Here is a 72,089-nt window from a genome sequence, read left to right on the forward strand (position 1 = left end):
ACCCAACCAACTATGTCGACATATGAAACAGATAAAAAATAACCAACAAGTACTTGTAATCATACAGATCTACCAATCTAACAAATCATTACAACATAACGACATCCTATACACAAGGATACATAACACTCTAATGGGCCGACATTGGTGCATTTGACCCACGAGTACAGTGAGGAAAACTCACCTCGAAGTCTAAAAGATAGATGAACTAATCACACATCCAATAATAGCTCTACAGGTCACCTATTCAACAATCAGGGACCAGTTCTCAAACTACAACTCAAAATACTCCATTTGACCTAAAGTCAAACTTGGTTAAAGTCAACAATCAACGATTAACGGTCAAAAAGTCAAAAGTTAACTTTCATCCGGTCTACATCCAGTGTAACAGCTCTACGCCCTGTGTAGAGCCTAATGTGGCAAAACGAGGGAAAATAGCCCTACTCCCTACATAAGGGAATTTACCCCCTATGTAAACCCCTGAAACCCTAACTTAATTATTAACGCCTTAACTCTGACCTATATATCTTCCAACTTCTAGATCTCTATTCTTACAAACGTCTTAATGGATAAAGTCTCTGACTTTATCCATTTGCATGCATACCAAGCACACAAAATCATAACCTAAGTCCAAAAGGTCACCCAAAGCTCTATAACTAATGCATGGATGGATGAGAGTGACCAAGCTATCATTTTTATGACTTAACAACCCTAAAAACGTTTGGAAATGACACTCCTGGAGTAACTATTACTCATATACACCATGGTTATGGGGACAAAAGCATGAAATCCTAAGCATAACTAGATCTAACTTAAAAACACATCAAGCTGGGAACTTTATACCTTATGGAGATGGTGGTGGGAATGAAACTTCTAGATCTAAGCTGATTTGAGCTCCCAAGTGGTTCCATAATCTTCTTCTTCATTTACAAGTAAACATAAAACACACTCAAGGCTCAAAACTCTCAAAAAAGGGATTAGGGTTTCAAAGGGGCCGTTTGGGAGGATAGAGGTTGAGGATGAAAGGGACTCAAGGGAGTTAGAGCCTTTAAATATGGCTTAAACCCCCAATATTAGGGTTTTGGTCCTGGGCAGCTACGTGTTGCGTAGCTTGATCTACGCCCTACATAGATCATTAAGTCCCCGCATCAGGATTGCCTCATACGCGCTACGTAGGAGATTACCATACGCCCCGCGTAGGACTACACTTCCCAAAAACTTAATCATTTAATTACGGAAGAGTTTTACCTGCTAGGACCGGATGTTACAACTACACGGTGCACCTATATACCACACACCGCGGTTGTGACATGTCATCACGGTATTGCGGTGAACACAACACCGACCAAAATGTCTTCATTGTCATCCACTTTGCCGGATACGTTGGTGTTGTGGGAAACAAGGTTTATCAGGGACGTCATGCAAACAACACTTGCTTATTTACAAGAAAATGAATCTGAAAGTTCGTGTCGAAAAATTAGAAATCCTCCTTTACGGAGAAATTATGAAGTTGGACAAAACCAACTTGTGAACCGGTTAAATTAAACCGGTTGAACTGGTTAAATTAAATAAAAACACATGGAAATGAATCATTTTCATAACAAACTTTGGTTTTTTTCACATCTATTTATATTTATTTGAATAAACACAAACGGTAAACGAGGTTTTTAAGCCACGCGTTGCGGCCGAAGTTTAAGCAATAACTTTTGTAATAAAATGTCCTTTTGCAGTTTAAGTTTCACCCGTGTGTAATATTTTACCAAAAATAGCAACACACTTTTCATTTTTACTAATAATCTTATGGTAATAAATAGAGTACATTGCCCAAGTTACCTTTATTCTTCCCATCGAAATTTGTTGAGTTAGAATTGGTGTCGTTTATATTCAAAAAAATCTTTAAAATAACAAGATGAGTATATTATAGTTTTGATCCATGTGATTTGTTTACAGTAATCAAGTCCATGTGAATTAGTTCATTAACAATGACCGTCTTGACCCCATCTTCTTCAAAAATACATCGGGTACTAAAAGCCAATAAATATTATTATTGTAATTATTCATAAATTTCAACATGAAAAAGAATGCACTCATCTTCAAATAATCTTAGAGGGTAAACTGAACTTTAATTACTACAATCAATCTTTTGAAATCTGAACTTATTATACGATTTTCTTTTGGATGATCTTTGGGTTGCCCGATACCCTAACCAGCTTCCATGCAATCCATGTCAATAACGCGAAATGCCATGGCAGAACGTACAAGTATTGGCCCATATATAAATTCACAATCACAAAAGCAAGTAAAACAGAAGAAACATGGTTTAAAATCATGTTGCTCAAAAGGTAAAGATGAAATGAAATGAATATGGTTCAAGATATAAAAAGCTAAAACATAAGAAATAACAATGTACTTTTATTTATGTTAATAATAGACCATCCTACTTTCATTTCTTTATGTTATAACTTATAAGAATACAATTAAACAATGGTCTTATTTTATAATTTTGTGTTTCACATTAAGCCATCTATTAAAGACCATAAAACGACCAAAAGGCATGAAATTATTAAAAAAAAAGTAAATGAATTATGGGTAAAAACTTTAATTAGCATTGCCTATATTGGTATAAAAATTAAAGCATGTTTTTAAAATGTAAAATCGAACCAGCTGGCAGCTGATGGAGCAAAATCTTGGAACAAATACAAACCGTTCACTTTTTACTCATTGAAGTTGATATTCTTTTCAAGCACTTTATTGGGCATTTTTTCAGCTGTGTATAGGGAAACCAAGAAAATTGAGATGAATAAGGATTTCATGAATATGTTTCACACTCATTTCATTGTCAAAGATAATTAGTAGCATGTTATTAGTTGTGCCTTCGCACAATTGTATATATATATAATTAAAACCCATTCTTACCCAATTTTCAAGACCTCACTAGAGTTTTTTGTGGCTATTATTCAATAATTGTAGTTGTATCTCGCATTCTTGCTAGAGCTTGCAGCAACTGAGTTGATCTAGTGGATTTATCATGCAATTGGAATAAAAAAATATATTCAAGAGTTCATGATAGTGTAAATATGCTCTACACAACTTGTAACTTGTAAGATGTTAGAATTACATAAGGTCGAGGAAATCAAATAATTCATACTTTGAAGTTTATGCCAGCTACTCCATGAAACTGAGTAGTTTAAAACCTCTTCCAAGCTACAAAATTACCAAAACCAAATATGTGCTTTCTCAGAAAATTAATCTCTTATTTTGAAACCTTAAATTGATCTCTTAATTTGAAACTTGAAAGCACAACGTCCATACCTCATGCTTTAAAAGTTGTACATTTGCTAACATGGACCAGTCGTTTTCCTGCTTCCTCCGACCCATACCCTTTGGTGATAAATTTTAGTTCGTTCAAAGCATAAGCACCATCGAACTCTCCCCTATCATCAAAGATACAAATTTGATTTTGAAAAAATTAGTACATGTTATGGAGCCAACGATAATGAGAAGCTTTTGGGGGAAATCAGAGAAGAGATTTCTCCATTCCTCTTACATCTCTCTAGTATTCAACCACCAAAATCACCCTCATCATCGATGTTACCATCATCTTCATCGCCACGATTTACATTTTCCATCACCACCATCACGACCCACTGCAACCACCGCCATTAGAAACATTATATCTAACCTTCCCTCACCTTTCACCTCTTACCGCTCACCCTCTCGCACTTAATCTAAGCACATGAGAGGTAAATTTTCATAAAGAGGGATAGAAGAAGCATGTAAGAAAGAATTTCAGGAGAGGGGAAAATGACCTTTGAGGGTAACTAACTGTTGCGTTTGTTCTCATTAGGTCCCTTTCCTTTTTTTTGTACTCAATATACCATCGAACTTGTTGTTTGTGTTCACCATAGCCCTTTTGACCGGCTTTTGACCGGCTATCACCTGTCAAAAGCCGGTCAAAAGGGTTATGGTGAACACAAACAACAAGTTTGATGGTATATTGAGTACAAAAAAAAGGAAAGGCACCAAATGATGACAAACTCAACAGTTGGTTACCCTCCTGAGTCATTTTTCCTTTACTCATTTACAGAAAATCTCACGTCATCTCCTGCTTATATTAATGACTTTATGAGATTCATTTTTGCTTCTCTTCAAAACATAACCCACGAAAGAACATTATTCATACATGTACAACTTTGCAATGCACATGAATATTTATTAGAAGAATCTTAACTAATCAGGTGCATTTCATGACTACATTTACATTTCCAATCAAATGATTTATCGTATCATGGATTCTAGACAAGTCTACAAACGAGTGGAATCACAAGTGCTGTGATTTTTGAGTTTACTTGGCTTTAAGATCGAATTCATGGGAGAAGATACAACATCAATATGTACAAGATCATGCAGAGATTGCAGACACATCACCATAATATACCTTGAGGTAACGTTTATGCTGATAAATATACCTCTCATACACAGTCATATCCTTTTGTAGAGAGGTGTTGACAGCTAACCACACTAAGCATAGCATAGACCATGTTTTAACGAAGCTACCCCTCTAAAACGCTCTTCATGTACGTTATGGCCAAAGAAGGTTGCAATCTTTGATACTTTTGCAACTTTAATTTCATTTAACTTTTTGGTGAAAATGACTCAGGAGGGTAACCAACTGTTAAATTTGTTCTCATTTGGTCCCTTTTTTTGTACTCAATATACCATCGAACTTGTTGTTTGTGTTCACCATAACCCTTTGACCGGCTATCACAGGTGATAGCCGGTCAAAAGGGTTATGGTGAACACAAACAAAAAGTTCGATGGTATATTGAGTACAAAAAAAAAGGAAAGGGACCAAATGAGAACAAACGCAACAGTTAGTTATCCTCAAAGGTCATTTTACCTCAGGAGAGAGATAAATCTTTTTAAATAGGGAAATGATATCCTCGCCTTGCCATGTCGTTCTTTTTGAAGCCCATGCCACACCCACTGTAGGGGAAGAGGGAGTACCGGAGAAACAGTTGCAAAAAGCCTTAAGTACAGTACAAAAAGCATTGTAACTTGATGTGCTCTTATGCACAATCATTTTGACAAATGTTATGTTTTATAATGTTATAAAGTTTTTTAATGTGTTTTGTGTTCATCTAAAATTATATATTTTTTTTTCTGTTTTATACTTTAATTTTTTTTGTTGTATGTGGATTGATGTAAAACTTACGGTTATGTGTTTTTAATATATTTGGATTGATCTTTAACTTGTATTATGTGTATTTTTAATGTTTAAATTTGTGGATGTCTATTGAGCGATAATTTGATGTTCTAAAGAGACGTTGGCAAATACTCTCAGTACCGACACGATCGCTCGAGCGCAAACGAATAAGTAGCATGTTGTATGCATGCATCATATTGCATAATATGATTATAAAAGACGAGGCAAGTGTGATTTGACGCTACAATCAAGATTAAAATATACCAAATGTTGAAGGAGTACGTATTGGTACGTCTGCGTTAGACCACAATCTTCACGTTGATTTGGTGGAACACATCTTCAATGCTCACGTGAGTTTTGTTGACGGCGATGTAGAAGACGACTCCGAAGATATATATGCCGACTCATACATATTTGTAGATGATTCGGACGATGATTATGATGACATGCTGAGCGACGATGATTACGATGATTAGGTGTTACGTACTATTCTACTATGTTTCGATTATGATTTTTTATGTTTTAATTTAGTATGTATTTTTTAATTAATGAAGTAATTTCAATTTATTAATTTTGTATAATTGTATTTTATTAAATTACATTTCATTCAATTAAAAAAAGAAAAATAAAGTATTGTAACGTATAGTATGACACCCACCAGTTTTTTATGATGAGGAGAAAATGATGTGGCGATGAGGTGACAAACCAATAGTGTGATAAGGAGTGATATCACACTTACTGATTTTATCTTCAACACAAATATACATATATGAACATTTCAAATATATATATGTTAAGAAAAATATATTTTATAATAAGAATTCTTGCATATGTACATTTTAGAGGTGCACAAACTTTTTTTTTGAAAAAAATTTATGGCAAAAAAGTTCTCATGTTCTCACGAATATATATATATATATATATATATATATATATATATATATATATATATATATATATATATATAGGGCTAATGGCATAAAAGCCCTCAAATTTGCATAAAATTGACGGATTTGCCCAAAGTTCAAATTTATGTCTGTTTTTGCTTCAAACTTGCATTTAATGTGTCGTTTTTGCCTATTAACCGGTTTCTCTTTAATCAACTGGTTACCACTTTGTAACGACCCAAAAATCAAGGGTAAAAATTTCATTTTTAATATAGCTAAAACATTGATACCATTTATTTCAAACATTTCAAATCATCATTAAGTTAAACATTTATCAGAGTTCATCCCAAAATCATTAATTGCGGAAATTATAGGTGTGTGCACTGCGATCAATCCGAGCTCTTCATTTCCAAATCGATGATACCTGAAACCAAAACTGTAAACTGTAAGCACAAAGCTTAGTGAGTCCCCCAGAGCATACCCCACACACAATCCACATAATACATACCATATTAGCTATATAGCTACATATATCACATAAGCCATATCAATCGCATAAGTCATGCATACAAACATATAGGGATGCCCTGGAAACCCTCCAGGGTCTTACTACGGGTGCCATGGGAACCCCCAGATGGTCTTAGCCCACTGTCATACCAACCATACATATAAGGATGTCCTGGAAACCCTCCAGGGTCTTACTCCGGGTGCCATGGGAACCACCACATGGTCTTAGCCCAGTTTCATACCAACCATACATATAAGGATGCCCTGGAAACCCTCCAAGGTCTTACTCCGGGTGCCATGGGAACCCCCACATGGTCTTAGCCGAATGCCATGGAAACCCTCACATGGTCTTGACTAAGGATGTCATGGAAACCCTCCAAGGTCTTACACCCTAGTGCCTTGGGAACCCCCCGAGGTCTTCCATGCAAGCATCACAAAGACAACTAGCATATCACATACCACATAATCAACTAGCATACCACATAACACGAAATCAACTAGCATACCACATAACACGAAATCAACTAGCATATCACATAACGCATAATGGGCCGGCCTTGGTGCCTTAGACCCATTGGTAAGGTAAGGAGACTCACCTCGCACTGCAGAAGCTTCCCGCATGAATTCCTTAGGTGCTGCCCTGCCAGCTTCCCGAGCTGTCACTACCAATCAATATACCTAATTAGCAATTGGGTCCCATACCATAATCCTTAATCCATGCATGGGGTAAAATGACCATTTTACCCCTGGCCCAATATGATCCAAAACTAAGGCCCAAACCCAAAACAAAATCCCAACACTAGGTAGGCTTTCCAAGCCCACAAGTGGCCCACTAATGGCCCAATTTGCTCAATTGGGCCCAATCCCTCTAATGGGCCTTACCCTAAGCCCAACCATATTCTTGGCCTAAATTATCTGACTTATGATGGCTCACTAAGGACCAAAGACCCAAAGCATGGCCCAAACCGAGGCCCAATATCACAAGGCTCAACTGACATAGTACACGGGGCGTACATCCACGTACACTAAGAGTACTGAATAAGTGGTGTGTATGCTGGGCGTACCTTCACGTACGCTCAACGTAAACCCCTTGTTAAGTCCATTTCTCATTAAGTGCTTAATACTTCACTTCAGAAGCTACAATCACAGATCCTGGTCCTTTTCCACGTCTTAATCCATAAAGTCACTGACTTGGTGACTTTACCCGACCCAAACAACCCCAAACTCCAAAAATGATGTTCTACTTTCATGAAAAGGGCTAGATCTCTTGCATGAACCCATTAAGACATTCAAGATGGAGACTTTATTGCTTATGGGACCCTTTTAGCACTGAGGGTGGCAACCTTAAGCTCACGAATGAGATTTCACCATAAAGGTCCATTCTTGGGACCAAAATGACTCCAAAACCAAACTACACTAGATCTAAGCATTCTTAGGTAAAGTTATGAACTTTATACCTCCAAAGAGTCCCAAAGGATGATGCTATCCCAGATCTATGAGCTCCAACTTCCCAAGTTCTTCCTTGCCAAGTTCTTCTTTTCCTCTTTCAAGCTTACACCACCAAAATGAGCTTCTTAAGGTTAAAACCACACAAGAATAAGGAGATGAGGCATTCTAGGGTATCTATGAGGTTGGGGAACAGATAAGGAGGCTAGGGTTTGAGCCATTAAGTTCTTTATATAGTGGTTGGCCCTTAAATTAGGGTATCTGGACACTGGACGTACGCTGGGCATACATCCTGTATGCTGGGCGTACGCCAAAAACACCCACGACCATTTCCTTTTATACGCTGAGCGTACCCACGCGCCTTCCACTTTGCATGCATGGTCCTTCCTTGTTATTTATTTCCATTAGGGGCCATTTTCGCCAATAACTTCAAAGAGTCATAAATCCTTCATTCTAAGTCCGTTTCCGACGAACTTTATATCTACGAAAAGATGGCGGGAAGCCCTACGCTCCCATCGACACCTCCAAGTCCGAAACCTTCCGGATGAAACCCGGGACCCATAAAAGACCGAATCGTCACTACCCTTTGGTTTCCGAGACCCCAACCGAGTACTTTTCAAACAGGGTGTTACACACTTACATAGCTGGAAGGCTCGTTAACGTCGTTTGGGAGAAAGCTCCAAGTCTGTTACGTACGCTAAACTGTCACATCCTTATTCTCCCTCTATATCCCGATCACTTTTCACCTTTTCCCATTTCGTCGACTGAAATTCTGTATACACAGAGAAAAAAAAGGGTTTTCTTTGGAGACGATTAGGGTAAAAGTGTTCTTCGAAAGGTAAGGTTTTTACAAGTCATGATCTTGTTATGTTTATATTAAACATTTCTTGAAATGGGTTCCTAAACTTAGTCTGTTTATGCGGGAGGGTGTAATGGCTTCATCAGAAGAAGGGTACGCTGACCCCTTTGCTAACAATGGCTTGATCTGCTCTATATGATACATTTCCAGTTCTTGACCTAGTTCTTCATCCACCAATTTGAAAAGACCACAGTTGCCTCCTTCCACCTATAACAAAAAAAAATTAGGGTTCTATTATATACATTCCTCTTTGGAAAATTAGAGCAGACAAATTTTTTTAGGAGAAATTAGTACAAAAATAAAGAGGTTTTTACCTGATAATTAGGGCAGCCCCAAAATTTTCGTCCTGGATTAACAGGTGTTCATGAGACTGATACACCACAAACATCACCACAGTCTCATCTTATTACCTTCTTGTTCCTCATTCTTATACCACCATTAAAGCTTGATCTTGAAGAAAAAATTGTCATTTTTTTGTTGGAGTCTGATTCAATTCTGTGCAGCTCTGCGACTAACTGTGGGGGTTGAAGGGATCAAATGCAGATGGAGATGGCTGTGAATCGGTTTTTAAAGGATAAATGTCACGTATCTTCCAGCCAAGCAAGTGGTAACCGGTTGATTAAAGGGAAACCGGTTAATAGGCAAAAACGACACATTAAATGCAAGTTTGAGGCAAAAACGGACATAAATTTGAACTTTGGGCAAATCCGTCAATTTTATGCAAATTTGAAGGTTTTTATGCCATTAGCCCTATATATATATATATATATATATATATATATATATATATATATATATATATATATATATATATATATATATATATATATATATATATGAATGTTGAGCAAAATCGCTTGCAGGTAGCTCGGCGGTCGATAGACGATAAACGATTAATCGGACTAGGAGGTGATTAATCGGGGACCCTAAATTATTAATAATATTATTTAAAAAATTAATATATCCTAAAAAGTATGTATTTGAAAATTTAAAATTTTAAAAATTTAAAAATTTTAGTATAATATTTGAAAATTTGAAAACTTAAAAATTTTAAAATTTAAAATTTTGATGTAATATTTGAAAATTGAAAAAAAAAATGATTTTTTTAAATATTTCCCACCTATGACCGCCAAACCTGAGTTAACCGATTTTGACCAATTTCCGCCAAGCACCCTAATCGTAATCGGTTCAAGGCCGCCAAACGATTAATCGGCCGCCAAGGCCGATTTCTGCAACACTAATATATATATATATATATATATATATATATATATATATATATATATATATATATATATATATATATATATATATATATATATATATTGGATTGTATAAATGGTATTTGTAGTTATTTCATTTTGTTTGGATTATGTCCAAAAAATAATATTTTTTGCAAAAAAATTTGGATTGATGATTCTTTTGAGTTTGTTTGTTTGTGATTTTGGTCCCTCGAAAAATTAAAAAGACTAAAATGTCATTATCATATATTTATTTATGTTTTTTCTATTTAATTTAAAGTTTTATTAATAAAAGATTTGGATCACAGCTCTCTCTCTCTCTCTCTCTCTCTCTCTCTCTCTCTCTTACACACAGACACACATATACTGTAGACACACACACACACACACACACACACATATATATATATATATATATATATATATATATATATATATATATATATATATATATATATATATATATATATATATATATATATTGATGATGTACCCCATAGCGGTTCGAAATGGTAGAACTAAACATGACGGTATCTCGTCTAGTGAGGCGGATGTTGGCTCGAGCATATGAACAAAGGAATAGCTAAACGACACTGCCCAACTGAGCCTACGAGTCAGCAGAAAGAAGCACCGATGCGAGACCTTAGCAAGACAGACAGAAGGATCAAGTATCCTCGACAACAAGCCCGCATCATTCAGTGAAAAGTCTCTTGCTCCCCACGTAGGGCTATGAGCTGTTATACAAAGGGAGATGTCAGTACGGTTGTGCACGGGATACTACCGTTTATTCCCTCTACTCCATACAGGGCAGAGGAAGTGTGAGAAGGAGACTGATGGACCAATAGTAGCCTGGTATATTAAATGTCATTATTATGGTCCCCTCCTCCTAAAAACCTAACTATATAAGGGACTCGGAAGCACCTAATGAGGTATGATGCATTTTATACTCTATGTATCCCATACTCCACTAAGTCTCTCACCTAGATAGCTGACTAGATCATCGGAGCGTCCTATCAGGATCTCCTCCTGAAGAACTTCTAACGTAGTGTTTGATTGTGTCTACAAGTTTTATCCTGAGATTCCTCATCTAGCCGGAGTCTCACCTGCGGAATGACGTAGTAAAATTGGCGTCATCCGTTGTGTGACAAATCGAAAAAAATCACACAGAAAGTTTATGATGTTCGCGGAAGACGAGATAGAGGTAGTAGAGGAATGAGAAGAATGACGTGGGGTCAATAGAAGCTCGATCCGTCCCATGCAGCCGTGAGAACAAGACACTGTCGTCTCACCTACAACGCTGTCAAGTCCAGAAACCATTACGACGATGTTAACGAGGCTACCAAGCATAGTCTGGGGATCGGAGCTGACAGTAGCAACAACGCCATCGCTCTTCATCCCTCTATCGAGATCACAAACTCTTGCCCACAACACAACTAGCATCATGACGAATGTTAGCATTATTGTAACAGGGGGTATGTTTCTAAACACTCACATTAATACCCACTTACCACCATTCATGAACACAATACCACCAATATCCAACGTTCAAAACACACCGTTGCATACACAGACCACAAACCCATTCATAACACTAGTTTCCAAAAACACATACGGAAGTACATACATGCCACTGTATAACACTACCACTAGCGTAATGCAGGTGCCTCCCCAAACCTCATATACCCCTTTTCAAACCTCATACATTCATTTCCAAATTTTGTATGCACACTCACAATCCAAAAATGCATCACAATTTGCAATGGGGCGAAGTGTTCTATCACCATTCACAGCAGACATCTTGAACTAAGCTATTCTAAACACATCTAAGTTGCCCACGTTGAAAACCTACAATGGCACGACAGAACCAGATATCCATATAAAAACATATGAATGAACCATGATGTCCCTCAAGCTAGACGAAATATTCTGGTGCACTAATTTCCCCACTATGTTAGATGGGAACACGGGAACATGGTTCAAAACGCTAGCAACAGGAAGTATTAGTAATTTTGCACAATTAACATATGACTTCCTCACTAACTTCATTTAATTGCGGCGATAGAAAGGGGATACACACACCATAACTGGATGTAAGAAAAAGGAAGGATAAATAGTAAATGAATACTTTGAAAGGTTCACCAAAGCAACCCTCAACACCCCCGAGCAAGGAGAAGAAATGGTCACCGGCGCATTCACAAAGGACTTGCTCCTGGGTGAATTGTCAGGCTAGTTTTTGGGAAGAACTCCTCAGACTAGGTACGAGCTGAAAGAAAGAGTCGAAAAATACATACAATGGGAAGAAGGTACAACAGTATAACAAGCATACTTCGACGCCTTGAACGCTACTAAACACCAACAAACTGAAAAACAGAATAATTACAGCCTTAAAAGGAAGACAAGGCAACTTTACCAGAAATCCAGACAGTCAAGAAAATACAAGTCATATCACCGAGACGACATAAGGATAAGGCGCCCAGATGTATATACAGTGGCTGACAAGCGACAGGAAAAGAATAACAGGAAGAAAACAAAATATTGTGAATTCCATCAAACTGCCCAACACGACGTAGGTGACTGTACCTCATTACGAATGGAAATGGATGAGAAGAATCTAAAAGGGGACCTGAGGGAAGTGGCATGGACTCTCAGGCTCGAATGGCAAGAAAAAAGATGTTGGAGCATGGAAATTCTCCATAAATTATGAGTGATAGTTAGGTTATCATATTCACTTTTATTGTTTTGTAAGGTACCTCTCTCTATAAATAGAGAGGGAGTGGTCATTTGTAAGTGTGCACCAAAAATGCAGTCCTTTAGTTAGAGAGAGTATGGTAGGATCTCTCCCACCAAGTTTTCTTCTCTTTCATGTTGTAACTCTTTCTTTCTAGTAAAATATTGAATTACTCATCTCTTTATGTTCTTCATATTTTTGTTATCGTTAAATCGTCAAGATCTTATTATTCTGCACAAGTCGATCATCAAAATGAGATCCTACAATTGCTATCAGAGTTGTACCTTGAAGATCTAAGCGGTTATTTCAAGGGAACGACTCCCACTCGACTACTTTCATCTTGTGATTTTTCGATATTCATATAAAAAAATTTGGGTTCACAACTAGAAATTTTTATGACGAGTTTTCTGATTTTTAAGTGTTGATTCAAGCTTTTTCAAGCTTTCAAGACTAAATGTTGTTGCTGTCTCATTCATGTTTCTGCAGAAATCCGGGTTTTCAAAGTTTTCTATCTTGCTGTTGAAGAAAAAGAAGAAGGAAGATGATATTTATGGTCTAAAACATTTGAAGATTTTGCTCCAGTCATTTTTATGTTGTGGAATGAAGACACAATATCTTGGGTTTTTATGGAAAAGATGGTTTTTGAGGAAGATATCAAATAGATTTTCGATTTCATACAACTTGGAGATTTGTATCTTGCAAAATATTGGAGAAGACCTCTTTTTGAAGATGTTATCAACATATCTTTTTAGTTCATATCACCAGGATAGTATATATCATCAAGGTATGAAGCTCTTTGTTCTTTATTTTAAAGCTGATAGATCTTTGTTAAAGTGTCTTGGATGATACGAAGTTGTTTTGAGAAAACATATGTCATTTACTCCACCATTAATTCCTACCCATGCCTCCTAACAATCCTTGTGACTTTACCCATCAACCCACCTTTTTGTCCCCCATGCCTTGTACTGTACACACATATCTTTTCTTTAAACCATGCCTTGTCCCTTACTTTTTATCTTTCTTTTTCCTACTTTTTGCCACTTTTTTTCCCTTTCCCAACACCCCATCTTATCCCCATATGCTTTAGAAAAAAATTTCCATTGATAATCACGAAGTTGTAGCCTTTTCGGTATCAAAATTTCATGAAAAACGTCATTTTTTCATCATCATCCCTCTCGTCATCACCGCAACTCAAAACCAGACCGAGGACCTGACCTCACCAAAGAGTTATATGCCATACCGAGGAGTTAAGGCTATACCACAATTCTACTGGAGGTCCTCGCATGCGTAGCCTCTACGGTTCCTCTCACTCTGAGATACCGAAGACTGCTACCGCAACCGGCTACATTTCTTGCCCATCCTCGCATACCGCAGACTAACCTTCCATGTTCTATCTTGGCTTAGCGAAGGCTAAAGCGTATACCATAGACCCTCTAAAGTCACCGAAGACTTCGGTCCTCGTAATTAACCTCCTGATTCTTCATCACCTACTCCTCGCTACCCCTTCTTCACAACCTACCCGCCTCACTCCTCACTACAGACCATCCCTTCCCACCGTAGACCTCTCTCTTTGGTAACCTTCAACTTTCACCACAAACCCTTGCATCTCAGGCCTCCTCAGCCCTGCCCACTCTTTGCCCCTCCTCTCACTTTCTAAACCTTGCATTCTCATACCGCAACCTCCTTTTAGCCTATATTTCTTTATTATTTTCTTTTTAACACTCATTTAATCTTTTTTTATTTTATCATCATTTTTTTTTGTTTTCCTTTTTTTCTTTCGCAAAACCCCAACATATACCATTTTTTACACAAATTTTTTTATCAATTATTTCTTTTATTTTAAACCAATTATTTTTATTAACACCAATTTTGCCCAACCATAACCCATGTTCGAAAGCACTTTTGCGAAGACTAATTTTTACTTGACTCAATTTATTGTCTTCGCGAAAGAGATTATTATTGGATATTTATTCAAGCTTTGATCGTCATGATGGATTACTTCTTGCTGATTATATTAGAAGAATTTTATTATTCTTCACATGAGGATTGCCCTTTAATCAAGGTCCGTCGACCAACATTCCTTGGATTAGTGTCTTAGGATCAGTTATCCTCCATACTGCAGTCAGACATCATATTATATTTCTTTGCAAGGCTTGCACCACAGTTGCGTCTAATCAACAAAGTTGCTTCGCAACCTTCTCTCTATGAAGACTTCTTATGACTTGTCCCTCTTGATCTTCGGTTGACGAACCATGTGTCTTGAGCAAGCGGACTTTATTTATTGAAGACCGCTTCAAGAGTTCCGGAACCATATTTTGGGTACATCAACATTTTTCAGCAGAGTAGAGATTTTTCAAGCAGAGTTCTTATTGTTACTACGGTACTTGTTCATACAGTTTTTGCGATAGAATCAACAAGCTATAGATGATCGACGAGTATTTATTTTACTCTCATTCTCGTGTTTATCGAGACCCTTCATACATCTAGGGAGAGCATGTGAAGCTCTTGGTATCCGACACTCTCCATCCATATTTATTTATTTATTTTTGATATATGGGCATTGGTTATCAAAAATAGGGAGAGAATATTATGTTATCATCCGGATTAGATTTTATGATTGTTTTAGATTGGATTTTTGAGACTTCTGAATACGATGATTTATTTAGTGATACGACGTGACACTACTTTTTGTTCATCATGACCAAATTTTTGGCTTCACTAGATGTTTCCTGGATCCAGATTATTTATTATTCAGACTTTACTTCAGGATGTCTCATATTTTTAGCAGATTATTCTTTTGAAGAATTTTGGGTGTATTATGATTCGAGAACTAGAGATGTTTCAGACTTTTGAAGCCGAAGTGTGACTTGATTACACGACATTCAGTTCAGAAGTTATTGTGGTACACTTTTGAAGTTGATCATCTTTGTTCAGTGATTACATCTGTAGACTGGAATCTCACTCTTCAATATCAGAGATGCTTGACTTTGTTGCTTAGAAGACTTTGACTACAAAGATTTCATCAACCAGTTTCAGACATCACATGCACTTTAGAGTTCCAGAGACATTTCAACATTTGTTTTTGATTATGTATCATTTTATTACCGCACTTGCTAGTTGGTTACTATGTATTTTAGCCTTTTATCACTGTATTTGTATCCCTCATCATTTGTGAGCATTTAGGGAGAGATTATTGGAGCATGGAAATGTTCCACAAATTATGAGTGATAGTTAGGTTACTATATTTCCTTTTATTGTTGTAAGGTACCTGTCTCTATAAATAGAGAGTGAGTGGTCATTTGTAAGTGTGCACTAAAAATGGAGTCCTCTAGTTAGAGAGAGTATGGTGGGATCTCTACCACCAAGTGTTATTCATTTTCATGTTGTAAATCTTTCTTTCTAGTAAAATATCAAATTACTCATATCATTGTGTTCTTCATATTTTTGTTATCACTAAATCGTCAAGATCTTATTATGCCGCACAAGTCGATCGTCAAAATGGGATCCTGCAAAATAATGCGCGACGGCAACAGACAAATGGTAAGCAACCCAAAGAGAAAACCCTATAAATCTTGACCATCAGGGCACACCAACAAAGAAGCACAAATGGTCGTGACATAGAAGATCTAATCAGAAACATGATGAACTTAAGCTTCTAGGGAAAAACTGGTGAATCTGTTGAGGAAGTACAAACATGTATTTGCATGGACACCGGAAAATATGGTAGGGATAGACAGAAAGGTAATTGAACACATGCTTAACTTATAGCCATGAGCAAGCCCGATAAAATAGAAAAAGCAAGGCTAGGCAGGCGAGAGGAACACATCAGTTAACCTGTAAATAGTAAAGCTGGTCGACGCAAACATACTACACAAATCATTCTTCCTCGTATGGATATCCAATGCAGTTATGGTTAGAAAAGGTAACGGAAGTTGGCAGATGTGTCTAGATTATTCAGACTTGAATAAATCCTGTCTCAAGGACGCATACCCACTTCTGGAGATAGATCAAAAAGTGGAATCATTGCAAGGGTTCAAATGGAAATGTTTTCTCGACGCATACAAAGCCTACCACCAAGTGTTGATGAGTAAAGAAGACGAGGAAAAGACGACGTTTTACACTGATCACAACACATTTTGCTACATCAAAATGCATTTCAGGCTAAAAATGTTGGATCCACCTTCCAACAACTTGTCGACAAAGTATTTAAAGACCAGATTGGCAGAAGTGTAGAGGTGTACGTTGATGACATGGTCATCAAAATTCAAAATGACCAAAGGTTACTGCAAGACATTAAGGAAACCCTCTAAACCCTAGAGAAGGCAAATATGAAATTAAACCCGAAAAAATGCACATTCGGAGTACAAGAGGGAAAGTTCTTAGGATACTACATAACAAGGGAGGGAATCCTACCAAATCCAGAAATGGTCGCTGACCTGTTGGATACGATAGAGCCATGGAGCTTAAAAGATATGCATGACCTAAATGAAAAAGTAACGGCTCTAGGGCGGTTCATAGCACAGTCGACGGATAAAGCGATGTCGCTATTCTAGACATTGAAAGGATGCATCGACAAGTGTAACTTTAGCTGGACTCGCGAGGCTGAACATGCTCTCCATGAATAGAAAAAAGCTCTCTGGAAAGTCCCGAAATTGGCAAGCCCCATTCCAGGAGAAATTTTGTCAATGTACCTATCTGCAACAATGGACGCAATCTTAGCAGTGCTAACGGTGGAAAGACAGAGCAAACAAATTCTCATATACTTTGTCAGGAAAGCACTGCAAGGGAAAGAATTAAATTAACCCATGATCGAAAAACTTGTACTGGCATTAGTTTACACCGCCAGACGATTGCGTCAATACTTCCAAGCTCATCAAATTGAAGTCCACACCACTCAGCCTCTCAAAAGCATTTTTGCTAAAACCAAAGAAATCGGGAAGGTTAATAAAGTGGGTCGTCGAGTTTGGAAAACACGAAATAGAATACCACCCGAGAACAAATATAAAAGGACAGGCCTTGACAGACCTCCTAACAAAGGTTCCAGACAATGAGTGTAACATGACCACCATGCAGCAAGATGGCGGATCATAGGTCGTGGAAAATAATTCAAAATGGACGTTATACACCGATGGTGCAACCAACAGGGAAGGATCAGGAGTGGGCCTCATACTTACTGACCCATAAGGAAATAAGGTAACATACGCGTTACAGTTCGACTTTGAAACAACAAACAACGAGGCTGAGTACGAAGAGTTGCCATCCATATTAAAATTGGCACACAGAGTAGGAGCAAAAAATTTGAAATTCAGGAATGACTCAATGTTTGTTACGAACCAAATAAATAGAGTATACGATAACAAGAATCCTAGAAGAAAGAAATATATGAAAACAGTAAACAAGATGATGGTATCTTTCGACATTTTGAAGATAGAGCAAGTTAAAAGAAGCGAGAACAAGCGAGCAGATGCACTTAGCAAATTGGAAGATACAACATACAACCACTTATCCAATGAAGTGTTGGTTTAAATACTAAAAATCAGAAGCACAGAAAACAAAGGTTGGATGACTCCCTTATATGATTTCCTACTGCACAGCTTGCTGCCGAATGATCCAAACAAAGCACGTAAAGTAAAATTCAAAGCTCCCCAGTTTATCATAAAAAAATGAGATGTTATACAAAAGAGGATATCTAATACCATGGTTACGTTGTGTAACAGAACTAGAGGGAGTTGATATCATAAAAGAAGCACATAAAGGAAAAGAAGGGGCATATAAATGGCAAGGGCCCTAACCGGTAAAGTATTATGCATGTACTTTTACTGGCCAACCATGCACAAAGAAGCAATTAAAATAATGAGGAAATGCATAGAATGTCATACTTTCTCTCCAATGCAACGGTTTCCATCCACACAACTCACAAGTAGTTTTAGCCCATGATCGTTCCATCAGTGGGGTATCGAAATTATAGGACCATTCCTAGAATCCCCAGTAAGGATCAAGTTTCTAGTGGTTGCTGTCGACTATTTTACAAAGTGGATCGAGGTGGAGCCCGTTGCGAACATCACAGGGAGAGCCATGATTAAGTTCATGTGGAAAAATATCTTGACATGCTTCGGAACCCCTAAAACCTTGATCAGCAACAATGGTTTATAATTTGCTGAGAATCCATTTCAAGGATGGTGTCAAGACAAACACATAGAGCATCGCTTTACCTTAGTAACCCATCCACAGGCGAATAGATATACAGAAGTGTCCAACAAGATGCAAGTGAATGGGATCAAGAAATGCTTGGTAAAATCCAAGGGTAACTGGGTCAAGGAGATCCTCAGTGTCCTATGGTCCTATAAAACGATGCCATGGACCAATACAAAAGAGACACCTTTCAGCCTTGTTTTTGAAACAGATGCAGTGTTACCTCCAGAGCTACTCACGGGATCAATACACACAATAGGGTTTAGCCAAGAAGCATCAGATAAAGACCTGCACCACAATTTGGACCTAATTGATGAAAAGCAAGAGAAACCCCAACTAAACCAGGCAGCATATATGTCTCATGTGGAAAAATACTATAACAAATGTATGCAAGGACGAGACATGAAAGTTGGATACTTGGTGCTACGGGCAAACGAAGTCAGTTACAGTGAACCAAGGGGAAAGTTAGGTCCAACATGGTAAGACCTATACGGGATAACCACCGTACACTATAACAGATTCTACTAAATGGAAACAATGGAGGGACGAGCCATACCAAGAACTTGGCACATCCAGCACTTGAGAAAGTTTTTTGTATAAAAGAAATAAGGGGGAGGAGAAGAGATGAGAAGAAGACAAAAACCCAGTAGTGTCGTTTTTTCCTTTGTAATAAATTGAGTAGTAATAAATAAAAAATTCCTAGGGCTAATCACCCTAGGTAATTGTTTTACTCATATTATAACTCTCTTTTATGTTACTATTTCGGTTTAAAGGATTACAACCTTTTCCAAGAAGGAGTTGCATGGTTCAAATACCCAACTCCATACAATAGTAGATAGCTTGGTCCTACTTTGGTTTAAAGGATTGAAACCTTTGCCAAGAAGGAGTTGCATGGTTAAAATACCCAACTCCAGATAACAGCAAGCCGTCTTGTCTTGCTTTGGATAAAAGGATTACAATCATTTCTACGAAAGAGTTTCATGGTTCAAATACCTAACTCCGTATAATAGCAAGCGACTTAGTCTTTATTTGGCTCAAAGGATACAACCTTTACCAAGAAAGATTGCATGGTTCAAATACCCAACTCTGTATAACAGCAAGCAGTCTAGTCTTGTTTTGGTTCAATGGATTACAACCTTTGCCAAGAAAGAGTTGCACGGTTCAAATACCCAAATCCGTATAACAACAAACAATCTAGTCTTGCTTTGGCTCAAAGGTTTACAACCTTTTCCTAGAAAGAGTTGCATGGTTCAAATACACAGCTCCACATAAGGGCAAGTAGTATAGCCTTGCTCTAACTCAAAAGAATCGTAAACGTTTTACCAAAGGTGCTGTGACATCCCCATTTTCACGGCCAGAAAAGACCGATTTTGTTTATAAAAATCAGAGTACCCTTTTTAATAAAAATGTTGCGGAATTTGTTCCCAGAAAAACATGATAAATACGTTATCAAAGCATTTTCGAAGAAATGTATTTTATTCATTTTAAAAAATTGGGATGTCATCGTCAATACAGAAACATAAGCATAAACAGAACTTATATTCATTTTCACTAGTAATCTATATCTCTTTAATCTCTCAGTGTAATGTAACTTCATATCGACACTTGTGATACAAATAAGCTTGAGTGGGTCAGGTTGGGAAACCTGGTGAGTACATAGGGTTTTCAACCCACAATAATATAATTATTATGTTTAATCATCAAACAATCAATCAACCCAATTACCCATCCCCATTATCTTATTTACTCTTAAGGATCCACCCTAAGATTCAACTATTCCTCGTTCATCCATTCCTAAGGATCATCCTAAGGAATCGGCACGAAATCCATCGTTTCCAGGGTTTACTCAACAGACACTAAGTCGCATAGTCGCCAGGGTTTAGGCACTAAGTCTCATAGTCGCCAGGGTTTATACAACAGGGTACATCTGGTGGACACGCAGTTCAAAACATCTGATGAACACGTAGTTCAAAACATCTGGTGAACACGTAGTTCAAAAGGTATGGTGAACACTTAGTTCAAAACATATGGTGAACACTTAGTTCAAAAATACCTAGTGACTACGTAGTTTAAAAACACCTACAAGTTACGAGCATGCTAGTGTTCCACTGGACTGTCTAGAATAGTCTGTGATCATCATCTATACTCCGCTAGATGGCTAGGTCATCTTAAACATTGAGGTCTCTCATCATTTTATCACACATCAACTATTTCATCTACCCATGTTTTACCCAACATTTTCGTAGATATAAAATACATATACAATTTAAATCATTTAAAACATGTATAAATCGTTCATCCCTCATAGATATCAAGAACACAGATAATATGCACACATAGCACGTAATTTATATTAAATATTTCATATCTATGTGTAAGATGAAAGTAACTATGCACTCACTTGTTAAAGTAATGATTCCAAACTCGGATAACGCTTCGCTTCTTAACAATATAATTTCCTTCGACGAAACCTAGCATTATTACCACTAGATTTTAGTCTAATATTTACCGTGACTAATTATTAGTCTTAGCATTATTAGCATTATATAAGCGTTTAAACAATATTTTCCAACCACTATCTACAGACAGGGGCCAGACATAAAACACCGGAGGTCAGGACCATTTTGGCATATAGCACTTCTGAAATCCAACAACCCTATGCGGCCCTTTGAACAAGATTCCCCGTACCGCGAGTAGTTAAAAAAGATATTATAACGACACTTATATAAGTCATAATAATAGCCCAAATACTTATTATAAGTTCATAATAACAATACTAATTTTAAATATAAGTTATATTTAAAATTGGGTAATCATAACTTACTTACAATAGAGTTTTAGCTAGGAGTCGGGCTCTGCAGGGGCAGAACTTTGTCGCTGAATCTTTCTAAGAAAGATTCTTGCAGCGCTTCAACGCTCACCTTACTATACTAAAACTACAGAAAGAGAAGTCGAATAACGAGGGACCGAAATGCTCGGGGGATAAGAAGAGAAAGACTCTTGAATCAAGAGAATGGTGCAAGAAATATGAGAGCCCAAGCCTCTTATTTATAGTAATTGAATTTACAAAATCTACCGTTCATAATTACTTAATGACCTTATAGTTATATAAACGACTAAACACCCCTTCATAATACTATTTTAAATAGATTTAACGATAGTTGTACTAAACTAATGTCGAAAGTACTCAACACTAGTCTTATAATAACCGCGTCATCGATACCTTTCTAATGATATATACATTTATATATATATATATATATATATATATATATATATATATATATATATATATATATATATATATATATGTGTGTGTGTGTGTGTGTGTGTACGTATATATGATTTATACTTTATTTTAATACGTAAATATGCTATTATAATTTGTAACTCGTTCATACGAACTCCATTTTTAACGTTCTTTATATCCACGTGTTGGTAGACGCCGTCAGCTAATTCTCATTCTATCTTAGATTTACAAAACTGTATCGAATTTATCGCGCTCGAAGAGTAGAGACCAAGTTTCATCCATATCTTTAAAATACGAGCTCTACTCTCGACATTATTTATATCCACGCGTAGGTAAAAACAAGATCTAGAACTTTCATTTAGACTCCGTCGGTTAATTCTCGACCGATCTAAAATTTAACAGTAGGAGGAGATTATACTGTTAAATGTCTGCGTAAAATTCATAACTTCTACATACGGACTCCGTTTTCGTCTGTCTTTTTACCGTTGAGTTCCTATTATTGAGATCTTCAACTCTCATTTAGGTCGCGTAGGCCAAAAACCGCTTGAACTAAAATTCGAGTTTCGGGCCGTGCACTGCTATGCCAAATCTTATAAAATTCATAACTTCTTCATACGAAGTCAGATTTGGGCGTTCTTTTTTTGTATGTTCTCGGTTTAACGTATACTACAAATTTTGTTTATATAACTAAGGCTAATAATTATTCTACCGTAAATTCACTATTTACGTCTCCCGGTGCCGTGTCGGTTTTGCCAGAAAACTTCGACGGGCCATAACTTCTTCGTTATAACTCGGATTTCGGCATTCTTTATATGTACGGAACCCTTGTAACATATAATACAACTTGGTTAAGAATAATTTTTCTAAATAATCTTCCATCAAAAACTCATTTTTGATGCTCATCGTCTCTAAATTGACTAGCCCGGATCTGCGGGCGTTACAGGCGCGAACACTCAGCTTTATATGGCGGTTAGGAAACTAACCCGATTATGGACGCTTAGTCCAAAAGGAGATAAGCATGTAGAACAAAGAGAAAAAAACACACATCCCAACATACATAAATAAATAACAAAAAAGTAGTTGTTCTATTACATGCCAAAACCTGGCAAACCAAAGCCACACAAGGCCAACAAAAGAGAAAAATATTCATTCACACCCATTTAGGGCAGCACAATAGGGACAAGCCCCATAAGTAAGAATAGTTATTCATTTATCGGCTTTTCCATCCAAGCCAGTGATCTTAGCGTTGCTGCTAGGACCCACTCGTTCATTTTCATCATATGCGCATAGTTGGCGAAGGCCACCGATATCTAGGGAGCCCAACTTCATCATGGAAGCATAATCACAATAGATGAATGAATCAATCGCATAAATCATCTCCCTTAATTGACTCGAGGTAGAACTAGCAGCATTAGGATCAACGTTCCAGCAACCACTACTTTACGCAACATATCTCTACTGTTAAGTCTAAATTAGTGTTGTGTCAAATTGTGATTTTGGATTTACGTTTAGATCCCAATTCAAAATTGGGCCTGTCCATGTTCGAAATTGATTTATTATTTAGTCTATAAGTAGCGTGCATGTATATTCTAGGGTTAACTGTTGGGTTTTGAGCATTCTAACACTCCTAAGTGTACATGCAACGCTAAATACCTTGGATATATGTTTTCTCTATTATACATGCAAATATGAATATTCCAAGGTATTATGCTAACTAGCATACAAAACATTGATTCATATGGAATAATATAAGTTAGAAGACATACCTTTTGATGTAGCTTGATTCCATGGAGCTTAAGAGCCTAGTGCCCCAAGTGTGACACCTCAAATGGTTCACACATCACCAAATACACTTAGAATAACTTGAGAGAAATGAGACACTTCATGAAATCGGCTAGCCTTCACCATTCCTTCACAGTGGCCGATTTTTGGAAAGAATAAGATGCTTATATAGTGTGTCACAATTAGGGTTACACCATGTAAACCCTAATTGTCATGGCCTTTCATTTCCATGATCCATGGGTACAAAAACACCATGGAGCATCCTATGGGTTTTAGCCCAACTTGATAATCCATGGAGCATTAGCCCACTATACAAGTATGGATGATTTACACAATCAACCCATATATTTAATTAGTCTCCTTTTGATCACTTAATTAATTCCAAATTAATTCTTGATCAATATTGATTAAATAATCTTATTAATATATTAGAACTTATAATATATTAATAAACCTTAAGTGTTATTTCTCTCATTTTATTCTATCCAAATGCATGATGTCATGCAACCCAAATGGACCATGCCAATCGGGTCAAGTACATACCAAATATAGTTATGGACTTAGACAATAATCCAACAGTCTCCCACTTGGATAAGTCTAAAACTATTATTGCGTATGACTTCAAAACCCGACTAGCAACCATAGCTCTTAAAAGTTGTTGCCGTCGAACTCTGAACAAATCAATGACGCGTCCATCAGATAAGGGATCATATATTCCTCCATTGTAGATATCATATGAACTGAGACATGGATTAAAATCATTCTCTCTGTCCATTTGTTGTTTCCCAATTTCCAATTTATGACGACCGACTAATTGAACAAATCGAATCAGTCCTGGCTTGGCCAAGCACTTCGACGTGTCATCACTAAATCATCGAGGGGCCCACAGATATCACTTTTATCCCTTTAAGGGTAAAAGGATGGATAAACTTCGAATCATATGCTTGTTCTACTACTTGTTGAATCATACACAAAGGCACATTTTATAACACCGAGTTACCAAATGCTTTTTCGCGTAATCAATGTATAACCAACTCATAGGCAACAAGTCATATCTCTAGGTTTGAAGAATATAAGATATTATCGTCTTATGGTCACTCGTGATAAAATCCATGAAGTGATTCCAATGAGCGTGGGTTGAATCCACTACTCGGAACTTATGAGTACTCATGAATGTTGTAGCACCACTTGCTATGTCCCATACCTTGGACATCTACAATCCAGCTTCATGACAGTCTTGATTCATATCTACTTCCAACATATGAACGACTGTGGATAGTTTGAATAACATAGTCATTCAGGAAGAACGCCCTAGTTATTCTGGAAGTCAAAACATGCAAAGTGAAACACAAGAATAATCGAATCCAATATGGTCTCAGAACTTATGAATATAAATAAAACACCTTTTATTTATCACCATATTGATTACACAGTATTCATTGCATACTGTTTCAAACTATCAACTTTATACTTGAATTAAAACAATAGTTGTCCCATGCTCCAAGCATGTACACTATGTTTTCTAAACACTAGTCATGCCATACACCAAGTATGCACACTATGTTTGTATAAACATTAGTTATTCCATACACCAAGTATGCACACTATGTTTGTCTAAACATTAGTTATGCCATACACCAAGTATGCATACTAAGTTTGTCTATGATCTTTACTTTGTGAAATAGATCGATTGAACATAATTCCAATGATTCTCATTTCACAGTCCCAAATCCTTACCACAAATGCAAGAATTCCAAATTCATGCCATTTACCAAAATATTGTTAGATTTTAAACTTATATGCATTGATCCTCTTGTAATGATTATGCACAAAGTCACAAAGACTTGTCAACAGACATTACAGAGTATTCCAATGGAGATCAACTCCATGGAAACATCCTTCTTGCATTAAGTTTTTCTAATCTTACACAAATTGAATAACTTCCACCTACGGAAACATTTCCATATTCCCATTTTAACTATCACTTCTGAACAAGAGTTGCCTCTTTTCAGAATATGTCAATATGGTCCTTCCAAAATTAACATTATACTTCCAATTGTCCCTGAGAAACCAATCTTTGGTAAACCTTAGATTGTTCTCGACAATTGCTTAATCATTTTAGTCATATCCAATTCTAGTCATTTTCCCTTCTTAATGCCCCAGACATTTGGAAAATTTTATAAAGGATGAATATTATAGCACATGCAATCGATCCTATATCCGAAGCATATGAGACACGATTCATGATGTATCACATAAAGACATGATACTAGACTAGTCCTTTTGCTACAATATTTCTATTTGCCAAGTTCTCATAATTCAGATTATGAAAAGGGATGCCGTAATCATAATCGAATTTTAGAACGCAAATAATGGACCCATATATAGAATTTCCTTATGTTGAGCCATTCCAAAACAAAATTCATATATATCCTTGACTAAAGATGATTAAAACCTCAATCTAAGCTTTTAGAATTGAAATGAAGTATAATTTCCTCTCCCTTAATTATAGCAAAACAACTTTTCAACCCCCGCGACTTCACGAATTGAAACTTTTGTTTTCTATAACTAACATTGCTATCTTGCAATACTAATAATAATTATCATGCTCCCACTAACATGATGATTATTAGCATAACACTTATGCTCCCACTAGCTTTGACATGTACTCAGAAATCAACTAAACTTCTAGAAATCAATACTTTATTGACTTTCTTACCAAAGTTCAAATTTCTGATACGAGATGTTTTGATAAAACTTTATCAAAATCACACACCTTTCCTTAGATAGCTCACATGTGTGTCTAAACAATTTTTAGAACTATGAAAAGGGATGCCGTAATCATAGTCTCAATTGTTTAGACCTTTGCCATTTCTCACAAGTCCATGTTAGTGTGCCGGTTAACCACACACGCTCCACTAACGACTTTGAGAATGCAAATATCACAACTGTTATCTACTTAAAATCTACTTAGTGAAAGTGTTTCCTCACCATCATTTTCATGAATAGGAGAGAAACCTTATGACACTTAGATTTTATGGTGTATGTGTTCTTATCCATGTGAATTTGTCAAAACCATAATCACAAGACAAGGATAATGACAAATCCAAACTCATATGGACTGAACTCGATCTTAATTTCTTGCCACCTGGCAGTACAAGGGCCTGCCATTGCTTCCAAGTTGTTATGCAACCAATTGAGAACTCTCAAAATTCATATGCAAAACCAACTTTTAACTGGAATGGGCACAGAAATAGAAATATGTCAACACGATAGGTTATAAACCTCACGTCGTGTGCTAGCATCAAACTACATGTTTTTATTCTTGATTAGATCTTGAAATTCTTTCAGGATCTTTAAGACTCTCACTGTCCTCTTGACATATAAGACTATCTTGCCAAATATTCAAGAGATAGTGCAGATTCTTTATCAAGACAAACACTTCACACAATTGACCTTAGTTGGTCTTTGTTTTATCCAAAACATCACAACTTAACAATTTCAAATGTACAAGAGTAGAAAACATTTTACTCTTACATTTGACAAGTGTTATAAACCTTATTTAAGATGTGTCACTCAAGTTACAATCTTGGAATATGACTCTAAGACTTGTTTTGGAACGAAGTATGACTCATCTTCTTAATTTAACCATTTCAACAATTCATTACTCCACTTCTTAGCCATAAGAATGCACTAAGATGTTCTTAGAAGACCAATTGTGATATGGTTCTTTAATCATTAAGATGATCACAAAACATGATACTAAATTACTCTCCCATCTTTTCAGATTTGAGAAACTTTTATCTTTCTGCCTAATTTGATTCTTCTCATTCGTTCTGCCATACATCGAAACGTTTCCAATGTTTCAGTATTATACTTAATCTGGTAAGTAAAACCATATTTACTAAAGTTTAGTAAATCATGATGAATAGTCTTAACGATCTTTGTGGTGGACTTGATCAGTGCACAAGAATGTGTACTCGACCCCTTAGTCATTCACTTGACTCACATATACATGTGAACAAGGAATTAGTCTTAATTTTCCAAAGATGAAAATTCTCATTCATCATACTATACAACTTGCATGATTTCAAGTTTCGGTCCAATTAAAACTTGGGTGATGAAAATCTTTCCTTATTTGGTAATTAGACATTACCACAAATGAAAGAAACAAATCCATTTTTCAATATTGCAATCAATGGAATCATATAAACAACAATTTTTAACAAATGTCATTGTAAGGATACTCAGAATAAATAAAATCAAAAATTTGTCCTTTTATTTTAAAACTTTGCGGAAAAACTTATCCTTACACTGCAAAAGCATATGAAAAACTTGTTGTTATCTATTTCTAAGCAATATATCATAACTCCTAAGCAACAGCTCAAAATTCTAATCACCGAACCATGCGATCGAAATCCATCTTCGCGATCAGAATCAACATATACTTCCTTTAAGTTTCTTCACTTTTCTTTGATTCTTAAAATATCAATATGTGACCCAGTCACATCATGTAATAAGAATCTCAGAATAGAAACTTAACAGAGTTAGATAGTGGACTTTACCTGAAGTAGAGTCAAACTTCTTGACTTGATCAACCTTATGATCTTTCAGGTAAATAGGCAGCTTCGCAATCAATGCCCCTTCCTTTGGCAAGAGAAGCATATGGACTCTTTGGGAATGGTACATGGGACTATCGCAGACTTAGCCTTTCTCTTTACCATTTGGTCAACCGATATGACTGTGGCCGATCCCTTTCCATTGGGAAGAGAAATCTTTTTCTAGATATCCAATGTTACCATTGTCAATGTCCATTGGGAAGTTGATCTCCTAATCAAATTTGCTTTACTCGTCCTCAAATCATTGCTGATTCAGCAGCACCAAGCAAATAGATAAGATCATTAAGGGTCATGTCATAGTCTGTTTCATAGTAGTCTCAAAGGAACTCACTATGTGACTTAGAAAGTGATTGAACATCCAACTTGCTTAAGACTTTGACACCCAACTCTCCCGACTTGTCAATATGTGACTTCATCTCCAAGATGCAATCACACATAGACTTTGCTTGCCAATAGGGCTTGAGTGACCTTGAACTTGTGGGTTAGGGAGAATAATTGGAGGAGGTGGAGGAAGTGAAGTTCCAAGAGATTTGGGAAGATCATAGATGTCTGAACTAGACATCTTTTGGGAGATATTCAAGATAGTTGATCTAAAGTCCTTAATATAACACCCAATATGAAATATTAAGGCTAGGACCCAACACAATACTTTTATAACTTGGAAGAGGGATGCCGTAATCCAAGCTATAAAATATTTGAAGGTAGGAGAATGACAATTCACCAATTCCCACCATGAAAACGAAATAATTTAATTAGGTTTTACTTGGATTTGAAACTCCTAGATCTTTTGAGATTCATTGAACTGTTCAATGGCATGTTTCAATCTCGATTGTGCCCTCACAAATTTTGTGACTGGGATGCCGAGGATCACAAAACAAGATGTGAATAACCATGCAAATATACTTGGTACCCTTAATATTTACCCCTCGATCGATGTGCCGGTTAACCACACGCGCTCCACCGATACTATGATAAATATTAAGTTACCCTTTGCCTACCTTGTTAAATCCAGGTTAGTGTGCCGGTTACCCACACGCGCTCCACTAACGACTTAAGCAAAGTGCAAAGTGTAATTTCATGGGTTAGCACCAAATTCACATTTTCCTAAGTAACTAAGATTGGGAATTTATAAAACTTTAGTTACTTAGTATTTATCATTAATACTTTTAATGAAGGGAGAATTCTAGTCCTTGTCCTACCCGTTCGGCTAACGACCCTCCACCAGTCAAGGAAGCGGTGGGTGAGAGTGGACACCCATTAAACTGCCATTTTATAGGCAGTAACCTTATACCCCCCTTATAGAGCAGTTTCATGAATGAGGCCTACTAACAGTAAGACTGACTTGCTCTCATATATATATATATATATATATATATATATATATATATATATATATATATATATATATATATATATATATATATAAACTTATAATACTATAAAGTATAAAGGTTGCATTTTAACTTTTAAAATTCAAAGGGCTTAACTTGGAATTAAAGTATTCATAAGGGAAAACTTTACAAATTCCAAAACTTGAGGGCAAGTTTTGAAACTATTCAAAACTATTCAATTTCATAACTTATGTGTTTAAAGTAGTTTTAATTAAAAAAAACTCTTCAAGTTCCATAACTTGAGGCCAAGTTATGGAAGACTTTAAACTATTAAAAGAATATGACTTTTCTTTATTCATAACCTATGGAAATATTTATGAGTTTTATGAATCTTAAATGTGAATTTTCATATAACTTGAGGACAAGTTACAAAAACACATTTTAGAACCAACTCTTAGATTAATTTGGATTGAAAACAACAATTTCACATAACTTTTCTATTAATCTAAGCAACTCATAAGAACAAGATAATTCAATCAAACTTTTTCATGTAATTAGCCTAACCATTAAACTAATACAAAAAATGAATCTATTGACAATTATCTTTGAAATTGGATTAGCATGAACATTACCACATCAAAAACAGGTTTATAAGTTGAAAAACAGCTTAGGGTAATGTTCCTAGTCCAATTCCAGCCAAAACAGTCGAAGATATGTTGTCTGAGTTTAGCCAACTCGGCGAGTTGGATGAGTTTAGCCTTGGACTCGTCGAGTCCCTTCATGGACTCGGCGAGTCTGCTGAGCAGACAGCAACAAACTTTGATTTTTCAGCCAATTTTGCAAGTATAACAAGAAAACAAGCCTAGGCTCTGATAACACTGTTGGGTTTTGAGCATTCTAACACTCCTAAGTATACATGTAACCCTAAATACCTTGGATCTATGTTTTCTCTATTATACATGCAAATATGAATATTCCAAGGTATTATCCTAACCAGCATACAAACATTGATTCATATGGAATAATATAAGTTAGAAGACATACCTTTTGATATAGCTTTATTCCATGGATCTTAAGAGCCTAGTGCCCCAAGTGTGACACCTCAAATGGTTCACACAACACCAAATACACTTAGAATAACTTGAGAGAAATGAGACACTTCATGAAATCGGCTAGCCCTCACCATTCCTTAATAGTGGCCAATTTTTTGGAAGAATAAGATGCTTATATAGTGTGTCACAATTAGGGTTATACCATGTAAACCCTAATTGTCATGGCCTTTCATTTCCATGATCCATGGGTACAAAAACACCATGGAGAATCCATGGAGCATCCTATGGGTTTTAGCCCAACTTGATAATCCATGGAGCATTAGCCCACTATACAAGTATGGATGATTTACACAATCAACCCATATATTTAATTAGTCTCCTTTTGATCACTTAATTAATCCAAATTAATTATTGATCAATACTAATTAAATAATTTTATTAATATATTAGAACTTATAATATATTAATAAACCTTAAGTGTTATTTCTCTCATTTTAGTCTATCCAAATGCATGATGCCATGCAACCCAAATAGACCATGCCAATCGGGTCAAGTACATACCAAATATAGTTATGGACTTAGACACTAATCCAACATTAACAACTTTTGAAGCAAGTACAAAATAGTTCTGCCTCCAAGAACTATTCTATTGCTATGATTAATACATTCGACACTTTTTTTTATCATTGTTGTTTCTTGTCTTTAATTCATCTCATAAATATAGAATCTATCGATCTTTTATTGTTTCTCACAATATGTATCAAAGTAGGAGATAGTGTAATTCAATCGCTATTCTTCTATCGAGTTAAGGGTTTTTCCTTAGGGTTTTTCATTTTCATAGATTTGTTATTGTTATCTCAACCGTCTCAATCGATTGTAGATCTCAGATCTAAATCTCTCATTTTCCCTTGAACTCGATTCAACTTTACACATTTGATTCTATATTTTGAATTATCATTAAAATGGCTAACGACAATCTTCACTCTCTCTCATTCAATCTCCCAAGTAGCATTGGTTCAACAACAAGTATTCCTATCCTTTTTCCAGAAGATTATGAGGTTTGGGCTCTTCAATTTGAAGATTACGAATTGGGAATCGAAGAATATGGTTCTAGTATTTGGCATGCAATGACTATTGAAACATACAAGTATTCATAAATGAAGAAAGAAGTCAAAACTCAGGCTGAATATGATGCATACATTGCGGAGAATCCTCCAAATGATGAGAAGATCAAGCTTATGTGTAATCTAAAAGAAATGAGAATTATTCGATTTGCTCTTCCCCCTGACACATTCCGACTTGCCAGTTCATGTGACACTGCAAAAGGAATATGGGATAGACTGAATGAATTATTTTCAGATGATGCTGACTTGGAACATTCTTTGCAGACTACACTTATTAACCAGAATGCTTAAATACAATCTTAAGCGACAAGTCATTGAAAAAAAGGTAACATTCATGAATAGTCTTAGATTTGAATGGAAATCTATTGTTTCTACTGTTAAGGAACATGAACAATTCAAAAACTATTCGCTGGCAAAACTCGTGGGAATTCTGAAATCTCATGAGGATGAAGTTACTTAAAGAAGCTAAGCTTGTCTCTAGTGTTGGATCTTTGGCGTTGGTTGCTAAATGAAAGAAATCAGTTGTCGATGATTCCGAATCTGACATATCTGACGATGATCTCTCAAAAGAAGATAAATTGTTAATGGTGTCTAACCCAAAGAAATTCTTTAAGAAGAATTTTTCTCGTTTCAGAAACAAGTACAAACAGGGCAATTCCAGTTACGAAAAGCCAAGAGAGGAGAGTTACAAGAATTCTCAGAATGAGGATGAGAAGAAAGAGAAGAAATTGCTTGGTGATTCTGGATTTGGCTACAACTATTTTCATGGCAAGAATCACTTCGTAAAGGAGTGCATGCTATGAAGCAGAATGAGAAGAAGGAGAAGGATAAAGACGAAGCCTACTACACTCAGAAACTAGACGAACTCCGAAAGAAAAATGCATCAAATGTGAAGCCTATGCTGATGGTGCAAGAGGAAAGTGATGATGGTCGAGTCAAGATATGGTCTACAGACTCATAGGATGATGAAGTAAGGAAACCTACTCATGGCAGGTGTTTTGTGGTGAATTCCGAGAAGCAAGGTTATGCAGACAAGTTTTTGATGGTTCAGCGTGGCAGTTCAGAAAGGCAAGGATATGCAACTAATGGTGGAAAAGCTTCGGATAACTGCTTTGCTACGAAGACAATCAAGGAGCAGGTGATCGAATGCGAGAAGGTTGTCGACAAGGTACACTCTATTCTTAAATCTCTTAACATCCCTACATCACGTTATGATTATCAATTGGATGATTTACGTTATATTATTTTTGTTTTTAGTGATAGCTTAAAAAGGACTCGTATTAGTAATTCTAACGTAATTGATAATCTTAACAAGGTAACATTTAAGAATGAGGAGAGACGAATAAGAATAGAAGCGTTGGAAGTTGAGCTTAATAGATCTAGAGATGATATTATATTCCTTAAGAGTGATAGTAGAGCACTTTTAAAACAGCGAAATATTTTTTGTTTAATTGCTAAACATATGTATTTCATTATTACTCAGCTTCATTTGGATTGCGAAATAGGTAAATGTTTGCATAAATGATTTTTCCTTTTCTTGAATTGAAAGAAGATGAAATTGATGTTGAATGTTATAAATGTGAATCAATTGTTTATTCAGATGATATTTCTAATTCTTACAGAGTTGGACTTGAGAAAATAGAAGAATATATTAAGTCCAATGAACATAAAAACATGTTGCAAGATATTTTAACTGAAAAAGATAAACAAGAAATCAAATTGAGTGTTATGCGGAAATATGGCTTATTATGCAAGAAATTGAATTTGGTTGATACTCTTGATTCCGAGAATATTTCTGAATTTGATGAATGCGAAATGAGTGAAATATCTGTAGATGACGAAATTGATTGTTCTGCTTTCGTGAAAAATCTTGATGAACCGAAGAAATTTTTAATTTTTCAAAACTCAATCGAATTTATTCGAATTGTTGAAAACAAAGGTTCAAAAGTTTTAAAAGAAGAAGCAACATTTTTTCCAAAAGTTCAAACAACTCCAAATCAAGTTTTTGTAAAGAAAGGACTGAGCAAAAATGACACTTCTGAATTAACGTCAATGGTTGATGATGATAATGCAAAAGGGTGTGATGAATTTTTCTGGTCAAAGCCAATAGACAATGCTGATGCAACAAAATGTCTCTTAGAAATGTCCTCCTGGAAATCTAAAGGAAAATATGTTTCAGAACCATTGAATCGTGTGGACTCTTGTTACAATAAGTCCGGACCAAGTGGCACAAAAGATGTTTCAACTGAAACTTCTTCAGAAAAGAATGAAACACTGATTAGAAAGAAAAAACCGAAAGTTAACATTCAGAAATCAGTTGAGGAATTAATTGCTAAGAAAAGACAAATGAATGCAAGATACAAAAAGAACTTGATTAAAAGAAAACAATTTTGGAAGAAAGTTGGAATGAATTAAAATTAAAGTTCTATTAATTCATCAAGATCTTTCAATCAAAATGTTGATTCATCTCAAACTCCGAAACCAAAATCAAGTTATTCACCAAGGTCCCAGTTTTCAAAACTGATTGCTAAAACAAAAGATTTTAATGTTAAAAACAAAGTAGCTTCGGATCCAGAAATTACTCTCAAAGAATATGAAGCAAAGTTGCAAAAGGAAGAAAAAGAGTTTTCGAAAAGGATGGCTCCAAAATTCAAAGAATACATTCTCCGAAAACCTAATTTTGTTGAAATCAATCTTTGTGATAACAAAACTGAAGTTTTTAAAATGGAAAAAGGGATGAACCATACTTTGAAAAGAAAATCCTTTTGGGTTAACAAAACAAAGATTTTTCCTGTTCAAATGAAACTCTCACATGGACCCAAATCGGCTTGGGTTCTCGTTGCATGACAGGAAGGAAAGCGGAATTAAGAGAGTTTTAGACCTTAAAAGATGGCGAAAAAATGAAGTGTGGAAACAATGCCACTGGAGAAATAAAGGGATGTGGCATGATAACAAATAGAGAATTCACTATTCAGAAGGTAGCTTATGTAGAAGGCTTGCAACACAATCTAACTAGTGTTTCTTAATTGATTGTAGGTACAGGTCTCAAAGTGTCTTTTAATGAAGAAGGTTAAGAAATCATAGAAAAGAAATCTAAAGTTGTTCTTCTAAAGTCAAAAAGGAAAGGAGATATGTATCATCTAAATATAAATCTGATCCAAGGGAAACCATCTATCTGCTTGCTTACGAAAGCTTCCTCGGATCACAGTTGGTTATGGCACAAAAGGCTTGCTCACCTAAACTTTATATCAACAAGCTCATAATTGGTGATATTGTTCGTGGACTGCCTCTTCTGAAATTTGAATAGGAACACTTGCGTGCTGCTTCTGAGCTCAGAAAATAAAGTAGAAAGAGTCATTCTTCTATAATAAATACCAAGATTATTGAACCACTCGAAATGATGCATATTGAGCTCTGTGGTCCATCTGTTATTGAAAGCATTGGTGGTAACAAATACATTTTGGTTATTGTTGATGATTTTTATAGATTTACTTGGGTATTCTTTCATAAATAGAAATCTGATGCGACTCAGAAGCTCATAGATTTCATCAAACAAGGTGAGCTACAATTACAAAAGCCAATTCGGAAAATTTCGCAGTGACAACGGTTTAGAATTCAAAAATCATGCATTTGAAGAATTCTTGACAAACAAAGGATTTTCTCACAATTTCTCTTCGCCTTACACTCTGCAACAGAACGGTGTAGTTGAAAGACGAAATCGAGCTCTCTGTGAAGCTGCAAGGACAATGCTCTCATTTGCGAATCTACCTTTATATTTCTGGGTTGATGCTATTTCCACTGCTTGTTTTACTCAGAACCGCTCTTACATTAATAAATGATTTCTGATTACTCAATATGAAATTTTGAATAATCGAAAGCCTAATTTTAAATTTTTCCTTATGTTTGGATCCAGGTGCTTTTGTTCAATTTAAAAGAACATCGGAGCAAATTTGATGAAAAATCCGATGAAGGAATCTTTTTGGTATATTCATTAACCTCAAAGGCATATCGTGTTCTGAAAAAAAGATCAAAGAAAATTGAAGAAACCTATTATATTACGTTTGATGACAACTACACGAAGAAGTATCAAAAGGAAGATTGTCAATCTAGACAAATCTTTCCATCAAAAAGTTCTAAGACTATTCCTCTTATGAATCTATATGAGGATTTTATAAATTTGTTTGATGAACCTGAAAGAGCAATTTCCTCAGAATCAAACGCCAAGGATAATTAAGAGGATGACTTAATAAACATTGTTTATAAAGCTGCTAAAGAAATTGAGACTCCTCACGAGCAACCTATTCGTAATACAACTCAATCAGAACCTCATGATGATCTGATCCAGCAGGAGAGTTCCACTCCAAACTTCAACTGAAATGATCCACTCCAGAGGGAGAACTCAAATCTGAATGATGAGTCTGTAGGGATATTTAATGTATTGTGTCAAATTGTTATGTACATAATTAGTCTTCTGTTAACGGATTGGGCCTGTCCATCCGTATTTATGTTGCTAGTGTTAGACTATTTAATGTGCATGCATGTATTGTTTTAGGGTAAATCGATTGTGTTGCCCACTTAGCTTTTACAACAAAGTTCATGTTGAACTCTTCTAAAGCTTTGATAATATTAAGTATTCGACACATCTTTGATCATTGTTCTTGTTATTTGATTCACTTTACTGTTTAGAATCTATCGATCATTAATTTATGGTTTCTACAATAGTTATCAGAGCAGGAGATTGTGTAAATCATACACTAATCGTCTGTCGAGTTCTGTTAGGGTTTGCGTTTTTATTGGATCTGTCTCGTCGTCTTCATCATTTCTATCGATTATAGACGTCAGATCTAAATCCTAGTGATAAAGTCTAAATGTTCAGATGTATTACTGTATCTATGACAAGAAAACTAAAATTATAAAAGAACCAATATTCTTCAAGAAAAGTTTAAAGCAAGATTTAAGAAATTAAGAATTTACACAGACCTCAGAAGTATGACCTTTTAAAATTATCACATCAGAGTTAGGGATAACGGAAGGCAAAGTTGTTGAGCTTGTATCAATCTCCATTGGTTCTGCTCCTATTTCACATTAGTGAGGAAAAAACAATATATAATAATAATATATATAGCTAGATTTATAAGTTATAACCATGGTAAATCATATTTCTCTAACACAAAGAATGCAAAATTACCTTATGCAAAATTACCCTTATCTTTTTCTCTAGCATGCCCTCGTTCCCTTTCTCTTTCTCTAGCATTTTCCTGTTCATGTTCTTTCTCTCTTGCCTTCACACGTGAGAGAGAGAGAGAGAGAGTATAAATAAGCAAATTTAGACATATATAAGTTTGTTGATGCTAATCATAACTTACGTGGACTGGACTGGGCCCTTCTTCAAGAATTTGGCAAAACTGTTCAATCTGATAAAATCTAATCAATAAAAATACCCAAACTGCCCTTGTACTGACCTGCAACATGATGAAAATGCATTTAGTTAAATGATGAAAATGCAAAAGTCAAGATAACAAAAGGGTGTTGGGGGTTGTTTACTGTAAATTTATCAATTTTATTATCTTATCGATCAAGACTATATTGAATATTTGATGACTATAATCAGTGGATAAATCAGCTGAACAAACAACAATAACATCTAGATTCTAGAGTCCACATTAAATCAGGGACCTGTGTTCTCTTGTATACAGGACGTTTATATAGATGGTTTTCACCAATCCATCAGGCCAATTGCATCGCAGGAAGGTTCTAGACTACCCTGACTCGACAGTGTACCTATTATAATATTAGATCAATATGTTAATACAATCTCATTATGTCATCTTTTAAGCTGGTTCCACCTGTCGTAACCATTACTTGAATATTTAAGTATTTTCCAAGTTCTTTGCAAACTTGTGATGTGTGAAAAGCTAATTGTCATGTTGGAACAAGTATAACAACTGCCAATAACATAATCTTAAAGATATCAAAGTTACCAGGTTGATCTTTTGTACTTTTTGAAATCTATTTTGCTGTGTGAAAAAATAATGTAAACAGTGTAAAAAACATGAACAACCTGTAATAAATTGAAGTTGACCATTGTTTCAAGGACTAATTAGGATGGTTGAAAGTTTTTTAGCACAAATTTCATTATACATTTCAATAAAACAACTTTATAGATATTTAACAACATGGGACATGGGTAGAGTTATAGAATGCACTAAGCATGAATTAGTTTCATGCTCTTAAATATAAGCCAATGAAAGCAACCAACATGTATAATAGTGTCAATCAAGATTCATGAACAGCTACAGTACAGACATTATAGCAACTTACTATGAAAATCAACTACCAACATCAATTATTGGTTTCTTAACTTCTCAGTGGTTCACAAATTTATATTTCCTTTTGTCTTTTCATTTTGTTCATTTGAGAGAAGCAATTTATCAAATCATTGGATTTGGTTTATGATTCTTCAACATACAATGAATCTTTAAGGTCAGATAGGCACACACAATAATATAAATACTGAATTTGAGTGAATATAACTAAAAAATCACATACGAAAAGTGAAGTGGCTTAATAACAAAGTTAAAACCTTAAAATTAGATTAAAAGAGCTAACATGATTCAAAGAGTTACTTTTCAAATATTTAACTAAATACATCACAAGCAAATGTATGATTCTGAGGACATCCAAAATAGAGCTACACTAAAGCTACAAATACCAACTAATATAACACATAGGCCAGAATATTGTCAAAATTATAAAATAAATAGAATAAACACAAAGGTAATCATCTGTAATATCAAACCTAATCAGAATTCAACAGTTAAAAGCAGCAAGATGATCAAGGCCTTTGGTTGAGTGAAAATATAAAAATAAATAAAAATAAAATAAAAATTATGCAGTAAAGATCCCTTACAAATCCACTTGATTCTGGGCAGTAGCCTTACATTTGGTGAAAATTAAAGTCATATGTCTCATTGAGGCATTTCATCAAACAGGTGAAGTGCAATTGGGTTTTCTACTAAATTCATAAGTATAAATGGAAGCACTTATTCTCTGCACAATATTGATGATCTGGATAAAATTTCCCATCATATTCATCAACAAAGGACCTAGTTGACAAAACAATTTGACCCAATTGAAAACCTTACAAATATTTTAGGGCTATGAACCCCAGACCAGGGGGTTGCACAAACCGACCTCTAGGATGATTTATGAAATACCAAGGGAGATTTCTTTTTCTTTGTGCATATATCATATGTAACTTTTGCTAGTTGTGATATTTCCCATTTGTGCTGTAGAAGGTTTTTAAAAAAAAGTGTAAATTGAAAGCACACTCCAGAAGATGCCTACAGGGTAAAAACCTAATCAATTCAGAGATATTTTAGAGTTGGAAATTGAATTAAAATACGAGAACTTACCCTCCAAATGTTGCTCGAGCATGTGGAACTGCTCTTGTAGGTTACAAGCTTGTGAGTTGAGCAACAAAAGCCAAAGAACACAATATGAAAAATATTCAGTAACATGGGTTTACCTACCGTACATGGGTTCTTCTCCATCATCAAAATAACGGTTGTTTCCTGAACAAATCCGTTAACAGAGTAATCAGAAAAAAAAGCTAATCACGCAAACACCAAGGGGTTCGGCAAGGAATCAAAGATATTTCTTATAAAAATTTCTTTTAGGGGGTCAATTATAGAGATGTTTAACGGTTAGAATAGAAGAACTGATGAAATATGTTCCAGATTTCCTTGAAAAACGAATGAGAAAACCAATAAAAGAATGAAAATGTTGTAATTTTTTTTTTACATAATTACATTTTGTTGAAGAAAAACAAACCAGATTGATAGCGTCAAACCTGGAAACAGAGCATCGTAACCCTAAACAGATCGATTTAAGTGTTCGTCTTCAACTTCAACTGGGAGAAAGACGTTGAATGGTATAAGGTACAATTGGTTTGTCGAGGCATGTGGAGAGAGAATGATAGCGACAGAGGGCAAAGTAGACGACGATGGAGTAAAAGCAGGTCTCCGTTGGGAAGAAGTAGATGGCGATGGAGTCGAGGTAGGGTTTGTAGAGGCTTCATACTCGGCAATAAATCATTTAATCGGAGAGAACTCGAAAGGAACTGGGGTAATAACCACCAAATTAGAAGCAACTGAATTTCGGAGGGGGGGGGGGGGGAGAGGTGAGCGGAGGTCGTCGGTGGGAAGTGAAGTGGTGGAGGTTTGAGAATCGAGAGAGCAGAAAGAAAGAAAAAGGGTTTTCGGCGGGGACGAGCTAGGGTTTTCAGCTGGTGGAAACAAAACGGGTTTTTTAATTTTTGGGATTTCATTTGCCCTCGGGATGGACGCGCGTTTGATTAAAATTTATAAAACGACATGGTTAGACAACACACATTTTATTTAAGGTGCCCTCCTTGTTTTTTTATTAGACACTAATTTTCGGGCACGCAAAAATGCTTGTCCTAAATCCTTTAAATTTTAGGAGAGATGACATTATTTTTACGTCACACACTTTTGCGTATCGTAAATCCGTGCGTGTCGTAAAATGCGCGTCGTAAAAAGCTGTTTTTCTTGTAGTGTTTTCCGCAGGATTATGAAGTCTGGGCATTACACTTCGAAGACTATGTTCTAGGTCTTGAAGAACACGACTCAACCATATGGGAGGCTATGATGCAACAGACTTTCTCTCACACAGCTACTAGGAAGGTCGTTAAGACTCAAGCCAACTACAACGCAATAATGGCTGATCATAAAGATACTCCTCAAGATGAAAAAGACAAGTTGCAGAGTAACATCAAGGCATTGAGAATAATAAGGTTTGCTCTTCCACCAGATACTTTTCGTCTGGTGAGTGCATGTGAGACGGCAAAAGAAATCCGTGATAGGTTAAATGAGCTTTATTCAAGCGACGTTGATTTGGAGCATTCGGTTCAAACGTTGCTTCTTTTGGAGTTTGGTGCTTCTGTTTAAAATCCTGAAGAAAAACTTGATCAAACATTCAGTCGTTTTAATCATCTTTTAAGTAGGATGTTAAAACACAAAATCAAGCGTGAAATAATAGAGGAGAATCCTCATGAACAGTTCAAAAGTTACACTTTGGCGAAGCTTATGGGAATCCTAAAATCCCACGTAGATGACGTGACGAAGGATGTAAAGTTTGTCTTGATGGGTTTTGAGCACTACATCATTCCTATGGTGCACCTGCAACCCTAATGCTTTGGATCTAGGTTTTTCTCAAGTTATACATGCAATTCTAATCATCCAAAGCATGAACCCTATCTAGCATATAATTTTTGATATTGATAACATAAAACAAAGTTAGATGAATACCTTTTCCTTGTAGCTTGTAGATCTTGACCTTCAAGAGCTTAGTGCCTCAATTGTTGCACCTCTAATGAGTCACAAACACCAAGTAGCAATTGGAAGAATATGAGAGAGAGGGTGAGGCTCTAAAATCGGCTAGGGTTCCTTTGCTTAATGCACTAGCCGATTTCAAGGAGCCAAGGGGTTCCTTATATAGCTGAGCTGCTAGGGTTTCAGGTAAAACCCTAATCTGATTGCTTAAGCCTTAAGCACTCCAGTAGATCCTTTCAGAAAGCCTCCTTTGGACGAAATCTATGTGGGCTACACATAGAATTTCGTCCACCCCTTCCTAGGGATCCACAAGCCCAACTTGCAACTATCATATAATTGCAATATCAGTCCCCGTAATTTAATCAGTCTCTTTTGATCACCAAATTAATTCCATATTAATTTCTGATCAATACTAATTAAATAATATTATTTCTCAATTAATAAATTATTCTTATAATATATTAACAAATCATAATTATCCTCTCTCTCCATAATTCATCCTATCAAATTGTGATGGTGAAGGCAACCCAAAAGGACCATGCTACTATCGAGTCAAGTACATACCAATTATAGTTATGGGCTTAGACACCTAATCCAACAGTCTCCCACTTGGATAAGTCTAATAACTATAACTGCAAGTACGACTTTAAAATCCGATTAGCAATCGTAGCTCTCAAAAGCCGCTGCCAAACTCTGACCTAGTCAATGGCGCGTCCTTTAGAAGGATCATATAATCCTTCGTTCTGCAAGATATCGTGTGGACAATGACATGGAACATAATCATTCTTAATGTCTAGCAGTTTGTTTCCCGACTTCTGATTCGTTTGACATAGAACTTAATTGAACACATCAATTCAGTCCTGACCGGGCCCGGCACATAAGTCAACACAAAATCATCGAGGGGCCCAAGATATCGCTTTTACCCTCCTAGGATAAAAGGAACAGATAAACTGTGACTTATATTATTGTACTATTTACACATTAAATTGTACACAACAACACGTTTTATAACATCAAGTTACTGATGCGTTTACGCATTATCAATGCACAACCAACTTGTAAACAACAACTCATATATCTCAGTTTAAATATTATACGATATTATCGTCTCACAATCACTCGTAATAAATTCCATGAAGTGATTCAAATGAGCGTGGGTTTAATCCAATACTCAAATGTTATTTCAAGAGCACTCATGAACGTTGCATCAAACCTTTGCTATGTCTAAACACTTAGACAATCTACGAACCATTTCATGAAAGTTTAACCTCATAACTTACTCCCAAAGTATGACCGACTGTGGATAATTTGAACAATCTAATCATTCTGGAAGTAAAACATGTAAATGTGAAACAATAGTAAACAATTGACACATGATAGTAAACTTTACTTATAAATAAAACTCTTTTATTTAATCATCAAATGTCAATTACATTTTATCTATTACAAGTTTCCAAACAACTATCTAATCACTAAAACTAATATCGTCCTTCAGACCAATGCTCCTCGCATGCTGTAAGTGCTTAACCCTGCTCAGACCCTTTGTGAAGGGATCTGTTGGGTTCTCTTCTGACGATACCCTATTAACCACGAGGAGTCCCTGTAACATCCCAATTTTCAAGTCCAAAAATTTCTTTTTAATTAACTGACTCATAAAAACATTCATAAGAAAATATTGTGAAAACACTGTTGGGTTATGAGCATTCTAACACTCCTAAGTGTACATGCAACCCTAAATACCTTGGATCTATGTTTTCTCTATTATACATACAATTATGAACATCCAAGGTATTATCCTAATCTAGCATACAAAATAATAAATATAACAAGATAGAATACATACCTCTTTGATGTAGAATGTCTTCATGAAGCTTGAGTGCCTAGTGCCCCAAGTGTGACACCTCAAATGGTTCACACAACACCAAATACACTTGGAATAACTTGAGAGAAACTTGAACACTCCTTGAAATCGTCTAGCCCTCACACTCACACATTAGTGCACGATTTCTTGAGCCATGGGATTCTTTTATATGGTGGCTATTAGGGTTACACCATGTAACTCATAACTTTACCCATTCCTTATGCTCCATGGATTTTAACCTCCATGGAGTATCCATGGGTCACCCCATGGACTTAGTCCAACATAAGAAATCTTGGATCACAAGCCCACATATATAAGAATGAATGATTTACACAATCAACCCATATATTTAATTAGTCTCCTTTTGATCACTTAATTAATTCCAAATTAATTCTTGATCAATACTAATTAAATAACCTTATTAATGTATTAGAACTTATAATATATTAACCAACCTTAAGTGTTATTTCTCTCATTATAGTCTATCCAAATGCATGATGTCATGCAACCCAAATGGACCATGCCGGGTCGGGTCAAGTCTTACTAATTATAGTTATGGACTTAGACATTAATCCAACAGTCTCCCACTTGGATAAGTCTAAAACTATTATTGCGTATGACTTCAGGAACCGATCAGCAATCGTAGCTCTCAAAAGCTTATGTCGAACTCTGACCTTGTCGATGAACTCTGACCTTTGTCAATGACTTGTCCATTAGATAAGGGATCATATATTCCTCCATTCTAGATATCATATGGACTGAGACATGGATTATAATCATTCTCTCTGTCCATTTGTTGTTTCCCGATTTTCGATTTATGATGACTGACTGATTGAACAAATCAAATCAGTCCTGGCTTGGCCAAGCACTCACATGTGTCATCGCTAAATCATCGAGGGGCCCACAGATATTATACACAAAGGCACGTTTTATAACATCGAGTTACCAATGTGTTTTCGTGCAATCAATGTATAACCAACTCATAGTAACAACTCATATCTCTAGGTTTTAAGAATATAAGATATTATCGTCTCATGATCACTCGTGATAAAATCCATGAAGTAATTCAAATGAGCGTGGGTTGAATCCAATGCTCAGAACTTATGAGTACTCATGAGTGTTGTAGCACCACTTTGTCCACCAACTTGGACCTCTACAAACCAACCCATGACAGTCTTGATTCATATCTACTTCCAACATATGACCGACTGTGGATGGTTTGAATAACTTAATCATTCAGGAAGAGCGACTTAGTTATTCTGGAAGTCAAAACATGCAAAGTGAAACACAAGAATAAATGAATCAAATATGGTATCAAACCCTATGAATATACATAAAAACTTTTATTTATCACCATACTGATTACTCATTATTCATTGTTTCGGTTTTATCAACTTTATACTTGAATTTAAAACAATAGTTGTCCCATGCTCCAAGCATGTACACTATGTTTTCTAAACACTAGTCATGCCATACACCAAGTATGCATACTATATTTGTCTATGATCTTTACTTTGTAAAATAGATCAATTGAACATCACTCCAATGATCCTCTTTTCACAGTCCCAAATCCTTACTACAAATGTAAGAATTCCAAATTAATGCCATTTACTGAAATCTGTTAGATTCTAAACTTATATGCATTGATCCTCTTAATGATTATGCACAAAGTCAGAAAGACTTGACAACAATCATTACAGAGCATTCCAAAGGAGATCAGCTCCTTGGAAACATCCTTCTTTCATTAAGTTTCCTAATCTTACACAGATTGAATAATTTCTAACTTTGAAACATTTCCATATTCCATTTTGACTATCACTTCTGAACAAGAGTTGCCTCCTTACTGATTATGTCAATATGGTCCTTCCAGAATTGACATTATACTTCCAACTATCCTTGAGCAACCAATCTTTGGTAAACCTTAGATTGTCCTCGACAATTGCTTAATCATTTTAGTCATATCCAATTCTAGACCTTTTCCCTTCATAATGCCCCAGGCATTTGGAAAATTTTAGAAGGGATGAATATAGCACATGTAATCGATCCTATATCCGAAGCATATGGGACACGATTCATGATGTCTCACATAAAGACTAAACCAGTCTTTTGCTATAATATTTCCATTTCAATTTGCCAAGTTCTCAAAATTCAGATTATGAAAAGGGATGCCGTAATCATAATCGAATTTTAGAACGCAAATAATGGACCCATATATAGAATTTCCTTATGTTGAGCCATTCCAACATGAAATTCATATATATATCCTTGATTAAATACGATTAAAATCTCAATCTAAGCTTTTAGAATTGAAATGAAGTATAATTTCCTCTCCCTTAATTATAGCAAAACAACTTTTTCAACCCCTGCAACCTCATGAATTGAAACTTTTGTTTTCTATAATTAACATTGCTAACTTGCAACCTTTGTCATAATTATCATGCTCTCACTAACATGATGATTATTAGCATAACACTTATGCTCCCACTAGCTTTGACATGTACTCAGAAATCAGCTGACTTTCTTACCAAAGTTCAGATTTCTGATACTAGATTGTTTTGATAAAACTTTATCAAAATCATACACCTTTCCTTAGATAGCATGCATGTGTGTCTAAACAATTTCAGAACTATGAAAAGGGATGCCGTAATCATAGTCTCAATTGTTTAGACCTTTTGCCATCTGCTTCAAATCTACTTGGTGGAAGTGTTTCCTCACCATCATTTTCATGCATCGGAGAGAAACCTTATGACCCTTAGATTTTATGGTGTATGTGTTCTTATCCATGTGAATCGTCAAAACCATAGTCACAAGACAAGGATAATGACAAATCCAAACTCATATGGACTGAACTTATGCAATCTTAACTTCTTGCCACCTGGCAGTACAGGGCCTGCCATTGCTTCCAAGTTGTTATGCAACCAATTGAGAACTTTCAGAACTCCTATGCAAAGCCAACTTTAACTGGAATGGGCACAGAATATGTCAACACGATAGGTTATAAACCTCAAGTCGTGTGCTAGTGAAGGACTTTAGGTTTTATTCTTGATTAAGTCTTGAAACTTTCAAGAGCTTTAAGACTCCCACTGTCCTCTTGACATATAAGACTCCTTTGGTCAAATATTCAAGAGATAGTGCGGATTCTTTATCAAGACTAACACTTTACACAATTGGCCTAAGTTGGTCTCTGTTTTATCCAAAACATCACAACTTACCAATTTCAAATGTACAAGAGTAGATGACCTTTTACTCTTACATTTGACTAGTGTTAACAAACCCTCTTTAAGATATGTCACTCAAGTTACAATCTTGGAGTATGACTCTAAGAATTGTTTTGGAACGAAGTATGACTCATCTTTTTGATTTAACCATTTCAACAATTCATGACTCCTCTTCTTAGTCATAAGAATGCACTAAGATGACTTTAGAGGACCAATTGTGATATGGTATCTTAATCATTAAGATGATCATAAACATGATACTAAAGTACTCTCCCATCTTTTCAGATTTGAGAAACTTTTATTTTTCTGCCATACTTTGATTCTTCTTATTCGTTCTGTCTCACATTGAAACTTCTCCAATGCTACAGACTTATACTTAAACTTATAAGTATAACCATATTTACTGAACTTAAGTAAATCATGACGAATAGTCTTCTTGATCTTTTGTGGTGGACTTGACCAGTGCACAAGAATGTGTACTCGATCCCTTAGTCCTTTCCTTATTCACATAAGGAATTAGTCTTAATTTTCCAAGCTGAAAGTTCTCATTCATCATACTATACAACTTGCATGATTCCAAGTTTCGGTCCAATTGAACCTTGGGTGATGAGAATCTTTCCTTATTTGGTAATATTAGACACTACCACAACCGAAAGAATCAAATCCATTTTTCCAATATTGTTATCAATGGAATCTTATAAGCAACAACTTTTCACAAATGCCATTGTAAGGATACTTAAAATAAATAAAATCAAAACCTTTTTCTTTTATTTTAAAACTTGACGGAAAAACTTATCCTTACAATCCATATGAAAACCTTGTTGTTATCTATTCCTAAGCAATATAAATATCATAACTCTTAAGTAATAGCCCAAAATTCTGATCACCGAACCATGCGATTGAAATCCATCTTCGCGATCAGAATCAACATGTACTTAATAGAGTTAGACAATGGACTTTACCTGAAGTAGAGCCAAACTTATTGACTTTACCATCCTTAGGTAAATTTGGCAGCTTCGTAACCAATGCCCCTTCCTTTGGCAATAGTTACCTATGGACCCTTGATAATGGGACTATCTCAGACTTCGCCTCTCTCTTTACCATTGGGTCAACCGAGTTAACTATGGCTGATCCCTTTCCATTAGGAAGAGAGAGCTTTACTAGATATCCAATGTCATCATTGTCAATGTCCATAGCGTTTTAGGAAGTTGATCTTAGCAAATAGATAAGATCATTAAGGGTCTTGTCTTAGTCTGTTTCATAGGATTCCCAAAAGAACTCACTATGTGACTTAGAAAGTAGTTGAGCCACCAACTTTCTCAAGACTTTGACACCCAACTCTCCCGGCTTGTCAATATGTGACTACATCTCCAAGATGTGATCACACCTAGACCTTGCCTTGACAATAGGGCTTGAGTGACCTTAAACTTTTTAGGAACTTGTGGGTTAGGGAGAATAATTGGAGGAGGTGAAAGAAATATGATATCCATGGGACATCATCTTCATTTAGGAAAGCTTGTTTCAAGAGATTTGGGAAGATCATAAATGTCTAGACCAGACATCTTTTTGGGAGATATTCAAGGTAGTTGATTTAAAGTCCTTAATATGACACCCAATATGAAATATTAAGGCTAGGACCCAACAAACTATTTTATAACTTAGAAGAGGGATGTCGTAATCCAAGCTATAAAATATTTGAAGGTAGGTGAATGACGATTCACCAATTTCCACCATGAAAAACGAAATAATTTATTAGGTTTTAATTGGATTTGAAAGTCCTAGATCTTTGAGATTCATTGAACTGTTCAAAGGCATGTTTCAATCTCGAGTGTGCCCTTCAGGTTTTGTGACTGGGATGCCGAGGATCACAAAACAAGGTGTGAATAACCATGCAAATATACTTGGTACCCTTAATATTTACCCCTTAATCAGTGTGCCGGTTAACCACACACGCTCCACCGATACTATGATAAATATTAAGTTACCCTTTGCCTACCTTGTTAAGTCTAGGTTAGTGTGCCGGTTAACCACACACGCTCCACTAACGACTTAAGCAAAGTGCAAAGTTTAATTTCATGGGTTAGCACCAAATTCACATTTTCCTAAGTAACTAAGATTGGGTATTAATAAGAGTTTAGTTACTTAGTATTTATCATTAATACTTTTAATGATAGGAGAATTATAGTCCTTGTCCTACCCGTTCGGCTAACGACCCTCCACCAGTCAAGGAAGCGGTGGGTGAGAGTGGACACCCATTAAACTGCCATTTTATAGGCAGTAACCTTATACCCCCCTTATAGACCGGCTTCGTGAATGAGGCCTACTAACGGTAAGACTGACTTTACTCTTATACATATATATAAATATTATTAACTTATAATATTATAAAGTATAAGGGTTGAATTTTAACTTTTAAAATTCTAAGGGCTAACTTGGAATTAAAGTATTCATAAGTAAAAACTTTTCAAATTCCAAAACTTGAGGGCAAGTTTTGAAACTATTCAAAACTAATTAATTCCATAACTTATGAGTTTAAAGTAGTTTTAATAAAAAAAAACCTCTTCAAGTTCCATAACTTGAGGACAAGTTATGGAAGACTTTAAACAAATTAATAAAAAAAAATAACCTTTTTTGTATTGTAACTTATGGAACTAATTAAGGTTACACTTTTTTTTTAATTTAATGAAGAGACTCTTGAACCTCCATAACTTGAGGACAAGTTATGGAGTCATAAAACCATTTAATTAGAACTAGACTCTTCATTTTGTAACCTTTGCCAACTTTTATGAGTTTTATGATTCTTAAATGTGACTTTTCATATAACTTGAGGACAAGTTACAAAAACACACTTTGGAATCAACTCTTAGATTAAAATGGATTGAAAACAACTATTTCACACAACTTTTCTATTAATCTAAGAACCTCATAAGAACAAGATAATTCAAATCATCAATCTTCAAGAAATTAGCATGAACATACAAACTAATACAAATCTTGAAATTATGACAATTATCTTAGAAATTGGATTAGCATGAACATTACCACATCAAAAACAAGTTTATAAGTCCAAAAACATCTTAGGGTAATGTTCCTAGTCCAATTCCAGCCAAAACAATCGAATATATGCATCCAACTCGATTTTTCAGCTACTTTTGCAAGTATAACAAGAAAACAAGCCTAGTCTCTGATACCACTGTTGGGTTATGAGCATTCTAACACTCCTAAGTGTACATGCAACCCTAAATACCTTGGATCTATGTTTTCTCTATTATACATACAATTATGAACATCCAAGGTATTATCCTAATCTAGCATACAAAATAATAAATATAACAAGATAGAATACATACCTCTTTGATGTAGAATGTCTTCATGAAGCTTGAGTGCCTAGTGCCCCAAGTGTGACACCTCAAATGGTTCACACAACACCAAATACACTTGGAATAACTTGAGAGAAACTTGAACACTCCTTGAAATCGTCTAGCCCTCACACTCACACATTAGTGCACGATTTCTTGAGCCATGGGATTCTTTTATATGGTGGCTATTAGGGTTACACCATGTAACTCATAACTTTACCCATTCCTTATGCTCCATGGATTTTAACCTCCATGGAGTATCCATGGGTCACCCCATGAACTTAGTCCAACATAAGAAATCTTGGATCACAAGCCCACATATATAAGAATGAATGATTTACACAATCAACCCATATATTTAATTAGTCTCCTTTTGATCACTTAATTAATTCCAAATTAATTCTTGATCAATACTAATTAAATAACCTTATTAATATATTAGAACTTATAATATATTAACCAACCTTAAGTGTTATTTCTCTCATTATAGTCTATCCAAATGCATGATGCCATGCAACCCAAATGGACCATGCCGGGTCGGGTCAAGTATTACCAATTATAGTTATGGACTTAGACATTAATCCAACAAACACATCATCTCATAAAACAATGAATCATGTCTGAAAACCCAAGTCATAAAATAATAACATATCAGAGTACAATCCCAGAAAACTCCATGCGGAAATCATGTGTGTGTGATGCGATGCTACGCCGCCGACTCCTTCCCCTTAGACGAAGAGGTACCTGAAACCAAAACCGAAACCGTAAGCACAAAGCTTAGTGAGTTCCCCCATCATACCACATACCATACAATATCATTGGTATCTTTCAACCGGTAATCATCGTCGGTATCTTTCAACCGGTAATCATCATCGGTATCTTTCAACCGGTAATCATCATCGGTATCTTTCAACCGGTAATCATCATCGGTATCTTTCAACCGGTAATCATCATCGATATCTTTCAACCGGTAATCATCATCGGTATCTTTCAACCGGTAACTGTCATCGGTATCTTTCAACCGGTAACTGGGGACTATTCCACCCCTACCACTAGCATACATCAACAAGATATAAACATACAGTCAGGCATATCCGGGTACTGACCTACCCTTCGGTCCTAAGGACCGCTGTCAGGGAAACTAATCCCTATTATACACGTAACATATCATACAGATAAAACTCATGACCAAAGCACGTAACCAGACCGAGATAATTATCACAAAGACAATCATCTCCTAAATACCCCTCTTTGGTGGGCCGACATTGTGGCCTTAGACCCACCCCTACTGGAAGGTAACTCACCTCGTACGAGTAGCTGCTGATAATCTGTGTGGGAAACCTCTGCCTGCTGCTGCTCCGGAAACCCTCCGGCTACAATCCCCACAAAACACTCAGTCAGAATCTGATATCTACTCTTAGGGTAAAATGACTATTTTACCCCCAACCATGTCCAAGTCAAAGTCAGCTTCCAGTTGACCCGACTCGCCGAGTTGGGCCGTCAACTCGTCGAGTCCCTTCCCTTTACTCGTCCTTATCCACGACTTGACTCGTCGAGTTTGGCAATGACTCGACGAGTTCCCCTTCTTTACGAACATCAATGAACCTTCATCCGACTCGCCGAGTCGTATGAACAACTCGTCGGGTTCACCTTCAACGGATGAACAAGTCCTGAACTTGACTCGCCGAGTTGTATGAACAACTCGTTGAGTTCATCTTCAAACATAAGAAGATTGCCTTGGACTCGCCGAGTCTGTTCTAGCACTCGTCGAGTCCCATGAACTCCAAGTCTAAAACTAAGTCCAATGCGTTGGGTCACTCTTTCTGTTCTGCTACAACCCTTCTAACACCCAACTGAGTTCTTTGACCCTCAACAGATATGGGACTTCAAGCCTTGGACTCGTCGAGTCCTAAGAACGGACTCGCCGAGTCGATAACGTCCACTCCCTAAATCCTCGATTTCTAATGTACAACACTTGACCAAATGATAGATCTAAGCTCCTTCAGTCGATCTAGCACGTAAAGTTACGAACTTTACGTGCATGCATGGGACTTTTGAGCCAAAAAGGCCCTAAAATGGCTCTTTTGTTGCATGGGGCCTTCCTAGGGTGCAAAAGCAACCCAAATCTGCCTTGTGACTCCCTTAAAGACTTGATTCCGAAGCCTCAACCCCCAACCATACTTGCAATCATGGTTGGTTACCAAAAAGGCTTATAAAAGCCCTAAATCTCCCCAAAAAGGGATCTATCAAATGAAAGAGCAAGGTTACAGCTTTATACCTGCAATGAACCGTGGAAGATGCACAAACTCGGTTTCCCCTGGTCTTCACTTGTTTCCTCAAGCCTTTCCCTTCCTCCTTATGGTCACAACTAGCAAGATCCACCAAAAATGCTTTAGCTCTTCTAAAAAACGGCTAGGGTTTGCTTATGGGGAGTTCTGGAAGCATTGGGGACGAAAAGGAGGCTGAATAAGTGGTTTAAATAGGGTGCAAACCCTCATCTAGGGTTTTTGTTCGGACAGCGCCTACTCGCCGAGTCCGGACGCGGACTCGTCGAGTAGGTCATTAAACTTCTGTGTCCAATACGATCCGACTCGATGAGTTGGACCTCAACTCGCCGAGTCCAAGGCCAAAATGCAAAATACAACAAAATAAATTACATACCAGGAACCGAGTGCTACAAATCTCCCCCACTTATTTCAGACTTCGTCCTCGAAGTGTACTGCTCGTTCCTGGAAAAGTTCCGGGTAATGCTCCATCATCTCATCCACCGGCTCCCAAGTCCACTCCGAGCCCTTCCGGTGCTGCCATTGCACCTTCACTAGTTCCACCTTTTTTTCCTCAGATCCTTCGACTTCCGGTCGAGGATCGCCACTGGCCGCTCAATATAATTCAGGCTGTCATCAACCTGAATATCCTCTAAGGGTACCACTGCTGAGTCGTCCACCAGGCACTTCCGTAACTGAGAGACGTGGAAAGTGATGTGGATCTGGCTGAGTTCGACTGGCAGATCCAACCTATATGCCACCTTGCCCACTCTGGCTAGGACCCTGAATGGCCCAATGTACATGGGGCCCAACTTGCCCCGTTTCCTGAATCGGATGACGCCCTTCCATGGCGACACCTTCAGGAGAACCATATCCACGACCTGGAACTCCAGGTCTGATCGGCGCTTTTCGGCATAACTTTTCTGCCGACTCTGAGCGGTCTGAAGCCTGCTCCGGACCTGCTGAATCCTCTCTGTCGTCTTGAGCACTACTTCGGTGCTTCCCATTACCCTATGGCCAACCTCGCCCCAACATATCGGGGTCCTGCATTTCCTCCCGTACAACATCTCGAAGGGAGGACGATCGATACTCGCGTGATAACTATTGTTGTACGAGAATTCAGCCAACGGAAGGTAAGTATCCCAACTACCTCCGAAGTCTAAGACACACGCCCGCAACATGTCCTCCAAAGTCTGGATGGTTCGCTCACTCTGACCATCAGTCTGCGGGTGAAAGGCGGTGCTAAAATGCAGACGAGTACCCAGCTCGTCATGAAACTTCTTCCAAAACCTGGAAGTGAACCGAACATCTCTGTCTGAAATCATCGACACTGGCACCCCGTGCCGCGCCACCACCTCTCTGATATAGATGTCGGCCAGCTTCTCGGCGAGATGCTCTCCTGAATCGGAATAAAATGAGCGCTCTTGGTCAATCGATCGACGATGACCCAAATCGAATCCACCCCTCGCGCGGTCCTGGGAAGCTTTGTGATAAAATCCATCGTAATGTCCTCCCATTTCCACAGCGGAATATCCAACGGCTGCATCTTGCCGTGTGGCCTCTGGTGCTCGGCCTTGACCTTCCTGCAGGTCAAGCACCGCTCCACGTACCATGCTACATCCCGCTTCATGCAGGGCCACCAATAGTCCAGGCGAAGATCCCTATACATCTTCGTCGCCCCGGGATGAATGGAGAATCGAGATTTGTGCGCCTCCTGCATCAGAACCTAGCGCACACCCCCGTGGTACGGCACCCACACCCTATGGTGTAGTGTCAATAATCCTTGGCTGTCATAGTCGAAAGAGGAAACTTGTCCCACAATCCGCTCGCTCTTCCGATGTTCCTCCTTCATGGCCTCCTGCTGGGCCTCCCGAATCCGCTCCAAAAGCGAAGTCACCACTGTCATCCTCAGACAGATATCCCTGATCGGCGCTGCCTTGCGGCTAAGCGCGTCGGCCACCACATTGGCCTTTCCGGGTGGTAGAGGATCTCACAGTTATAATCCTTTACCACATCAAGCCACCGACGCTGCCTCATATTCAGATTTGGCTCGTCCATGAGATACCTCAGGCTCTTGTGGTCCGTGTAAATCGTACAACGAACCCCATAGAGGTAATAACGCCAAATCTTGAGGGCGAACACAACAGCCCCCAGCTCCAAATCATGGGTCGGGTAGTTCGCCTCGTGAGGCTTCAGCTGCCTCGAAGCGTAAGCAATGACATGCCCTCTCTGCATCAATACTGCGCCCAAACCCGAGATGGATGCATCACAGTACACGACGAAATCCTCCATGCTCTCTGGCAGGGCTAAGATTGGTGCCTCGCACAATCTCTGCCTCAATGTCTCGAATGAGGCCTGCTGCTCAGGCCCCCAACGAAAGACCACGACCTTCCTCGTTAGCCTGGTCAGGGGTACGGCTATCTTGGAGAAATCCTGGATGAATCTCCGATAGTAGCCGGCTAATCCTAGGAAACTCCGAATCTCAGATGGAGACCTCGGAACCTCCCATCTCATCACGGCCTCCACTTTGGCCGGATCTACCGAAATCTCGTTCTGGTTGACAAGGTGCCCAAGAAACTGCACCTCGCGCAACCAGAACTCACACTTGGAGAACTTAGCATACAAGTTCTCCCTTCTCAAAGTCTCCAGAACCTCTCGCGGATGCTCCTCGTGCTCTTCCTGCGTCTTGGAATAGACCAAGATGTCATCGATGAAAACTATCACAGACCGATCCAGCATCGACCGACACACACGGTTCATGAGATCCATGAACGCGGCATGAGCATTGGTGAGCCCGAAAGGCATCACCACAAACTCATAGTGACCATAACGGGTCCGAAAGGCAGTCTTCTGCACATCCTCCTCTCTGACCCTCATCTGGTGATACCCTGAACGCAGATCAATCTTGGAAAACCAAGACGCTCCCTATAGCTGGTCAAAGAGGTCATCAATCCTCGGGAGTGGGTAACGGTTTTTCACCGTTACCTTGTTCAGCTCCCGATAATCTATACACATCCGATGCGACCCGTCCTTCTTCTTCACAAAAAGAATCGGGGCTCCCCAGGGAGAACTACTCGGTCTAATGAATCCCTTGTCTAACAGCTCCTGCAGCTGTGTAGGCAACTCCTGCATCTCAGGAGAAGCCAACCGATACGGTGCCTTGGCTATCGGAGCCGCACCAGGGACTAGGTCGATCTTGAACTCCACCTGTCGCTCCGGAGGTATTCCAGGCAACTCCTCAGGGAATATGTCCGCAAACTCTCGTACCACGGGCACATCGCCCACCGTCGCCCTACCCGCCTCCCGGGTATCCATAACATAAGCAACATAACCTGCGCAACCCTGCTGGAGGTAGCGCCTAGCCCTCGCTGCCGAACATAAAGCTGGTCCTCGCTGTGGCCTTTCGCCCTGAACCACCAGCTCTCCCCCACTAGGGGTCCTAATACGAACTGACTGTTGCGCGCAGTCAATCACTGCCCCATTGGGGCTCAGCCAATCCATACCAATAATAACCTTGTTCCCCCGAAAAGGTATGGGAACCAAGTCCACTAGGTAACGTTCCTCGAACAGCCTCAAAACACAATCCCGGTAGACCTCCGACGCTCGTACCGACCGGTCGTCCGCAATCTCGACCTCTAGAGGGCAATCCAACATGCCCGAAGACTCCGGAAACTTCTTGCTAAGCGCAAGAGAGACAAACGATCGAGTGGCACCCGAATCAAACAACACCTGAACTGGGATACCGTTCACATGGAACGATCCTAAGCAAGGCACATAATATATCAAAATCACAGCGACATAACAAAAAAACATAAAAATAAGAAATCATACCCGTCACCACATCGGGTGCAGCGCGTGCCTCCTCGGCTGTCAGCTGAAATGCTCGGCTCCGAACCACTGGAGCCTCCAACTTGGCCTTCCGGCCATCCACAACCCGTGCTGTCGCTGGAGTCGGCGCCACTGTCGGCGCCGCTGCTACTGTCAATCTAGGGCAATTGGCCTTTTTATGGCCCTTCTAATTGCAATGAAAGCAAATCAGGTCTGATATCTGAATCGCAGGAGTAGGGGCAGTATAATCTCTGCCAAAATGCCCAACCTTGCCACACTTATAGCATCCTGAACCCGGCCCAGTGCGACAAGCTCCCTCGTGTGACCGACCGCATTTCCCACATCAGTCCCGCCCTGACTGGCCTTTCGGCCTACCATCAGATCCCTTGGGCTTCTTCCCTGAAGCCCCCGTCGTCAGCCCCTCCGCTGCCTTTCTCTTCCGGATGTGCTCCAGATCAATCTCCCTCTCCCTAGCCCTGGCAATCATGGAATCCAGGGTAGGGCAAGCTGACAAACTGACATGCTCCCGGATGTCAGCTCGTAGCATGTCATGGTAGCGGGTCCTCTTCATGTCCTCATCACCCGCATACTGAGGCACCAGCAATACCCTCTCCCGGAACTTGGCGGTGATCTCCGCCACAGTCTCCGTGGTCTGTCTCATGTCCAAGAACTCCCTGGCCAACTGCTGAAGCTCCACAGCTGGCGCAAACTCCGCCCTGAATCTGGTCACAAAGTTGACCAGGTCATAGCCTCAACAGCCGAGGCTCCCAGAGAGTCGCCAACCGACTCCCACCAATCTCTGGCCCTGTCTCTCAAACACCCTGCAGCGAAACGGACCTTCGACCCTTCCGGGCAGAAGCTCGTCAGCTGCGCAGACTCGATGTCTGCGATCCATCTCCTAGCAGCAATGGGGTCTTTCACCCCATGGAAATCCGACGCACCACTCCCTCTGAAGTCCTTAAAGGACAGTGTTCGTGATCCTGACTGGCTAGCCGCCATGTCACCCCTGAACGCCCTGAGGCGATCCTCCATCAGCTCAGTGATCCCTTCCTTGATCGACCCGAAGATAACCAGCGTCGCATCAAGGATACCTCTCGTGATCTCGGACACGATGAACTCGCGTAACCCATCATCCACATGCTCGGATCCTGCGCCCGAGCCCGATCCTGACCCAGATCCTGAACCTCCTGCTCCATGTCGCGTGACCACCATTCTGAAAATAAACATACGAATGTCAGGGTCACATATACTTTTCGGAGGTCTCGCACACTTTCCAAGTTTCCAGGTTCCATCAAGGCCCTCCTTGATTCGAGTACGGGTCCTCTACTTTCAGTAGTACGGGCCCATACTACCTTCCACATCTACCCGTACTTTCCTCAAGGATTGCTTCGACTTCACCAGGTCCCTTTTACCGATACCCTTTCCACTAACTTCATCCTAGGCTTCCCTAGGGCACTCTCCGACCTACCCTCCGCCATCAGCTGCACTAGGAGTCCCCACCACTTCCCCCTAACTAACTTGCAGATACTGTTATATATCCGTTCCTTAACTAGTTGAAGGTGGCCAGAACCCCCATAGCACAAAGCAAGCAACATTCGTGCATTGGGTAGCCAAATAAGGCATAACCTACACAGGTCATCCTACTGCTGACTAAACAGTCCTAGCACACAGCTCATACAACAGGCATATAAGGCATCCTCCCTAGACCCTTAGCCCTAACTAGCATGCAATTCTCATAATCATATATCAGGCACACAAGGCATACTCCTAGATCCTTAGTCCTATTCTAGCATGCAGTTTTCTGAATCAAAACCATATAACATAACATAGAAAGTATGGGTATCTTGGGGAAAACTTACTTGAGCCCGGCCGGTCGCATGCATCACACACTTCGTCTTTCTTAAAATCCTTCCATTTAGATTTTAGAAAACCATTTTTCCTTGTAAAAACCTTTTAGCCCCTCGGTTTGAGTCCAGACACCCCCGAGGGTGTGTCCGAATCCCTCAAACCAGGGCTCTGATACCAACTTGTAACATCCCAATTTTCAAGTCCAAAAATTTCTTTTTAATTAATTGACTCATAAAAACATTCATAAGAAAATACTGTGAAAACACATCATCTCATAAAACAATGAATCATGTCTGAAAACCCAAGTCATAAAATAATAACATATCAGAGTACAATCCCAGAAAACTCCATGCGGAAATCATGTGTGTGTGTGATGCGATGCTACGCCACCTGCTCCTTCCCCTTAGACGAAGAGGTACCTGAAACCAAAACCGAAACCGTAAGAACAAAGCTTAGTGAGTTCCCCCATCATACCACATACCATACAATATCATCGGTATCTTTCAACCGGTAATCATCGTCGGTATCTTTCAACCGGTAATCATCATCGGTATCTTTCAACCGGTAATCATCATCGGTATCTTTCAACCGGTAATCATCATCGGTATCTTTCCACCGGTAATTGTCATCGGTATCTTTCAACCGGTAACTGGGGACTATTCCACCCCCTACCACTAGCATACATCAACAAGATATAAACATACAGTCAGGCATATCCGGGTACTGACCTACCCTTCGGTCCTAAGGACCGCTGTCAGGGAAACTAATCCCTATTATACACGTAACATATCATACAGATAAAACTCATGACCAAAGCACGTAACCAGACCGAGATAATTATCACAAAGACAATCATCTCCTAAATACCCCTCTTTGGTGGGCCGGCATTGTGGCCTTAGACCCACCCTACTGGAAGGTAACTCACCTCGTACGAGTAGCTGCTGATAATCTGTGCGGGAAACCTCTGCCTGCTGCTGCTCCGGAAATCCTCCGGCTACAATCCCCACAAAACACTCAGTCAGAATCTGATATCTACTCTTAGGGTAAAATGACTATTTTACCCCCAACCATGTCCAAGTCAAAGTCAGCTTCCAGTTGACCCGACTCGCCGATTTGGGCCGTCAACTCGTCGAGTCCCTTCCCTTTACTCGTCCTTATCCACGACTTGACTCGTCGAGTTTGGCAACGACTCGACGAGTTCCCCTTCTTTACGAACATCAATGAACCTTCATCCGACTCGCCGAGTCGTATGAACAACTCGTCGAGTTCACCTTCAACGGATGAACAAGTCCTGACCTTAACTCGCTGAGTTGTATGAACAACTCGTTGAGTTCATCTTCAAACATAAGAAGATTGCCTTGGACTCGCCGAGTCTGTTCTAGCACTCGTCGAGTCCCATGAACTCCAGGTCTAAAACTAAGTCCAATGCGTTGGGTCACTCTTTCTGTCCTGCTACAACCCTTCCAACACCCAACTGAGTTCTTTGACCCTCGACAGATATGGGACTTCAAGCCTTGGACTCGTCGAGTCTCAAGAACGGACTCGCCGAGTCGATAACGTCCACTCCCTAAATCCTCGATTTCTGATGTACAACACTTGACCAAATGATAGATCTAAGCTCCTTCAGTTGATCTTGCACGTAAAGTTACGAACTTTACGTGCATGCATGGGACTTTTGAGCCAAAAAGGCTCTAAAATGGCTCTTTTGTTGCATGGGGCCTTCCTAGGGTGCAAAAGCAACCCAAATCTGCCTTGTGACTCCCTTAAAGACTTGATTCCGAAGCCTCAACCCCCAACCATGCTTGCAATCATGGTTGGTTACCAAAAATGGCTTATAAAAGCCCTAAATCTCCCCAAAAAGGGATCTATCAAATGAAAGAGCAAGGTTACAACTTTATACCTCCAATGAACCGTGGAAGATGCACAAACTCGGTTTCCCCTGGTCTTCACTTGTTTCCTCAAGCCTTTCCCTTCCTCCTTATGGTCACAACCAGCAAGATCCACCAAAAATGCTTTAGCTCTTCTCAAAAACGACTAGGGTTTTCTTATGGGGAGTTCTGGAAGCATTGGGGACGAAAAGGAGGCTGAATAAGTGGTTTAAATAGGGTGCAAACCCTCATTTAGGGTTTTTGTCCGGACAGCGCCTACATGCCGAGTCCGGACGTGGACTCGTCGAGTAGGTCATTAAACTTCTGTGTCCAATACGCTCCGACTCGACGAGTTGGACTTCAACTCGCCGAGTCCAAGGCCAAAATGCAAAATACAACAAAATAAATTACATACCAGGAACCGAGTGCTACAGTCCCTCTTCTACATGATGTCTGATGAAGTGGTATTTTATGTCGATGTGTCTGGAGCTACCATGATCCCTCGGTTCCATGGTTAAGGCAACCGCTCCTTCGTTATCACAGAAAATTTCCATAGGCTCCTTTATGGCTGGCACAACTCCGAGGTCTCCAATGAAGTTCTTCAACCATATTTCCTCCTTCGACGTTTCGGTCGCTGTTATCTACTCTGATTCGCACGTTGAATCAGCCACAGTCTCCTGCTTGGAACTTTTCCAAGTGATTGCCCCTCCATTTAGGGTAAATACCCAGCTTGACTGAGAGCGGAATTTATCTCTGTCGGTTTGAAAGCTAGCGTCACTATACCTTGTCACTCTTAAGTCATCACTCCCACCAAGGGTAAGGACCCAGTCCATAGTCCTTCGCAGGTACTTAAGAATGTTCTTCACTGCGGTCCAATGAGCTCTACCCGGGTTCCCTTGATATCGGCTAACCATGCTCAACGCAAAAGCCACATCAGGGCGAGTACATGTCATAGCGTACATGATCGAGCCAATGTCGGAAGCATATGGCAGTCGACTCATTTCCGCTATCTCGGCATCAGTACTCGGACTTTGAGTCTTACTCAGCTTGGTGTTGCTTTGGATCGGCAGTTCCCCTTTCTTCGAATTCTCCATGCTAAATTATTTCAGCACCTTGTCCAAGTAAGTACTTTGACTAAGTCCTATTAGTCTTCTACTTCTGTTTCTTAATATCCTTATCCTCAGAATATAAGCAGCTTCTCCTAGATCCTTCATATCGAAACACTTCCCAAGCCAGGACTTAACCTCCTGCAAGGTCGGGATGTCGTTTCCTATGAGCAGTATGTCATCAACATACAAAACTAGAAAGCTAACTATACTCCCACTAGCCTTGACATACACACAGGACTCATCCTCGCTTCTCGAAAATCCAAACTCTTTGACTTTCTCATCGAAACAGAGATTCCATCTGCGAGATGCTTGTTTCAATCCATAAATGGATTTCTCAAGCTTGCACACTCTATTAGGGTACTTGGCATCCACAAAACCTTCTGTCTGACACATGTAAACATCTTCAGCTGGCTTCCCATTAAGGAAAGTGGTTTTGACATCGATCTGCCAAATTTCATAATCATGAAATGCAGCGATGGCCAATATAACCCTAATAGACTTGATCTTGGCCATTGGTGAGAATGTCTCATCATAGTCAACCCCATGGGTTTGAGTAAAGCCCTTCGCAACCAATCATACCTTGAACGTATGCACCTTCCCATCCATGTCGGTCTTCTTCTTGAAGATCCATTTGCAATTGACTGTCTTGCGACCTGGTACATTGCCAACCAAGTTCCAAACTTGATTGTCATACATGGACTAAATCTCGCTGTCCATAGCCTCTTTCCACTTTGCAGACTCCGGGCCCACCATGGCTTCCTTGTAGTTGTTAGGTTCATCCAAATTTATCAGTGTACTATCGTTGATAAACGTATCACCTTCAGCAGTTATATGGAAAGTATACAACGCAGGTGGAACACTAACTCTACTGGAACGTTTTAGAGGTAAGGACTAGTCAACTGGTTCAACATGAATTTCATTTGGATAAGGTGTCTAAGTCCATAACTTATTTGGTATATACTTGACCCGACCCGTCATGGTCCATTTGGGTTGCACTTCACCCGAACTATTTATATGGATAATATTATGAGAATAGTATATTTGTGACTTATTAATATATTATAAGTTATAATATATTAATATGAAATCATATTATTTAATTAGTATTGATCTTAAATTAGTTATGAGTTAATTTAGTGATCAAAAGGTGACTAATTAAATAATGGGCTATTATATTTATATAGTGTGGGCTAATACTCTTTAGAAAATGGGCTAAGCTCATGAGAGTCCATTGATGATCCATGGAGCTTTTAACCCATGGATCCTTGGGAAAGGAAAAGACATGGGTTATTAGGGTTTGCATGGTTCATAACCCTAATCATCTACACTATATAAAGAGGCTTGTGGTTCTTGAAAAGACACTATGTGTGTGTGCATAAGAGTGGCCGATTTCTAGAGCTTCTATACTCTCTAATAAAGTTTTTCAAGTTTGTGGTGATTTGTGATTTCCATTTGAGGCATTCACATTATTGGTGCTAGGCTCTCAAACTCCTAAGGAATCAACTCACTACTAAATGTATGTAATTCTTCTAGTATCTTTTATGTTTAAAAGTACCCCATGCCATGCTAGATAGGTTATAGACCTTGGAAAATTATTTTGCATTTATTTTAGTCAAACATAGATCCAAGGTTTCTAGGGTTGCATGAACACCTTAGGAGTGTTAGTATGCTCAAAACCCAACAGTGGTATCAGAGCCTAGGCTTGTTTGTTTGATACTTGATGCAAAATAGCTGAAAAAGTCAAAGTTTTGCTGTCTGAACAGGGGACTCACCGAGTCCATGGGGGGAATCGACGAGTCCAAGCTCAAATTCATCCTACTCATCGAGTAGGTTACTGCACTCGACGAGTAGGAGGCTCTGACTGCAGTTTTTAGACTTTTGCTGCTGGAAATGGACTAGAAACATTACCCTAAACTGTTTTGATATTTTAAAATCTGATTTAGATGGTGTAATGTTTATGCTAATCCATTTACAATGGCCAATATCAAAATTACATGTTTATATGTGTTCATATGTTCTTGAAATTTTGATATGATGTTCATGTTCTTATGAATTATTGTTAGATCATAGGAATTATTTGCTAAATTGTTTATTAATTAATTCTTGATCATTTATGTGTTTTAATGGAGTCCATAATTTGTCCTCAAGTTATGGATTTCCAAATGTCACTTTCTTTTATGCACATTTAAAACACATAAGTTACATGAAAATGGAGAGTCTTCATTTTTATGAACCTTTAATTCATAAGTTATGAAATGAAAAGTTTTGAATAGTTTCAAAACTTGTCCTCAAGTTTTGGAATTTGTAAAGTTGCACACACTTTAATAAGACTTTAATTCCAACCTTTAGAGTTTTAAAAGTTAAAATTCAACCCTTATACTATTTATAACATTAATGCTTAATAATTATATATATGTATAAGATTAAGTCGTTTTACCGTTAGTAGGCCTCATTCACGAAGCCGATCTATAAGGGGGGTATAAGGTTGTTGCCTATAAAATGGCAGCTTAATGGGTGTCCATTCTCACCCACCGCTTCCTTGATCGGTGGAGGGTCGTTAGCCGAACGGGTAGGACAATGACTTTAAATTCTCATTAAAAGTATAATGATTATTATAAAGTAACTAAATTTTTTTCATAAATTCCCAATCTTAGTTACTTTAGGAAAATGTGAAGTTAGTGCTAACCCATGAAAATTCACACTTTGTACCTTACCAAGTCGTTGGTGGAGCGTGTGTGGTTAATTGGCACACTAACTTGGACTAGTAAGGATCACGAAGGGTGACTTAATGTTTATCATAGATCGGTGGAGCGCGTGTGGTTAACCGACACATTGATTAGGTGATAATATTAAGGGTACCAAGTGAATTTGCATGGTTATTCACACCTTGTTTTGTGATCCTCGGCATCCCTATCACAAAACTTGAAGGGCACAATCGAGATTGAAACATGCCATTGAAAAGTTCAATGAATCTCAAAAGAATCTAGGAATTTCAAAACCTATTAAACCTAATAATTCATTTCGTTTTTCATGGTGGAAATTGGTGAATCGTCATTCACCTACCTTCAAATATGTTATAGCTTAGATTACAGCATCCCTCTTCTAAGTTATAGTATATTGTGTTGGATCCTAGCCTTAATATTACATTTGGGTGTCTTATTAAGGATTTGATATATATAATATAAATTTATTTTCTTCTTTTCAGATGTCTTCCAACAACAATGCTTCGGGCTCTAACCCTACTGGCTCCTTCTCTCCCATGAAACTTTGTGGGAGAGTCATCTTCGATGGTTCCAACTTCATGGATTGGATCCGGAACATCAGGATGGTTACTCGTTACGAGGACAAGGAATATGTCCTCGATAAAGAGCTAAAGGAGCTTGATGAGTCCACTGCTACTCCTGAGGAGACCGTTGAATACAGGACACATGAGAGAGATGCCACCAAAGTGGCATGCATCAAGATGGCCACGATGACAACCGAACTCCAAAAGTCTTATGAGGACTATTACCCTTTTGAGATGCATCAGGATCTGATGGAAAGGTACCATCAGAGTGCTCGTCAAGAGCGGTATGAAATAATCTCCTCCATAATAACAACTCGTATGAAGGATATCAAACCAATCACGGGCCACACGCAGAAAATGCAAAGGTATGTGTACCGTTTACTGAAACTGAATGTGAACTTCCCAAAGGAGTTGGCAATTGATATCATTTTGCACTCCTTACCCTCATGTTATGATCAATTCCGTATTACATATCACATAAACAAGGAGGAAGTTACTCTCAGTAAGCTTCAAGGACTTCTGAAGACCGCCGAAAGTGGTCTTAAAAGTAAGTCGGTTGCTACTCCGACTCCTACAACTACCCTTGTTTTGGCTATCGGACAAGGCAAAGGGAAGAAGAGGAAGCACCCTTCAAAGGGTACCAAGGGAAAGTCTCTTGAAGGCTCCTCATCTGGAACCAAAGGAGGTTCTATAACTCCTTCTGCCATACCTAAGGATGCTGATTGCTTCTACTATCAGAATAAGGGGCACTGGAAGCGAAACTACCCTAAGTACTTGCAGGATGTCAAGAATGGGAAAGTGAAACCATCCCATGCAGGTATTTACACTATATTGTCTAATAACTCACCATATTCTAACTCTTGGGTGCTTGATACAAGATGTGGTATTCACATATGTTATGATTTGCAGGGCCTAAGAAGAAGTGAGGATGTGGAGCACGGGAAGATAAACCTGATCATGGGGAATGGGAAGGTTTCACCTGTTTCCAAGATTGGAGTTTATACTTTGTTGCTAGATAGTGGGTTAAAGTTAGATTTGAATAAATGTGTTTACTCGTCAGAAATGGCGGGGAATATTATTTCCTTTCATGCTTTGTACAAACAAGGTTTTACCTTTTCTTTTGATAATGAAGTTGGTAGTATTAATGCTTTCTTTAATAATGTTCTTTATTTTAAAGCATTACCTTGTGATGGTGTGTATGAAGCTTTATCGGTTGTAGATAATTTAGGAAATAATGAATTATGTATTGATTCTTCTACTAGCTTGGATAAAGCATCTTTGTGGCATTGTCGTCTTGGACATGTAAGCAAGAAACGCATAGGCCAGCTCCAGAAGGATGGAGTCTTGGAGTCGTTCGACCTTAAGTCGGATGATAGTTGTGAATCTTGTCTACTTGGAAAAATGACAAAATCACCCTTCACTGGTACTTGTGCAAGGGGTGATGGTTTGTTGGACCTTATACATACTGATGTATGTGGACCATTCAAAACCGCCACAAGGGATGCCAATCGCTATTATGTGACTTTTATTGATGATTTCAGTAGATATGGTTATGTCTACTTAATCAAACATAAGTCAGAAACTTTTGAAAGGTTTAAAGAGTTTAATCAGGAAGTATAAAATCAATTGGGCAGGAACATTAAGATGCTTCGATCCGATCGAGGTGGTGAGTATCTTAGCACTGAGTTCCACGACTATCTTAAGGAGTGTAGCATTGTCTCACAATTGACACCTCCCAGGACACCACAGCTGAATGGTGTGGCTGAGACGCGTAATCGAACTTTGTTGGACATGGTTCGCTCTATGATGAGTCGAGCTTCGCTACCAATCTCTTTTTGGGGGTATGCCTTAGAGACTGCCGCCCACATCCGTAATCTAGTCCCTACAAAGAAGGTTGCCAAAACACCTCATGAGATGTGGACTGGGAAAGTTCCCAATTTGGACCACATCAAGATTTGGGGTTGCGAGGCTTTCGTGAGGTGCGAGACTCGTGATAAGCTCGAACCTCGAAGTGAAAGGTGTATTTTCATCGGCTACCCACAAAAATCCTTTGGTTACCTCTTCTATAGACCTAGTGAGAATGTGGTCTTTGTGGTAAGGAGAGGGGTCTTTCAAGAGAGAGAATTTATAAGCCAAGGATACAGTGGGAGGCAAATTGACCTTGAAGAAATTCAAGAGTCAATTGGTGAAGGAACCTCAGACACTAGCAATCAACCTGAGGAGGAAATTCCTGTTGATCCGACTGACGAGTCTGTACCTCCGAGGCGTTCCACAAGGGTTAGGAACACACCTGAGTTTTATTATGGATTTCATATTACTACGTTTCAAAGATTTCCGACTTGTGCTTGATTAAGTAGATGTACACATATCTACTATAATCGTCGGTGAACGTAACATAGAAGCAGTTAACATCCCTTGTGGTGGATATAAAGGGCCCACACACATCGGTGTGTATGAGATCCAACAATCCCTCACCTCTTTCACAAGTACTAGTGAAAGGTGATTTAGTCATCTTCCCAAGCAAACAAGATTCGCACGTGTCATCCGACTTTAGGTCAAATGACTCCAACAATCCATCCTTTTGGAGTTGCGCTATGCGCTTCTTGTTGACATGTCCAAGACGAGAATGCCACAAGCATGACTTGTCCAAACAATTGGATGAATCAATATGAAACACATTATTTCCTAAGTTGTCTACAACCATCACAGTTTCATATATACCATTACATGGCAATGCTTCAAAATAAAAAGCACCATTATAGAAAGCATTAATAGAACCAATTTCATTATTGAATGAAAATCTAAAACCTCGTCTATACAAACCATGAAAGGAAATAATATTCCTCGTCATTTCTGACGAGTAGCAACAATCGTTAAAACCTAATCCTAACCCACTACTAAGAACTAAAGAATAAACTCCAATCTTGGTGACACGCGATGCTCTCCTATTCCCCATGATCAAGTTCATCTTCCCATGCTCTACATCCATACTTCTTTTTAGCCCCTGAAAATCAGAACAAATGCGAAACCACATCCTGTATCAAGGACCCAAGAACTAGCATGCGATGAGTTATTAGATTGAATAGTATAAATACCTGTGAAGGTGGGCTTTATCTTCCCATCCTTGATATATTGCAGATACTTCGGGTAGCTTTGTTTCCAATGCCCTTTGTCGTGACAATGGAAGCACTCTGCTTCCTTTGGATCGGATGAGGGAGTAGCAGAACCACCTTTTCCTTTGGACCCATTTGAAGAGGATCCATCATGAGACTTTCCCTTGTGATTCTTAGAGGGAGCTTTCCTCTTCTTCCCCTTCCCATGTCCAATAGCCAAGACCGGGGCAGCAGCAGTAGGAGTGGTTGTGACAGCTTTGCCTTTCAACCCACTTTCAACAGTTCTTAACAACCCTTGAAGCTTGCTTAAGGTGACTTTTTCCTTGTTCGTATGATAAGTCATATTGAACTGATCATAACAAGGAGGCAAAGAGTGGAGAATGATATCAATCACCAACTCTTCGTCAAAGTTGACATTCAACTTGAGCAAACGATCCACATACCTTTGCATTCTTTGCAAGTGGCTCATGATGGATTCTCCATCTTTCATCGTAGTCGTTATTAACGACGAAACGATCTCGTACCTTTATTGACGCACACTTTGATGGTACTTTTCCATCAAATCTTGGCGCATCTCGTAAGGCCAGTAGTCCTCGTAGAACCCCTGCAGCTCTGGAGTCATAGTAGCTACCATAATACACGACACCTTTGTCGTGTCTTTTTCGTGAGCCCTATACTTAGCAATTTCTTTAGCGGAAGCTTTAGTTTCGTCTATCTCTTTGAGCTTTTCATCGAGAACGTATTCATTCTCCTCGTATCGGAGGGCCATGCGGATCTTGCGGATCCAATCATTGAAGTTGGACCCATCGATGGTGACCTTCCCACAAATGTTCATAAGAGAAAAGGAGCTTGAGGGGTTTGACCTTGAAGCGTTGTTTGAGCCAGACATCTGAAAAAGAAAAGGAACAAAGTTTTGATTAGATAATCAATCCTTAATATAACACCCAAATGAGATATTAACGCTAGGACCCAACACTAAAATTCACAATTCAGGAGAGGGATGCCATAATCCAATTGCAAATTATATGAAGGTAGGTAAATGACGATTTACCAATTTCCACCATGAAAAACGAAATGAACATTTAGGTTTTAAATGAATTGAAATTCCTAGATTCTTTTGAGATTCGTTGAACTTTTCAATGGCATGTTTAATCTCGATTATACCCTTCAAGTTTGTGACTGGGATACCAAGGATCACAAACAAGGTGTGAATAACCATGCAAATTAGGTTGGTACTCTCGAGTCATTTACCACCTAATCAATGTGTCGGTTAACCACACACACACTCCACTGATCTATGATAATTCTCGAGCTACCCTTCACCACCCTTGTTAGTCCAAGTTAGTGTGCCGGTGAACCACACACGCTCCACTGACGACTTTGACAAGGTGCAAAGTGCAATTTCATGGAATAGCATCATTTTCACATTTTTCCTAAAGTAACTAAGATTGGGAATTTATAAAAACATTTAGTTACTTTGTAATAATCATTATACTTATTAATGAGGAATTAATGTCATATCCTACACGTTCGGCTAACGACCCTCCACTAGTCAAGAGTGCGATGGGTAAGAGTGGATACTGAATACCCAATGGCGGTCATTTTATAGGCCGCTTCCTTAAACACCCCTTATAGACCAGCTTCGTGAATGACGCCTACTAACAGTAAGACTGGCTAATCTTATACATATATATAAGTATTAAGCTTTTAATATTATAATAGTATATGGGTTGTATTTTAAACTTTTAAAACACTAGGGTTTTAGAATTTAATATTAAAAACTTTTTGGTCAAATTTTAAATTCCAAAACTTTAGGGCAAGTTATGAAACCTTTCAAAGCTTCTAGATCAAATTTACAATAATTAAAATATTCATATAATTTTATCTTTATCAAAATTTGACCTAATCCAATTTTATTTGATAAGATAAATTCAAATCAAATTTTACAAATAATTAATTTATCACATAATTTTATAATTATCTTAAATTTTGACCATCATCTTTCAATTAGATGAGGATATTCATTACCATATCAGAAAAACCGTTTTTAATCAGTTAAAAAAAACTTATGGTAATTATCCTTATCTAATTTAGGCTTAAAATCCGAAAATTGTGCAATCAGACGAGTCAACTCGTCGAGTCAGGCTTTGGACTCGTCGAGTCCCACTTTGGACTCGTCGAGTTCATCTGGAAGAGTCCAAATTTCGATTGCTTTCAGCTTTGAACAATTAACCATGGCATCAAATATAACAGAACAACACCCTAAGCTCTGATACCACTGATGGGTTTTGAGCACTACATCATTCCTATGGTGCACATGCAGCCCTAATGCTTTGGATCTAGGTTTTTCTCAAGTTATACATGCAATTCTAATCATCCAAAGCATGAACCCTATCTAGCATACAATTTTTGAGATTGATAACATAAAACAAAGTTAGATGAATATATTTCCCTTGTAGCTTGTAGATCTTGACCTTCAAGAGCTTAGTGCCTCAATTGTTGCACCTCTAATGAGTCACAAACACCAAGTAGCAATTGGAAGAATATGAGAGAGAGGGTGAGACTCTAAAATCGGCTAGGGTTCCTTTGCTTAATGCATTGGCCGATTTTAAGGAGCCAAGGGGTTCCTTATATAGCTGCGCTGCTTGGGTTTCAGGTAAAACCCTAATCTAATTGCTTAAGCCTTAAGCAGTCCAGTAGATCCTTCCAGAAAGCCTCCTTTGGACAAAATCTATGTGGGCTACACATAGAATTTCGTCCACCCCTTCCTAGGGATCCACAAGCCCAACTTGCAACTATCATATAATTGCAATATCAGTCCTCGTAATTTAATCAGTCTCTCTTGATCACCAAATTAATTCCAAATTAGTTTCTGATCAATACTAATTAAATAATATGATTTCTCAATTAATAAATTATTCTTATAATATATCAATAAATCATAATTATCCTATTTCTTGATAATTCATCCTATCAAATTGTTATGGCAAAGGAAACTCCAAAGGACCATGCTACTATCGGGTCAAGTACATACCAATTATAGTTATGGGCTTAGACACCTAATCCAACATGTCTCTAGCATGGGATCATTGGCCTTGGTTGCGAAACGCATAAAGGTTGTTGAATAGGATTCTGAATCCGACTTTTCGGATAGTGAAATTACCAAAGAGGAACATGCTCTTATGGTATCTAATCCCAAAAAGTTCATCAAAAAGAATTTTGGTCGATTCAAGAATAGGAACAGGCAGGGAAACTTTAGTTCAGAGAAGTCAAGAGGAGAGATCTTCAAGAACTCTTAAAAGGAAGAAGAGAAACATGAGAAGAAGTTGTTGGGAGATTCTGGCTATGATTGCAATTACTGTCATGGCAAGAATCATTTTGCTAAGGAATGTATGTTGAGAAGGTTGAATAAGAAGAATGAGGAGGAGAAGGATGAAGCCTGCTATCTTCAGAATATAGTTGATTTAAGTAAAAAGAGTGTTCGGAATGTGAAGCCTGCTTTGATTGTGCAAGAAGGTGGTGATGAATTTGGTCGCGTTGAAGTATGGTCTACTGATTCCGAATATGATGAGGTTCGGAGGCCCACACATGGTGTATTTTTTGTTCCAAAGTCTGAAGCGTTAGAGTACGAAGGAAGATGTGTGGTGGTTCAAAGCGGGGTCTCAGAACAGAGGGGATACGCAACTGATGGCGGAAAACCCTCTGATAATTATTTTGCTGCGAGGCATGTTTCTGAACAGGTGAGTGAATGCGAGAAGGTCATCAGTAAGGTACAATCTATACTCCAATCTCCTAATATTCTTGTTTCACGTTACGAAACTGAATTAGATGATTTAAATTACACTTTCACTAATTTTAGTGATAGTTTAAAAAGAACTCGTCTATGCAATCCTAACCTGAGTGATCAAATCAGCAGGGTAACAAATAAAAGTGAAGATAGAAGGATGTGGATAGAGAAGTTGAAATTAGATCTAACTAGATCAAAGGATGATGTGATTTATATTAAAAGAGACAATTTAGCACTTTTGAAACAAATAAATATTTTTTGTTTAATTGCAAATCGTTTATATTTCAATATCACTCAACTGCATCTTGATTGTGAAATAGGTAAAAATATACACAAAATGATTTTATCGAATTGAAAGACGATGAAATCGAGGCAGAGTGTTATAAGTGCGAATCCATTGTGTCCTTTGATGATGTTTTCGGATCTTACAAAATTGGACTTGACAAAATAGAAGCATATATTCAGTCCAAAGAACATAAAAGTATGTTAAAACAAATGTTGGATGAAAATGATATGATAAAGAACATATTAAAATCTAATACTGTGCAAAAATTTGACTCGTTGTGCACAAAATTGAGTTCAGAAAATACTTTTGATACTGAAAACGTTTTTGAATTTGACGAAAGTGACATGAGTGACATTTTTGTAGAGGGTGAGATTGGTTGTTCGGCATTTGTAAAAAATGAGGTTGAACCAAAGAAAAAGTTGATTTCTGGAAATTCAATTGAATATATTCGTGTTGTTGAAAATAAAGGTTCAGAAGTTTTAAAAGCAAAAGCTACATTTTTTCCGAAAGTACAAACCGTCCCTAATCAATTTTTCGTAAAAGCTGGACTGGACAAAACTGACACATTGGAACTAACGTCCATTGTTAATGATGATAATGCTGATGGTTGTGACGAATTTTTATGGTCTGGACCAATAGACAATGCAGACGAAACAAAAGGTCTTTCCCAAATGACCTCATGGAA

General features: G+C 38.0%; 1 protein-coding gene across 9 annotated transcripts; it reads right to left on the reverse strand.

Moving 5' to 3' along the window:
• Window positions 1-6,440: 6,440 nt before the first annotated feature.
• Window positions 6,441-40,530, reverse strand: LOC145156548 (uncharacterized). Of its 9 annotated transcripts, none has more exons than XR_013736779.1 (6): window positions 40,077-40,530; window positions 39,640-39,798; window positions 37,591-37,686; window positions 37,413-37,506; window positions 37,219-37,299; window positions 6,441-6,517 (listed from the first exon to the last, which is right to left on the reverse strand). XR_013736779.1 is itself a non-coding variant. In XM_079075873.1 (5 exons), exons 1-4 carry the CDS (start codon window positions 40,089-40,091, stop codon window positions 37,414-37,416), a joined length of 246 nt encoding a protein of 81 aa, XP_078931999.1. In that variant the 5' UTR covers window positions 40,092-40,530; the 3' UTR covers window positions 37,135-37,299; window position 37,413. The 9 variants fall into 9 exon arrangements, 2 of the variants coding, with proteins under 2 accessions (XP_078931999.1, XP_078931997.1); XR_013736783.1 differs by lacking the exon at window positions 6,441-6,517 and having other exon boundaries at window positions 37,135-37,299; window positions 39,640-39,667; window positions 39,757-39,798; XR_013736784.1 differs by lacking the exon at window positions 6,441-6,517 and having other exon boundaries at window positions 37,135-37,299; window positions 39,640-39,667; window positions 39,757-39,798; window positions 40,058-40,530.
• Between the last annotated feature and the right edge of the window lie 31,559 nt (window positions 40,531-72,089).

This window comes from Lactuca virosa, chromosome 2, assembly GCF_052849685.1.
Source record: "Lactuca virosa cultivar CGN04683 chromosome 2, Lactuca_virosa_CGN04683_v6, whole genome shotgun sequence".
In the NCBI taxonomy this organism is placed as follows: domain Eukaryota; kingdom Viridiplantae; phylum Streptophyta; class Magnoliopsida; order Asterales; family Asteraceae; genus Lactuca; species Lactuca virosa.

Excerpts from the sequence above, each read along its gene's own strand:
- LOC145156548 (XM_079075871.1), bottom strand. Across the intron at positions 37,687-39,639 it reads GCTCGAGCAACATTTGGAGG|GTCAGTACAAGGGCAGTTTG; the intron begins GTAAGTTCTCGT and ends ATCATGTTGCAG. Across the intron at positions 37,507-37,590 it reads AAGGGCCCAGTCCAGTCCAC|GCAAGAGAGAAAGAACATGA; the intron begins GTAAGTTATGAT and ends TCACGTGTGAAG.